The sequence below is a fragment of the Ornithorhynchus anatinus genome, chromosome 8 (assembly GCF_004115215.2).
Source record: "Ornithorhynchus anatinus isolate Pmale09 chromosome 8, mOrnAna1.pri.v4, whole genome shotgun sequence".
NCBI classification, from domain to species: domain Eukaryota; kingdom Metazoa; phylum Chordata; class Mammalia; order Monotremata; family Ornithorhynchidae; genus Ornithorhynchus; species Ornithorhynchus anatinus.
In genome coordinates, this window is record NC_041735.1 from 14,768,044 (window position 1) to 14,840,132 (window position 72,089).

General features: G+C 40.7%; 1 protein-coding gene across 1 annotated transcript; it reads left to right on the forward strand.

Annotated features, from left to right (window-relative positions):
* The first annotated feature begins 223 nt into the window (after positions 1-223).
* CDH26 (cadherin 26) lies at positions 224-29,550 on the forward strand. Its single transcript, XM_039912887.1, is given in 18 exon segments — positions 224-475; positions 3,133-3,245; positions 4,548-4,579; positions 5,108-5,138; positions 7,816-7,912; positions 8,094-8,252; positions 14,459-14,606; positions 16,385-16,468; positions 16,471-16,550; positions 16,697-16,825; positions 18,020-18,149; positions 18,152-18,204; positions 20,180-20,448; positions 24,051-24,193; positions 25,471-25,704; positions 26,681-26,902; positions 29,285-29,415; positions 29,536-29,550. Coding segments are annotated over 18 exon segments (2,322 nt in total).
* Positions 29,551-72,089: the final 42,539 nt, after the last annotated feature.

Below are 72,089 nucleotides of genomic sequence, written 5' to 3' on the forward strand. Positions count from 1 at the left end.
TCACACTAATCATTATGGAATTCATTAAATACTAGGTACTGTGATTGGTACAATATAATCAGATCCATCTTGGTCCGTATGGGGCTCACATTCTAAAGGGGAGGGCGAAATCCCCATTTTGAAGATGAGAAAACTGAAGTACAGAGAAGATAAGGACTTATCCAAGGTGACACAAGTGACTCTGTGCTCTGCCGAAAATGTGCTCTCCGTTGCTCTGCGGAAAATGTGTTTCCTCCAGGAACACCATAACACATCACAGGAAGAAGAGTGGACAACTGGGAAGATCTGGGTGAGCCTGTTTAAGAGGAGACGGTTATACGGCAGTTTAGCCACCGAGCACAGTGTAGCACTGACCATACCTGCCTTGGGGAGGCTTGCATTTCACAGATCAGTGAAACAACAGATGTATCTCCAGCTTCTTTGTGGCTCTTGGGTGGTTATAAAGTGCTTTGAGATCTGTGGGTGGAAAGCATTTGTAAGTGCAGAATTGTCTCAAGGTTTTCTTCTCCTTGGACTCTTAAAAATATTTAAAAAGTGTTGAGATATCAGTAAATCAATCAACTGATGGTATTTACTGAGCCCTTACTGTGCAGACATCACTGGCCTAAGTCTTTGGAAAAGTACAAAGCAACAGAGTTAGTAGACACATTCCCTGCCCAAAAGGAGTTTGCATTCTAGAGGGGAGAACTGATATTGAAATTAATTACAGACATGTACATAAATTCAGAGGGGCTGAGGGTGGGGTGATTATAAATAATAAAATTATTATGGTATTTGTTAAGTGCTTACTTTGTGCCAAGCACCGTAATAAGTGTTGGGGTGGATATAAGCAAATCGGGTGGATACAGTTCCTGTGGCACATGGGGCTCACAGTCTTGATCCCCATTTTACAGAAGAGGTAACTGAGGCACAGAAAAGTGAAGCAACTTGCCCAAGGTCACACAGCAGACACATGGTAGAGCTAGGATTAGAACCCATGACCTTTTTACTCCCAGATGCATGCTCTAGCCATTAAGCCACACTGCTTTTCAAGTGATTAAAGGGTACAAATCCAAGTGCATAGGCAACTCAGAAGGAAGAGCAAAGAGAGAAATGAGGACTTGGCTGGGGAAGGCCTTTTGGAGGAGATATGCTTTTTAGTAAGGTGGGGAGTGTGGTGGTCTGTCGTTTATGGGGAGTGGAGGGGGCAGTTCCAGACCACAGGAAAGAATGGAGGAGACTGAGGTACAGTGAGTAGGCTGTCATTTGAGAAAAGAAGCTGGAAGTTGTAGCAAAGGGTGGTAAAAGATCAGTGAGATAAAATTGGAGGGGGCAAGTTCACTGAGTGCTTTAAAGCTGACAATAAGAAGCTTCTGTTTAAAGTAAAAGGGGATGAGATATTACATCACTGAACTGTTCCACCCTGAGAATGCACTTACAAGAAAGAGCCCGAGTTTATGAAATTTTTTCATCGTTGTATCTTATAGAATGATGTAATAGTAATTGTGGCATTTAAGTGTTTACTATGTGCTAAGCACTGTGTTGAGAGCTAATGTAAGATATAACAGGATCAGATCCCATACCCTAATAGATCAGAATCAGATCAGAACCCTAACCCTATAAACTCCCTGTTGAAAGGGACTGTGTTTACCAATACTGGTGTATTCTCCAAAATACTTAGCAACAGTGGTCTATACACGGTAAGCATTTAATACATACCACTGATTGTTTGAAGGGGCTTCCAGTCTAAGACGGGGGTGTGGGAGGGGGAGGGAAAGGGGAGAGAAAAACTATTTAATCTCAGTTTTACAGATGAAGAAACTAAGGCACAGAGAAGTTAAATGACTTGCCCAAGATCACTCCAAAAGCAAGTAGTGCTGCCAGGACAAACAAGACATAATGGATAGAGCACGGGCCTAGGAGTCAGGTCATGAGTTCTAATCCAGATCTACACTTATCTGCTGTGTGACCTCGGTCAAGTCACTTTCCTTCTCTGGCCTCAGTTACCTCATCCGTAAAATGGGGAATGAGCCGGTGAGCCCCACATGGGGCAGAGACCGTGTCCAACCTCATTTGCTTGTATGCACCCCAGCGCTTAGTACAGTGACTTGCACGTAGTAAGCGCTTAACGAATACCATAATAATTATTACTATTGTTAGCCTGACGATTTTGATGGCTCAGCTTTCCACAATAGCAGGGTGCCCCGAAACGGTGGCTACCCGATTCGGTTTAGTTGGGTTTCCCCTCCCTCCGTTCTTAAAAAATCACTCTGAGCAGCAAGTGTTCGCCCCGGAGAAGTGAGAAGCTTTGCTTCTGGGTGGGAGGATAGTCCTTGGAGTGCAGGGGCGGAGCTGGTGCAAATGTTGTATTGTCCTCTCCCAAGCGCTTAGTCCTATGCTTTGCACATCGTAAGCGCTCAATTGAATGAATTGATTGAATGAATTGAATGAAGCGCGATTGAATGAATGAAAGAGGAAGCGGAAAACCGAAGGGCTGAGGCAAGTAGGAGAGATGCGGGACTGGATCAGCCCGCGAGGAGGAGGAAGAGTAGGAAAGAAGAAAGGAGGAGGAGGAGGAAAGAAGAAAGGAGGAGGAACCGGAAATAAGAAAGGAAGAGGAAAGAAGAGAGGAGGAGGAAAGAAGAAAGGAGGAGAAAAGAAGGAAGGAGGAGGAGGGAAGAGGAGGAAAGAAGGAGAAGAAGGAGGAGGAAGAAAGGAGGAGCAGGAGGAGGAAAGAAGAAAGGAGGAGGAGGAGGAAAGAAGGAGGAGGAAGAGGAAAAGAGGAGTAGGAAAGAAACAAGGAGGAGGAAGGGAAGAGGAGGAGGAGGAGGAAAGAAAGGAAGAGGAGGAGGAGGAAAGAAGAAAGGAAGAGGAGGCGGAGGAAAGAAGTAAGGAAGAGGAGGAGGAGGAAAGAAGGAGGAGGAGGAGGAGGAAAGAAGAAAGGAGGAGGAGGAAAGAAGAAAGGAGGAGGAGGAGGAGGAAAGAAGAAAGGAGGAGGAGGAAAGAAGAAAGGAGGAGGAGGAGGAAAGAAGAAAGGGGGAGGAGGAGGAAAGAAGAAAGGGGGAGGAGGAGGAGGAAAGAAGAAAGGGGGAGGGAGGGAGGAAGGATATAAAGTGTGTCCGCCGGGCGAATGCTGTCGGATTCGCCTTGCAGGTGGCGCCCCGCAATCCAAGGCAATTTATGCGGGGTCAAGCAGTCTCAAGGCGGCCACCGGTGCTGCGGGGGCCGCTGCTGCTGCAGATGCTGCTGCTGCTGCTGCTGCAGATGCTGCTCCTGCAACTGGCTCTCCTGCCGGTAAGCGGGGCCCTGCCGGGACGAGAACCGTCGGTTAACGACACGGTTTGCAGAGCTTTGCTTTCCCCACTAGCAGGATGCACTCGATTTAGTGGGCTTTCCCCTCGATTTAGTGGGCTTTCCCCTCCCTCCCTTCCTGAAAATCCCTCCGAGCAGCAGCGTTCGCTCCGGGGGAGGGAGAGAGAGAGAAACTTTGCTCCTGGGTGGAAAAGGCGACGGGCTCGGATAGTCCCTTGAAATGCAGCCGCCGCCGGCGAGATGCGTAGCTTCGTGGAATGAGCGCGGGCTTGGGAGTCAGAGGACGTGGGTTCGAATTCCGCCTCCGCCACTTAGCAGCCATGTGACTTTGGGCAAGTCACTTCATTGGGCCTCAGTTTCCTTACCCGAGATCTAGTGACAGGAGCATGGGCTTGGGAGTCAGGGGACGTGGGTTCGAATCTCCGCCACTTGTCTACTGTGTGGCCTTGGGCAAGCCACTCAACCCCTCTGTGCCTCTGTAAAATGGGGATTAATTCATTCAATCGTATTTATTGAGCGCTTAGTGTGTGCAGAGCACTGCATTTTTAGCCTGTGAGCCCGTTATTGGGCAGGGATGGTCTCTGTTGCCGAATTGTACATTCCAAGCGCTTAGTGCAGTGCTCCACACATAGTAAGCGCTCAATAAATACTATTGAATGAATACTAAGAGGTTGGATTTAAGACTGCGAGCCCCACGTGGGACAACCTCATTACCTGATATCTACCCCAGCGCTGAGCACAGTGCTCGGCACAGAGTAAGCCCTTAACAAATACCATCATTATTAAATGCAGCGGAGGGAGGCGATCAAAACTCAGAATGGACTCTAATAATAATGAGGGTATTTGTCAAGCGTTTACTCTGTGCCAAACACTGTGCCTTTGCTCGGAGGCCGGAGCTCGAGGAGCCAAAAGGACCAAGGTTTTTCATTTCAACCCAACTAACGGGAGGAGGGACGGGGGAAAGAGAGCGAGTTTGGGGGGGGGGGACGGGAATTTCTTCAGATGTTTCTCGGTGCTGGAATGGAAATGTAGCGAGTTTAGTTGGTTCATTCATTCGATCGTATTTTTTGAGCGCTTACTGTGTGCAGAGCACTGTACTATATGCCCTTGGAAAGTACAATTCAGCAACAGATAGAGACAATCCCTGCCCATGATGGGCTTACAGTCTAGAAGATACAGACAGGAAGGTTGGTGGTGCTGTCTACAGTGATGGGAAAGTCAGGGGGAGGACAGGGTTTGGGTGGCAGGATAAGAAGTTCAGTTTTAGACACATTGTTTGAGGTGACGGGTGGACATTCAAGTAGCTATGTCTTGAAGGCAGGAGGAAATGCGAGACTGTGGAGAGGGAGATCAGGAATGGAGACCTAAGTTTTGGGTATCTCCCCCACAGGGATGGTAGTTGAAGCCATGTCAGCAAATGAGTTCTCTGAGGGAGTGGGTGTAAATGGAGAATAGAAAGGGTCCCAGAACTGAACCTTGAGGGAGCCCCAAAGTTAGGGGTGGGAGGCAGAGGAGGAGCCCACGAAAGACACTGAGAATGAGTGGCCAGAGAGATAGGAGGAGAACCAGGAGCGAGGACAGTGTCAGCAAAACTGAGGTTAGATAATATTTCCAGGAGATGGGGGTAGGTGACAGTGTCGAAGGCAGCTGAGAGGTTGAGGAGGATTAGGATGGAGTAGAGGCTGTTGGATTTGGCAAGATGGAGATCATTGGTGACCTCTGAGAAGGCGGTTTCTGTGGATTGAAGGGGATGGAAGCCAGATTGGATGAGGTCAAGGAGAAAATGAGAGGAGAGGAGCTTGAGACAGCGGTGGAGACAACTTGCTCAAGAAGTTTGGAGAGGAATGGTAGGAGGGAGATGGGGTTTTAACCTGAGGGAGCCTGTGGGGTCAAAAAAGGTTTTTTTTAAAAAAGATGAAGTTGGAGAGCGAACAGTTGAAGTTGGCAGCTAGGAATGGAAGAAAACAGGGGGCAAGTATTTTGAAAAGGTGTGAAGGACTGGGATCAGATGTGCAGGTGGAGGGGGTGGATTTTGAGAGAAGGCAGGAGAGAAGCAGCGTGGCTAGTGGATAGAACATGGGCTTGGGAGTCAAAAGGACATGGGTTCCAATGCTAGCCCCGTCCTTGTCTGCTGTGTGACTATGGGTAAGTCACTTAACTTCCCTGAGCTTCAGTTACCTCATCTGTAAAATAGGGATTAACACTGTGAGCCTCATGTGGGGCACGGCCGCTGTCCAACCTGATTTAGCTTGTATCAACCCAGCACTTAGTACAGTGACTGGCACAGAGTAAGCCCTTAACAAATAATAAGTAATTGAATGAGGAAAGTGATCCTTGCACTCACCTGGAAAGTTCCATTCTTGCCTACATTTCCAGTATTAAATCAGGGCCAGTACACTGAAGGGCTCAAAATGGCAGTTGCTCCCAGGATCGCTAGCATCCAAGCCCCACAGCCTTGTAGGAACAGAGGAGAAAAAAAGCAGGAGTGGTCTTGGTAAATATTTAGAATTTTGTGGATTATTTTGTTGAGTGGTTCTGGAATTGGAGAAAGAGAAGGGGTGGAGGAATTACAGTAACCTCTCCAGTATATTACCTTTATCTTTCCTCCTAAAGTGTTAAGTCTGTGGACAGGGACTGTCTTCAGTTTGTTTCATAGTTGTATATTCCCAAATGCTACATAACAAAGTAATGACTCAGTAAATGTTAGTTGAAGAAATAATAATAATAATAACAACACATGACATGATTTTAGAGTAAATTGGCAATTTGCTTTGCTCGGAAATTTCCACAAATAGCTTTTCATTTGAAAATATTGGGAATTCTGGAGGAAAATGGCAAAATAAAGGTTTGTTTTCACTCATGTTTGCAGAACTTATAGAATAGTTCATTAGAAATTGCACTGATGACAGTATTCTGGTAAAGGTTTTTCAGTTTAATAGGAAATATTATGTAACAAAAGTGTTATGTAAGCCCATTGAATTGCATCCTCTTTCAGCTAACTTCCTGAATTGGGCTGTTGAAGGAGAATACAATTGAAGTTCTTAACAAATTTATTTTCAGTAAATGAAAGAAGGATTTCCCTAACAAAAGAGATGGGACTTCAAAATCTTCCTTTAAGCAATTGCTTCCTTTAGAACATAAATGATGGAGAAAGGAATAAAGAAGCAAAAATGAATTATCACTGCAGAGGCTCTGCATGATCAGGGGCCAGGACCAGTGTGTGGGGCACCGTGGTGGAGGTTGTCCTCAAGCCAGTTACTTTCACTTCTTCTCCAACCCCCTTCTTGATCCTCTATAATCAAGTCTCTCAACTTTACTGAGATCACTTTCTCTAACATCACTGAAGAAGCTAAACATCAAGGCTAAATATAATGGCCTCCATTCTGTCCTTATCCTCCTCAACTTCTTGGCTGCTTTTGACACTATAGACCACTCCTTTATCCTGGAGACACTAACCTAATCTTCGTTTTACTGACACAGTTCTCTTCTGATTTCTCTCTTACCTAATAACAATAATAATAATTTTGGTAAAAATTTGTTAAGCACTTACGATGTTCCAGGCACTGTATTAAGCGCTAGAGTAGAAATGAGATAATTGGGTTGGACACAGTCCCTGATCCACATAAGACTCACAGTCTTAATCCCCATTTTACAAATGAGGTAACTGAGGCACAGAAAAGTTAAGTAACTTGCCTAAGGTTAAAGAGCAGACAAGTGGTAGAGCTGAGGTTAGAACCCAGGTCCTCTAACTTCCAGGACTCTGCTCTTTCCACTAGGTCACACGGCCAATATTTCTGTTTTTTTATTGGCAGGTCCTCTTCTGCCTCGAGCACCATAACTGTAGGTAACCCTCTAGTAATGACATTCTAATAAGAAAGAAGTAATATCAAGGAACATGTCGTCTTTGTTAACCAAGATATTGCTTTATTGCTATAGGAGGAATAAAAGCAAAAATTCAGGGATGAGGGATATTACCTTATATACATCTAAACTTTTGAAGACCAAGTACATTTTATTTGCTTTGTTGAATATTTTTCAATCATTCATTTGGATTTTGTAAAATAAGGTAGGAGAATATTGCTTCTTTTTTATGAACATGAAGATTAATGTGCTATTCATAAACTAGAATCTAATTAACGTCAGCTTTGTTTCCAAGATTTCTGTAATCACCTGCCTCAATCACCTGCCTCTAACTGGAAAAAAAAAATTAATTTTTTAAAAGAAAGATGTACCTAAATTACAGTGCTTGATGGATATGAAAATATGGAGATAAGCCATACTCTTCTTCGATGTTGCTCTAAGAAAGAACCTCTTCAATTGAATATTTATATTTATTAAATGTTTTACATAAAACTGTAATATTTATCAGGAGTTTAAAATTATACCCAACGTTTTAAATCAGAATTAGAAAAATCTGTGAAAATTACAAAGTAAATACATGCCATTTCAAAGGGGTTATGCACTAGTTTATCAAGCATAAAAATATTTAAATGTGTACACTTACCACTCTTAATAGGCAGATAGCCTCCAACCACTTCAGCGTTCCCGAAGAAGATGGATAATAACCACCTTTGAACTTGAAGAAGAAGATCAAGGACCATTTCCTAAATTTGTTGGCAAGGTAAAACATATTCCAATGTAAATAGAGGTATCTGGTGAACACTTATGGTATTTAAAGTAAGAAAAATTTATAACCCAATGAAAGGAAAAAGGGTAATGTGTCAGCATGTTTGATTGATTTGCAATTTATAAAATGATAAAATCCAAGTGTTTCTTTTTCTTTCTTTTTTTTTGTGTGGCAGCTATTCAATAATATCTCCTTTAGCATATCTGTAAAGTATTTCATCAATGGACCTGGTGTGAATGAATACCCAGAATTTGGTTTGTTTTCGATAGATGATGATTTGGGAAACATATATGTGCAACGAACCATAGATCGAGAGAAAACACCTTATTTCATGGTAATGAAATTAAAAATAATGGGAAAATGTGTTGGATTCAGGGTGGGAAGAAAAGGAGAAAAGTGAAGGGATATTATGAGTCACTCTTGCCACAGTGACGAACATCAAATTCTCATAACTAAATATGCCAGTAGAAGATGTTGAAGTGTAATTATTACTTGAAGCAGGTCAATATATAATAACCTAATATTTGAAAAAAAATCTTCAAAGTGAGGTAGGTGATGTTTCGGGATAATTTATAAAAAACTTCAATGATTATTTTGTCTTTGACAAGTATACATTTACTTTGAGAAATGGAGTAATGAAAAACCTTTCCTTCCCACAAACTATGCACCCACTGTAACTAATTGCAAAATCCCTGTGCCTAATTCCCACACCTCCTGTCATTTCACCCTATTTAGCCACTGAGCACTTATATATTTGTTTATTTTTTAACTACTTAATTGCACAAAGTAGGCACTGGGTAAATGCTGTTGATGATGATGATGAAGACCCATTACAAACCCTCCAATGACCATCTTTGACCAACTACAGAACATAGGTTCCAACTCCACCTGGGCAGCAGAGTCATTGCTCCCAAGCCCAAGAATTGTCAGGAAATTATGGCATCATCCTCCAGGCTATTTCTCCCCGTACTCTCCCCATCCTTTTTTGTTCCTCTTCTCTTCTCCACGTGAAGTGTTGATGACACTACTGTGCTGCTTAAACTGGGACTCTGATGGCAAAATGACCTCACAGGTCTATGCTTTCACCCTCCTTTATTTGGGTAATTATGTTCCTATTTTACATCTGGTTAATTATTTTGCCTACTCTATTTGTAAATACTTTGATGTCTGTCTCCCCTGTGAGAATGTGATCTCCAGATGAGCAGGCATGTGTTTGGTGCTTCTGTGGTGTATTCCCAAGAGTTTAGTACAGTGCATTAAACACAGTGAACCCAAAGTCTGCCTTTTTCTCTCCATTCAAATGGTCCCTATACTGGTCTCAGATCCCTCCCAGACTCTAACTCATCTACTATTGCATAAGCCTACTTACAAACCCCTGTGCTTGCAGTGTCTCCTTTTCTGGTCCATGCTTCACTCTGCTGCCCGGATCATTTTTCAATAAGCATTTTTTCCCCTGTTCAGGAACTTCCAATGCTTGCCCAATCAATCAGTCAATACATTTATTGAGCACTGACTATGTGCACAGCACTAGACTAAGCATTTGGGAGAGTACAGTACAACTTTAGTACTGTAGTACAACTGTAGAACTGTACTACAACAAGTTAGTGGACACAATCCCTGCTTTCAAGAATCTTACAATCTAGCAGAGGCGACAGACATTAAAATAAATTACATGTAATAATAATAATGAAGGCATTTGTAAGCACTTACTATGTGCAAAGCACTGTTCTAAGCGCTGGGGGGATGCATGGTGATCAGGTTGTCCCATGTGGGGCTCATGGTCTTAATTCCCATTTTAACAGATGAGGTAACTGAGGTACAAAGAAGTAAAGTGACTTGCCCAAAGTCACACAGCAGACAAGTGGCGGAGCTGGGATTAGCACCCAGGACCTTTTCCTCCCAAGCCCGGCTCTTTCTACTAAGCCAATGTAGGAGGTGTATAAGGATTTGTGCATAAATCATGTGAGATTGGAAGTGAGATGATAATTAAAGTGCTTAACGGTATGGACATAAGTGCATGGGTGATGCGAGAGAGAGGGAGAATAGAGTGGAGAGATGAGATTAGTCAGGAAGGCTTCTTGGAGGAGGTATAATTTTAGTACAGCCTTGAGGATAGGGAGGGTGACTGTCTCCCCATCCTTTTCCATTTCAAGCAGAATCTCCTGACCATTGACTTAAAGGCACTCAATTATTTCTCTTCCCCCTCTCCTATTCTTTACTTTTCTCCCACATACCCTGGCATGCTTCTTTTTTGCCTCTCACAAACCAAACTTTTGTTTCTCTTTTGCTACAAACCTCTTCAATGTGGAAGTCTCTTCCCACATACACGCAGAAGACTACCATTCACCCCGTCTTCAAGGTTCTTCTGAAATCACATCTTTCCCAGAATGTCTTCCTGATTAATCTCTCATCTCCCCACCCTAAATATCTTCCAACTTCAGCATTTCTGAGTCACCTGAGAATTTCAGTATCCACACCTCCCTTTGGAACTAATTACATGTTTTTATTTTCTATTGTTTCCTCCTTCCTGTAATTGAGGGCAAAGAACATGTCAAGTAATTCATTGTACTTTCCCAGCATCTTAGTACAATCGAGTGCTTACTATGTGCAGAACACTGCACTAAGAGTTTGGGAGAGTACATAACAAAAGAATTAGCAGACATGTTCCCTGCCCATAATGAGCTGGCCCCTAAACACAATAAGTACTCAGTATACTTCATTTTGGACAGATTTGATGCCCCTACAATTTGTAGTTAACCCTGAAAATTCTAGTTCTGAGTACAGGTCTTTCAAGTTGTCCAGGGAGTCTGATGATATTTACATTTATAGTAACAAAATGTGAAATTTGGTTTCTTTTTGTAGAATCCTTAGAACTATCTATAATCTACAAGCAAGGATTTCTGAGTTTTTGTCAATATCCAGTTTACATAAATGAGTTTATCTCCTGATGAAATTTATCCTGTTTAGAACTCAGGAAATTTCTGTGTTCCCTCCAAATTATAGTTTTGTGGTGAAGTTAAGTCTTGAAGTTGAAATTCAGGTTCTGAACTATGAAAGCAAAATATATAGAACAAAACCCCTCACAGAGTAGGCATGTCATATTTCCTCTCCAGACTTGTTTTTGTAAATCAAATGTTTACTTTTTTTGGTAATTCTTTAGAGAAACACCTTTCTTACAAAGTGGCATGTTAGGTAATCTCAGCCCTGAATCCATGATGAAATCTTCTCACCACCAAGCACACATTAACTCTTTTATGTGATAGGAGTATGAATTAATGCTCTGGAGCAAAGGTGGTCAATCAGGCCTTTAAGAATCCCTGGGTTCTGGCTGTTACTGTAAAGCACATAGATATCATGACATATAATGGGGAGAGAGAGTGAAGTAAGAAGTCAGAACAGGAGAAGGCAATTACTGAATCTGAAGAATGTTTTTGTTTGACACTAGCTCTTCTCCTAGACCAGAGAGGGGTTTGGGTGAGGCGAGTAGAGGAAATATGTGAAGAGGATATGTGAGTGGGTATTTCATGTGCAACTTTGAAACAGCAGGGGTATAGTTTCTTAAAAAAGGTTGAAAGTCAATGCAGAGATGCAGTGGGCTAGTGGATAGAACACGGGCCTGCGAGTCAGAAGGACCTGGGCCCTAATCCCAGATCCACCATTTGTCTGCTGTGTGACTGTGGGCAAGTCACTTAACTTCTGTGCCTCAGTTATCTCATCTGTAAAATAGAGATTAAGACTGTGAGCCCTATATGGGATGAGGTCTGTGTCCAACCTGATCACTTTATATCTACCCCAGTGCTTAGCACAGTGCCTGGCACATAGTAGAAGCAGCGTGGCTCAGTGGAAAAGAGCCTGGGCTTCGGAGTCAGAGGTCATGAGTTCGACTCCCGGCTCTGCCACTTGTCAGCTGTGTGACTGTGGGCAAGTCACTTAACTTCTCTGTGCCTCAGTTCCCTCATCTGTAAAATGGGGATTAACTGTGAGCCTCACGTGGGACAACCTGATTCCCCTGTATCTCCTCCAGCGCTTAGAACAGTGCTCGGCACATAGTAAGCGCTTAACAAATACCAACATTATTATTATTATTATTAACAAATACCACAAAAAAATGCACCTCCTACGGATGAACAGTTTACTATTTACATTCCTTGCCCCTTTAATTTCCAAACCAACAGAGAAATATACGTTTGACCAAAGAGGCCAATCATCTCTGACACACTCGAAGCATAATCTGTTTGTGGATATAAGGAAAAGAAACTTAATTTTGCAATTGTGTGGTTAAGCCGGCTACAAAGACTCTACATAAACTACTCTTGGAATCATAATAATGATTTGAAAATGAAGAATTGCAATCTTCTTCCTCAGAAAAGTAGGGGTGGGAATAATCCATTTCTAGAACGTTTGTAAGATAAAAAGAAATGTGAATGTTGCTAGCAAACCAGTTGGCCAGGAGCCAGACCACTGAAGAACTCAGTCAGTAAATCATATTTATTGAGGGCTGATGGTGTGCACAACACTATACTAAGTGCTTGGGAGAGTATAATATAACAATAAACAGACACATTCCCTGCCCACATCGAGCTACTGGGCTTCTATTTGGATTTGACCACCAATTGGAAAGACCCAGTTCACAATGCCAAAGGACCAAAGAAAGCAACACCACATCCCATCCCTGTTCCAGTCCAAGCTGGGCATAGCCAGTGTCCCTGAACCTTCCCTCTATTTTTCTACATCTTCATCATCTTCCTTGTATCCTTACCCAGTTGCCCTTCCTCAAGGAGTTCATCCAGTTGAGTTTTACCCAGTTGGGTTTGTGTTAGGGTGAAAGTTCATCTGACTCATTGCTCAGCCTCAAGATCGCATTTCTTCTTTCTATCACTAGTGCAACCTTGTATATGCACATTCTATGCTTTAGTCTCTTAGGCTTAAACCCCACATCACTCAATATTCAGGGATTAATCTGCTGTTTGTATCTCCTGCCTTTGTATCATTAGGATTGGTCTGTTGCCTGTGAAAGAAATGGGTATTCTAAAGTAAATTTGACTAGCATATAAATAAAAGTTAGATATTCCCTGGAAGAGGTTAGAATGAATAAAACAATACATTCAGTGTTCAAAACAAAACAAGGTGTCAAGGTGAAGATAGATGACATTTCCCGTAAATCTCCAGGAAGTCAAGAAGAGATTTAACTTGCAATCACCATGAGAGGCTTGCCTTTATGAGTAGGTTGAGCTGTGCCTGCTTTCACTGTTTTTTTTTTCCCTTGGGGCTATGTTTTTGTTTTTTGTTTTCTTGTTGACAATATTGAGCTTGATTATAGTAGTGAAAAAATACATTCTTATGCTTCTGGCAGCTTTACAGTCATTCTCTTCCAAACTTTTGTAGGGAATTTTTTTGGAAAATTCAGTGGAGCTTTCATCCATGGAGACTGTCAAGTGACCTCCTGTCCTTTACTTGATACTCTAGTCACTAACTCCTCCCTTTATTACCTTTCCTTTTACTGTTCTGGGAGAGCAATCATGTCAAATTAATTCCTGTGAATGGGTTACTTATGCATTTATTTAGTTATATGGGCTGATTTTTGTAAGTTGCAAATTGCAAATAAATAACTGGCAAAATAATTGGAAATCTAATATGCTCTTGTTAAATATAGTAGAATTACTGAATTACTGAATAGAGCTTTGTCTACTAATTTCCTGTAGATATAGGGTTAGTGGGTGTGCTTTCCATGGTAATGGAGACAACAGTCCAGAATTAGGAGGTGAAAATGGCAGGAGAGAATAAGAAAATAGAGAAGGAGGAGAAAGAGAAGAAGAGACATAAAGGAGAAAGGAGAAAGAGAAAGGAAATAGGGGAGAAAGAGGAGAAAGAGAATGGAAAAGAAAGAGGAGAAAGCAAAAAGAGACTCACAGATGCACACTCTTATTCATCACTAACATAGTTACACACAAATTTACCAGATTATCAATTCCTGGTTTGATCGGGAATAAGAGGAGTGAGACGCAGGAGATCAACCCTTCAATCTCTCAACTCTACCAGCAATCCAACACCTGGTTTGGGCTTGAGGTGTTACTCTGCTTCCAGTGCTGCTGCTGCTACTGCTGGGGGCTATTCTCTCGGGTTTTCATCCAGGAGACTGCATGCAGAGGAAATAACTCCCTACCCCAAACCCTGAAGAGCTGCCCCAGTAGAGGGCTCTTCAGCAGGAAAAAAGGCCTTCTATCCCAGAACTGAAAGCAGCAATTAAGACAGGATGAAGGAAGGATTTGTCTCTGTTTAAGTATCTGTTTCTTCTGCATACCTGCTGTTGGTTCCACTGTCCTGGATGGACCACATGTTCGACATGCCTGCTGCTGCACTGAAGCTCTGCCTCTAATCACAAACCCGTACAAAAGAGATTATAAACAAGATTAATGAAATCAAGTAGTGAAGCTTCTTACAGTGATATGTCACAAGGAACTGCCATAGCAGTATTCAAGCCAGATCAACACTGAAGCATTCCTACTCAAAACGGACCTAATTCTGATCACTATGTTTCAGGTACGGCTCGATGCTCTCGAGAAAACAACAGGAAACATAGTGGATAAATCTTTAATTTTTAAAGTTGGAATCAAAGACATAAATGATAATGCACCCCAGTTTTCTGAAAAGGAATATAACATCAGTATAAAAGAAAGCCACAATTCAAGTGAGTGTCACTAAATGTTTCTTTCTCATTTCATGAAGGTTATTCACATTATTCCCTGAAGGGTGATATTAAAGGGATTCCAGGAAGCATTTCAAGTCCCCATTTCTAGAGTGTTGTCAGATTTCAGTATCAAACTACACATGAACTACTTGGATTTTTACAAGGAATTCAGTTTAGTCATTTTACACAATAAAATTTCAGTTACTAAATATTGGAGCAAATAAAGCAAATAAACTTCACAAAACATCTTTAGTTCATCAACTCCTTATTGCTGAGTTAGCGGGAATTTCCCTTGAACTATATTCAGTAGGATTTAAAGTTCACTGAAGTCAGGCAACTGAAGTAATGCTTAAGAAATAATAAAATTAGCAAAACATTACGCTAACAAAAGGAAATATTTCTTTACACAAATGGTAAACTTATGAAAGTTCTTTCCCTCTATAATATCAGCTCCACATGGGCAGGGAATGTGTATATCAAATCTGGTTTTTGTACTCTTCCAAATGTAGAATGCTTTGCACCCACTAAGTGTTCAGTAAATACCACTGAAGTTGTAGCGACAAATATCAAAAAGGTTCAAGAAAGGTCAAAATAAATTTATTAAAGATCAGGGTAACAATTTTTTGATTTGGGGCAATAGGGAAGACATGGAGCTTGAGGTGATGGAGCTTTGAGGGAGTGTGGTGTTCAAGGACTGTGACTTTCAGTGATAGGGGTAATCCCTCCTTTCTTGATTCTGCTTTGGGACCTAGCTCAAAAAACCTCTGTGTGGTCCAGGGGTCTTGGAGGGAAAGAAGAGCTTTTGATATGGCCCTGTACTCAAGCAGGGCACTAAAAGGCCCTGGCCAACATCAGAGCCTAGTAGGCATCAGAATTTGCCATCTGAGCCCTCCCAGAGCCCTCAAGAGGTAAGATGAGCCCCAGGAGACTCAAGTGGCCTGATCACCTTAGATAGGACTGGGGCAGGGCCTGAGGTGAATGGGATCAGAGAACACAGAGGTACTTGGAAGAAGGGAAAGTAAAAAAGGGAAATGAAGAGGAGAGGAAAAAGAGAGGAAATGCAGTGTGGAAGGGGATTACAGAAAGGGGAAAAGGAATGAAAAGGAGAGAAAACACTCCCTGACATTATAACCTGGGTATCTTATGCTGCGGTGACTAGCCAAATGACAGCAAACTAGAGCCCAGGTTTGATAGTTAAGACAAGACCACTATTGTTAGCAATAAGTGGGGATGGCAGCTTTGTGCTTGCAGAGTTTACACAAAATCTCCTAAGACTAGCTATCCCCCTTGCCTTTTCTTCACCCATCTGGATGGCTAGCCTGGTGGGGGGTGAGCTGGGCTACTCACTCCCAAAGCTCCTTTTCTATTCTGGGCTAGGTCTGAGCAAGATTACCCACCATCCATGTCCCAGCAAAGACGAGAAGTGCCATGCCAGGTTCTGGGACCAGACAGTAGCAGCCTGCCAGCAGGAGAATGCTATCCATACCCCAGAGGATAGATGTGAAGAAGAGGGCAAACTTGACACACTTTCTTCAAATGTCCTTGCTGCCAATGTTAGAGACAGAGTTTTGATTTGATTGACCATTAGGATAATCCAGAATGGCATTTCTATTGTTAATGAAAAACCCCAAATTTGATTGGGCTTTCCAATTCTAAATATCGTGATGTGGAAAATATTGGTAATTAGGATACAGGTTGAGCGGGATAACTTCTGGAGCTATTCAAACCATTGCTAATGGAACCCTGATTGTTGCTAATTCATTTCTTTTTCTTTCTAGGTATTTCAATTTTTCAGGTTGTGGCAGTTGATATTGATCAGAAAAACACCCTCAATTCTCAAGTAACTTACTTGCTTGTTTCACAAAGCCATCTCAGAAGGAAATCAGGTTCCGAATTGATCAGAATAATGGAAAAATCCAGTTCTCAGGATGCTTAGATTACGAGGTTAAACTTTTTATATGTTTTTATAATTCATTGGTTTAAGTTTGATGTTCTTGAAGAAGCACCATCTAGCTAATAAACCAAAGCTCTTGATAAGTTCTTCCTATCATAAATTTGGGGAGATAACTTTATTTTTTTTCCCTATGCAGACAGTTAATTTGTTCAAACTCCTGATTCAAGCGAGTGATAATGGAAATCCCCAACAAACATCCACCACAGTAGTGAATGTAAAAGTTGAAGATGGAAACAACCATGCCCCAGTATTTACCAAGGAAAATGTAAGCAATAGGTGAAGGAATATTTCTAGCATTGGACATCTACAAGACTAAAGTGACTGTTGAAAGTCGAAAGAAATGATTCCAAACCTGTTATCCAAATGAGACAGTCTACACCCCTAGAATTACAAACCCTTCAAAACAGGGAAGAACTGGAACACAATTGAGAACCAGTGTGGCATAGTGGAAAGAGCATGGCCCTGGGAGTCAGAAGAACCTGGGTTCTAATCCCGGCTCTGCCACTTGCCTGATGTGTGACCTTGGGCAAGTCACTTAACTTCTCTGTGCCTCAGTTACCTCACCTGTAAAATGGGGATTAAGATTGTGAGACCCACGGGACTGTGTCCAACCTGATTATCTTGTATCCTAACACTTAGTACAGTGCTTGGCATATACAAAGTACACAGAAATACCATAAAAAACAAACAATATTGTATTGTAAATTTTTAATTTGCTCTATTTAGACTAGTTTTATAATAGTGAAATTTACAGCTTCTATAAAATACTTGAAGCATATCAAGATTTCAAGATTTTTAAAAGGACTAGTAATAATAGTAGTGGGGAAGCAGCGTGGCTCAGAGGAAAGAGCCTGGGCTTCGGAGTCAGAGGTCATGAGTTCGACTCCCGGCTCTGCCGCTTGTCAGCTGTGTGACTGTGGGCAAGTCACTTAACTTCTCTGTGCCTCAGTTACCTCATCTGCAAAATGGGGATTAACTGTGAGCCTCACGTGGGACAACCCGATTACCCTGTATCTACCCCAGCGCTTAGAACAGTGCTCTGCACATAGTAAGCGCTTAACAAATACCAACATTAGTAGTTATAGTGTTTATTGTGTGTCTAGTAAATGAAATTGATCATACTAAGTTACTGGGAAATGTATCAGAAGCACAAGATGTTTTCTGTACACCCAACAGGGTTATATTCTATAGTGGAATCAGAATAAGTAGAAATTTTTGGAAATAAAGTGCTATGAGTTGGATTTAGAGCATTTTAATATCACTGTATTCTGCCTTTATAATCCAAAATTAATCCAAATGACAGATGTGTCATTAAAGCATACTTTTAAGTATCTTTGGGGCCTAACACCATTAACAATACAGCATTATAGAATTCTATAATGGGAAATATGGATTTTTTTGAAAAAACATGATTTTTATGTAATCCTAATTGAATTAAAGTAAAGATTACTTCTTTCAGCATGAAATTCAAATTTACAAAGGCCAAACTAGCCAAGATGTTTTACGACTTCTGGTGCAGGATGGTGATTCTCCCCATACCCTCTCCTGGGCAGCAAAATACAAAATAGTAACAGGCAATGAAAAGAAACATTCAGCATCGTGACGGATCCTGAAACCCATCAAGGGATTTTAAATATCATTAAGGTAAAACTATTTCCCCAACTGCACTACCCCTATTCCAGTAGATTCAGGCTGTGATTCCATGGCTAAGTATCTCCATGATTCAGGCAGTATTAGCTGTGATATCTTCCTGCCCCACCTTCACTAGTTAGGGTGATCTGGAAGATTGGAAGGCTGTGGCACAGTTGTATTCACCGTCACTATCTACTCAACTATTTATCCTACCTATTCTGCTAAGTGCATCTCTCAATCCTGATCTTATTCTGTCTGAGAAACTCAGGACTTGAAGATTCTGCAAAGAAACCAAAGTGACCTGGAGTCCCTTCTCATAGCAACCCCTGACCCCAGTGGATAATTTTCCAATAGGCCATATAGGTACCCTGCTAAAGTGATAAATTTCAGGGGAGGTTAGCAGTTTTTCAGGAAAATCAAAAACTTAAAAACTTCCATGTTAATGGTACATGTTGCTGTAAATACTGTTTTCAATTACAGTTTGAGTCCTTTGAATGGTCAGAGAACAAACGCAACATAAAATTTGAAGGGGTCAAAGATAATTTATACTTGTTGAAGATGAAGAGCCACCTTTTTGTGTAAAAGGGGGAAAATTAGTAACCTCATGGAGGCTAATATAAACAGAGTGACTTGGAAGTAAACTTGAGCCAGGAAAAGCACATACATGAGACAACTTTTTTTTAACACTAAGGGAAGGTGTTAAGCTTATTAAACTCATCACTTATGGGCAGCACAATGACAAATTCTCCCATTGTCTAATCCAGGAAATAGTGTTCATATGTACAACTATTTTAGGGAGACTGGGGAAACAATGCTAAACCACCTCCAATTCCAACCTAATCACAGGCTGCTCCACTTCCTGGTCACTTGGACAATGCTGGAACACTAGGAAAGCATGGAGGGAATGTCAAAGCAACTCATCAAAATCTGGAGTTGTAGATATTGAGTTTATAGTTCTCTAGATTTTTGGCAGTGTATTGGTAGAGGTTCAGCTAGTTGTAATATCCAGACTATAGAGTCTGATTCAATTAAAGTTATTTCACCATTAAATCTAAGGATCAATGCTATTACAAGAGAAACAAAATATGCAGATGTCTTAATAGACCCTTAAAAAATGCATGACTTGGAAATTTAAAGATGTACAATAGATGTGGGAAATAGATAATAAAACTTTTTCATCCATTAAAAAACTATATAACACCTAATTAGGCCAGGAATACTCATCATCCTCATTGTCATCTTCCACTGGTGTTTGATGAGTACCTATTGTGTGCACTCTACTGTACTGGACACTTAGGAAGACTGAATTCTGATCTGATCTCAGACTATTTTCAAAAACCATCAGTGACTCAGGCTCACACTGAAAAGTTTGTGGAAACAAAAAGTGTGAAATTTCCAAATTTCACCAATGGATTTCATCTATATTAAAAAATAAATTTTTAGAACTCATTGGGGCTGAGATTAAATTAGATAATTTATCTTTTGGAAATATTAAAATAGTAATGTGAAAAATGCTTCATGTGTTTGTAAAAGTGATGATTTCTTTTAAATCTCTTTACTCATCCTAAAATTATTACGGCAAGACAGCCACCTTTAATTTTGTGACACTGCAAAACTATCAGAAAGAGTTTTTCTTTTCTCTGATTTTATAATAACATGTGTCTTCTTTTGATGGTGTTTTATTTGTCTTTTGATTTAGGATGGCTCTGTTAAGCCAAGAAAGAAAAATAAACCTATAACTGAACTAAAATGAACTGAAGACTATCTTGTGATCATTAAATAATGTAAATAATATATGAAGTGACATCAATCAATCAATGGTATTTGCTGAGCACTTACTATGTGCAGAGCACTGTACTAAGTGCTTAGGAGAGTATAATACAACAGAATTAGTGGACATATTCCCTGTCCATAATGAACTGAGATAATCCTACTCAAATCAAAGTAATAACATTTGCTAATACATTCTTCTGTTTGGGTTTTACAGCCTTTGGATTATGAAATTTTCCCAAAGAAAAAACTTGTCATTTCTGTTGAAAATGAAGATCCACTCTTTTTGTGTGAAAGAGGCATACTTAGAAACCTCACAGAGGCTCCTAGGCATACAACTGTGAATGTGGAGTTGGTTAATAGAAATGACCCTCCTCAGTTTCATCCTGCCATTTTGATTGTCAGAGAAGTTGAAGGAACAAATCCTGGAAAAAGCCTGGGGATATATAAAGCCACAGATCCAGATGGATATGAAGATAATATAAGGTGAGAGAACAAGAATAGGCAACTACTTCATTTAAACACTTCATAGTATTTATTCAGCTCATACACAGTGCAGAGAACTGTACTGAGCACTTAGGAGAGTATAGTAGAGTGAGAAACCATGATCCCTGTCTCTACCGCTCCTCAGTCTCTTGCTAATTGTGGGAAGTTCAGTTCTGTATCCCCTTCTATTCTCTAATCTTCACCCATTATCTTGAAGAATGCATTCTCTCTCAAGGCTTCAGTGATCATTTGGGAATCATCTACCTCTCCACCCCTAACTTCCCTCCTGCTCTGCAGTCTCACTTTTCCTTCTGCCTTCAGGATATCTCAACTGGGATGCCCAGCTGACATCTCAAACTTAACATGTCCAAAACAGGCCTTATCTCCCATGGAACGCTTTCCTCCTTCAGTCTTTTCTATTATTGTAGATATCACTATCTTCCCTGTCCCACAAGGCATAACTTTGGCACTATCCTGGACTCATTTTTATCATTAAGCATCACCAAATCCTGTTAGTTATACATTCAAAACATTGATAAAATCAACCCTTCCCTCTCCATCCAAACTGCTACCATGCTGATCTGAGCATTTACCATATCCTGTGTCTTCACTGTCATTTCTCTCTTGGCTGACCACCGTGCCTCCTGCCTGTCCACGCCAGTCTTTACTTCACTTAGCCGCCTAGATCATTTTTCTAAAAGACAGGTGAGTCCATGTTTTCCCATTTTGCAAGAATCTTCAGTGTTTGCCTATCCACCTCTCCGTTAAACAGAAACTCCTTTCCATCAACTTTAAAGCACTCAATCAGCTCTCCCCCTCCTACTTACCTTCCTAATTTCCTAGTACAACCCAGCCCCTAAATTAGACTCTTCTAATGCCACTGTACTTCTATCTCATCTATACCACCATTGACTGTGAACTCTTTATGGGCAGAAAACTTGTCCGCTAATTCTGTTGTATTGTACTCACCCCATCACTTAGATCGTATTCTGCACATATTAAATGCTCAATAAATACAATTGACTTATTGATTGACACTTGCTCATGTCTTACCTCTGGCCTGGAGCTACTCTCTCCCATCAGATATGACAGTCCATCACTCTCCCCTCTTATGCCTTACTAAAATCACATTTCTCCAAGAGGCTTTTGCCAACTAAACCCTAATTTCCCCACTTGTTCTCCCTTCTGAATCACCCATCCACTTGGATCTTTAATCTTTAAATACTTGATATTCATCCCATGCTCAGCCCCATAGTACTTAGGTACAAATCCATAATTCATTTTAATGCCTGTCTCCTGCCCTACTGTAAGTTCCCTGGGGGCAGGGAAAGTATCTACCAACTCTGTTGTACTCTCCCAAGCACTTAGTACACTGCTCTGTACAAAATAAGGACTCAATAGATACTACTGATTCATCCCTGACCTGAAGAAATTTACAGTCTTACAGATTTTCCTGTTAGTACTTTTAAACTAGTGAAACTATGTCATTACATTTTATTACTCCTTTCCTTTCATTCCTCCCTTGGTAAACTAATTTTACATAAATAGAAATTGACTACAGTATTTGGAATTACAGAATAAAGTTGAAGGCTAGGTATATACTAAATAAAAATATGATTAATTAAGGTTGTAACAATACATTTTGGTTTCAATTATGAGGTTTGTTTTTTGTAAAAACCAAACATTGCTTTGGGCTGAAATGTCTAGATAATTGAGATTGAATTTAAACAGATAATTTCCTTTGGGAGAAACAAACTAAATTTGCAAGCCAAGTGGTTCAAGATTTTGAGTACGTGATCATCAAAAGAAACCATAAGGGAATAAACAATTGAGATTGGGGGCTTCTCAGTAAGTATATTTATGTTAAAGTACAACTGTTGTAGAGGTGTAGTGTCCTAAAAGACCCTGTGGAAATGCAGTTTTGAGTCATCTTCTTCCCTCTTCTGCAGAGTCAAGACTAGCCTCTCCCCCATGATCTCAATTGGGTCTGGAAGAGGGTAGGGGGCTTTCCAAGATACTTGGAATATTTTCATGCTCCTAGTCAAGTTGTGCATGTTGTCCCATTCTTGCCATCCTAATTCTGCCACTAGTTCACTATTACCTAAATTTATGTAACATGCACACACAAATTATATATTCATGTTATATAATCAATCGATCAATGGTATTTATGGAACAATCACAATGTGTAGAGAACCGAACTAAGTGCTTGGAGAGCAGAATACAACAGAATTAGCTGAAACAAACTATAAGCTCAGGATAAACAGAGATCATGTCTGTCAACTCCATTGCATTATACTTTCACAAGCACGTTTCAAAGTGAGTTGCCCACAGAAAGTGCTCAATCAATACCATTGATTAGTTGTTTAAGATATACTGAATATGTCTAAATGTTGGAAAGTACAGTATTATTTGCCCATTTGTCTTTTTCCTTGTCCATTTTGATTTTCTTTATGTTATGCAGTACATCATAAGGTCAAACACATAATTTAGTTGGTATTGTTGTTTTAGTATTCAAACTGGTGTATGGATGCACACCATCCACCCATGTCCTGCTCAACACTTAAAAGTATCAACATCATCATTTTCAGTAGGCTTCTGTTGGCTAGGCTACAGAAGTTGGCTATTGTCTAGAGAAGCAACGAGACCTAGTGGATTGATCATGGGCCTGGGAGGCAGAAGGACCTGGGCTCTGATCTTGGCTCTGCCCTTGTCTGCTGTGTGCCCTTGGGCAAGTCACTTAACTTCTCTGTTCCTCAGTTACCTCATCTGTAAAATGGAGATTAAGACTTCGAGCCCCATGGGGGACAGGGACTGTGTCCAACCCAATTTGCTTGTATCTACCTCGGTGTTTAGTACGGTGCCTGGCACATAGTAAGTGCTTAACAAATACCACAGTTACTATTATCATCATAAGGATGATAAAAGTAAGAAACAGTTGCTGGTCCCTCCAAAACCTTACCTGAAGAGTTTCAAAGAGGAAAAGGAAAAGAAGAAATAGAAGGGGGAAGAAAGGAAACATTTTCTTTTTAATACCTCTGTCGGATCTTGCATTCACTGCAGTTTAAACCCTTCAGGCTAAGGCTTTTATCTGAACCTGTAAGCAGCCTGCCCAAAGTCCTTTTCCTCAGTAACATAGAACCCAATCATAGTTGACAGCTGGTAGGCATCTAGCCAGGCCTTCCACTCCCAAATGGCAGCAAGACTGCATGCACAATAAACATACTATAAAAACACAAGGCTGTTTACACTGTATGCCAGTAAACATGAAACTTCCCCTTGATGCAGTCAACAGCCTGGTTCAAATGGTGTATTTTGCTGAATCACCATGCCAGGAGTGTCCTGTTTCACCACTTAGAAAACAACTCCCACATCTAATAGTCCTTCTTGAAATAGAGTGCTCCTTACACTGCTGGTTTTCCACTTCATTTATTTGATATTGAGTTTTCAAAACTGACAAAACTGTACCTCTCATGGAGTTTATGAACACTGCAGATTCCAATATTACTTTTGGTAGTAATTGTGGGCTTCTAATGTGATTTTATGGCTCTCATACTGTTATCTGTGGTTCATTTTTTATGTGCTGTGCTTCCTCTTTCAAGATACAAATTAGCTCACGATCCAGCAGGTTGGGTGAGAGTAAATGAAAGTTCTGGTGAAGTGGTTACTGAGAAACAAGTTGACCGGGAATCACCTTATGTGAATAATAGTATTTATACCATCATTGTTCATGCTGTTGATAATGGTAAGTACTGACATAAAAGTTCAAAGATGCTTTTTAACTGTGATTCCAAAACAGAAGAATTCAAAACCATGAATCTTATATTTCTCGAGTACTGTGAGGATTTCTGACCAGATCCAGTGGAAAGTAGGAGCAAAAAGAATACATTGGCTACCAAGTGTATCGTTTTCCTCTCATGATGAATTCCCTGTATTTCTGTAGGAACAAAATGACAAATCTATTTTATAAGAACAGCATTAGGCAATTATAGACTCCACAAGATGGGTTTTTTTCAATGTGTTTTTAGGAATCTTTCAGAGTGAATTATTCATAATAAATGTTGAGTCAAGAAAGTTATTTTGTACAGAAACAATACGTTAAAATACATGGATGAAAGCAATAATTCCAGGGCTAAAGCTAGGTGTGTGGTACTTAAACTTGTTTTCAAAAAAGTAGTAGTACCAGGGGTTTATATTGGCTTTGTAGTTATGATTATTGGATGAAAGAGAGGAAAACAATTGTTTGTACTGAGTGCTTGTGATGTGCAAAGCACTGATCTAAGCTCTTGGGAGAGTACATTTTTTAAAATGGTATTTTTTTTTAGTCCTTACTATGTGCTAGGCAACGTACTAAGCACAGGGATGGATATGAGTTAATCTTGTTATATACAGTCCCTGTCCCACATGGGGCTCACTGCCTTAATCCCCATTTTACAGATAATGTTACTGAGGCACAGGGAAGTCATAAATGATTTATTCATTCAATTGTATTTATTGAGCACTGTGTGCAAAGCATTGTACTAAGCAATTGGAATTGCTATATTGCAACAAACAGACACATTCCTGCCCACAATGAGCTCACAGTCTAGATTTACCCAAAGATAAGTGGTGGAGTTGGGATTAGAACCCAGGTCCTATGACTTCCAGGCTTGTGCTCTTTCGACTAGTCTTTGCAGAGATGGTAGGCACTTTCCCTCTCCACCACAAGTATACAATTTATAAGGAGAAGGAAAGATGCTGGGAATTTGTACTCTTGGGTTTTATAATGATTTATAGCACTGATCAGAAATGCTAAAGTTTATTTAACTAAAGAGTCATTTTTGAAGCTCACTGTGGGCAGAGAATGTGTCTGTTATATTGTTTTATTGTACTCTCCCAAGCACTTAATACATTTCTAAGTACACAGTAAGAACTCAATAAATACAATTGACTGACTGATTGAACTGCCCTTAATTTTGCTCTCCTGTTTTTGTTGATCTTCTGACTTTCTAACTGTCCGTGGTGATTTGTTTTCATTCTGAGGCGTTCCTCCGGAAACGGCAACAGGAACTTTGATGCTTTTCCTGTTTGACAAAAATGATAACTCACCTACTCTAATTTCTTCTTCTGTGGATATTTGTAAAATGGAGGAGATGGGCCCCATAATGGTTAAAGCTGAAGATAAAGACTTACATCCATTTTCTGGTCCATTTACATTTGAACTGGAAGATGTCTCTGGAAATATAAAGGACACTTGGAAGCTAGGGAAATATTATGGTAAATAATTTTCCTTCAAGTTCATTTAAACAGGTTTTATGTATTGCTTGTGAAGCTTTAAATTGGTCCTTGTGACATTCACTTGAGCTAGCCCTACTCATGAGATAAGCATTGAGCTGGGGAGGGAGAAACCCCGAAGTTGTTAAAAGTGTAAAACCTCATTCCTGGGGGTCCTACCTTTAGGGAGAGCTGATCTCCTTAAAAACTAGGTATTTAACTGGTTCAATCAGAGGAGGAAATTGCAAAAAAGATGTAGGGACCGTTAATTAGCAGATGAGGAAAAAGACCTCTGACATTTTAAGTAAGGGAGGAACAGAAGAAACCTCCAGAAGTTAGTATACGAAGGAATGAGGCTTCCTCCCCAAAATGGTGGGGGGAAAAGTGATTGTGAGGAATAGTTTAATGACATCCACAAATCCTGAGGAAAGGATTCAGAGGGCATGAACCTGGAATTCCCTGACAGGGGCATCAGAAACAGAAGCTCATGAACCAGAACTGTTTGTGGCGAGGCGGATGAAGTAAAGGTATAAGAAGGGGAATAAATGTTAATGCTAGAGGAGAACATATTAGATAAAATGGATGTTAGAGGGAGCAGGTGGATTTTGGTGGCCGGAGAGATGTATTTGCCTGGGAAACTGGCAGTTGAGAGGAGAGATGAGACTCCTCTGAGCTTCTTGCAGCCAACTTTGGAAGTTAGAACATCTGGCTGGATTGTTTGGAGCATTTAACTGAGGGGTGCTATTTTGGAGAGTCTTTGTGGAGACTCCCAATTTTCACCCATTCCTGGAAAGGAAAAACCCAAGGGATTAAGGGCTTTGCAGACTACTTCAGGTATCCAAGACCTCATACCCTGGCTATTTTGAGTGGAGAAAGGCTGAGCAGGCCTATTCCAGCACTATCTTTTTTTTTCTTTTCTGATAGTATTTACTCATCTGTGTCTGTTTCCTAATGTATAACTGGATCTTTCTCTTTATAGGTCATTCAGTTGAACTTTTGATATTGAAAAGCCTCCCAAAAGGCATTTACCCTGTGCCTTTCAATATCCAGGATAAACAGGGTCTTTCTAACAAGCAGACTTTGTATGTGAGAATATGCTTCTGCCCTGATGGACATGCTTGTGAAGAGCAAAAGGACCCTATAATGGGGGTTGGTGGAGCCATCACTGTTCTTGTTTGTGCATGTTTCCTGGTATTGGCAGGTTAGTAAACAACTGAAGTCTGCAAGCCTCTTCCTTAGTGTCACCTCTTTCCATTATTTCACAGGGGAAATTCCATCATCATTAGCAAACACAGTCAAAGATCATTCACACCCAGCTCTGCACACTTCAGTAGTGGAGTGTCTAGACCAGATTCATATCTAGCGGTAGCAGAAAATACCTGGTCAACTCTAAGTCTAACAACAGGGTCTTGTTTATGTTGAGGAGAGCCTGGGACAGCAGACATAAAGTGTTTGGCAGTGACTGGAACCTTTCAGAAATGAGCTTTTGAAGCAGTCCAATACATAGTAGTCTCGGTCATCCTTAGGCAATATTGTAAACCCCAGAGAAGCAAATTTCCAGCCACTTCAGGTTTAGGGCAATGAAGTTCTGATTTGGACTGCCTTATCCTTTCCTACAGTGACAAACTGTCCTACATTGTACTAGTATATATCTAGTGAGAAGTTGAAGAGAAGCCAGCGAATGAGAGAAAGAGCAGTCAGAGGGGTAAGAGACAACCAGCTGAGAACCATGTTGGCAGAACCAAGATATGATAGCATGCCAAGGAGAAGGTCAAGTGTGTCGAAGGTGACCTAAAAGGTTAAAAAGGATTAGCAGAGCATGAGGTTCAATTTGGCTATGAGAAGGTTTTTGGGAACCTTGGGGAGTGCAGACTCAGTGGAATTAAGGGGATGTAAACCTGACTGAGGTGGGTCAAGGAAAGAACTTGTGGAGTTTGAGGAGTTGGACAAAAATGGGGAGAGGGAGATGGGACATTAGCTGAAAGGTGCTGGGAATCCAAAGAATGCTTTTTTAGTATTGGGAAAACTACAGCATGTTTGAAAGCAGATGGGAAGGAGCCATGTGAGGGAAGAATGAGAAAAAGTGTTTTTATAAAAGATGAGAGAAAATGGGAAAAGTGGGACAAGTACAAGTAGATTTAAAGAGCAGTTGTAGAGGAAGCTGAGAGGAAGCTGGGAAGGGAAATAGAGGAGAAGGGAGTAGTGAAGGGGAGAGTTCATAATAATAATAATGTTGGTATTTCTTAAGCACTTACTATGTGCAGAGCACTGTTCTAAGTGCTGGGGTAGATACAGGGTAATCAGGTTTCCCACGTGAGGCTCACAGTTAATCCCCATTTTACAGATGAGGTAACTGAGGCCCAGAGAAGTTAAGTGACTTGCCCACAGTCACACAGCTGACAAGTGGCAGAGTCAGAAGTCGAACCCATGACCTCTGACTCCGAAGCCCAGGCTCTTTCCACTGAGCCACGCTGCTTCCCATGCCTGATGGTTTCTCTTTTACCAACAAAATGCTTGGCAAATTTATTAGGACCTAGGAAGGGAGGTAGTGTGGACACAGTGGGTTTCAGGAGGAAATTAAGGACTCTTGTCTCACAAGTCTATCTGCTTGGCATTAATCTTGACTCATCTTTCTCCTTCACCGTCCCCATATTCAGTCACCGATTCCAGTCGGTTCTATCATATCATTTCTAGAGTTTTCTCCCTTACCTCCATCCAGACTGCTACCATGTTGACCAAGATCTTACCATATCCTGTCTCAACTACTACTTCAACCTCCTCATTGACCTTCCTCCTTCTAGCCTTTCCCATCTCCAGTTCATATGACAGTCTACTTCCTGGATCATTTTTCTATAAAGAAATTTTCAACTCACATTTCCCCATTCTTCCAAAACTTCCAATGATTATCCATCCATCTCCACATCAAACTAATTCCTCATTATTGGCTATAAGGCACTCAAGCAACTCTCTCACCTATCTCTCTTCACTCCTCTCCCACAACAACTCAGCTCTCACACAACAACTCAGCTCTCACACATTCCTCCTCTAATATCTAAATACTCTACCTTGATCACATCTCTCTTACCTTTGTTCCCTTGCTCATGCCCTCTGCCTTGCCTGGAACTCTGTCCAGCCTTATATCCGACAGACCTCCACTCTTCCCATCTTCAAAGCCCTACTAAAATCATATGCCTTCAAAAGGAGATATGTGTTCTCAAAGACAGGGTTCCATAGACTAAGAGGGGGCCATCTGCAATGGAAAGAGGTGCCAAATATGTATTTACTTTGAATTTCATAATGTGATTTTTGTGTCACAGTCTCTATATTGCTCATCTATAATTTGCGATAATCTGAGTAATTTCAATAAAATACATACTATGGCCTTGGTTCAGGAATCAAACCACCTTTTATAAAATTGTCCAGTGGACAAGTTAACTGAGTTAAAATAATTCAACTTAAAATTCTGTTTCAGGAAACAACTGTGTTGTAAGTCCAAGGGCTCTCTATATCTTGAAACCAATAGTGGTTAATTAGTGAGGAGATTTTTACCTTTTCTCTTTTTTTCCTTCTTTCCTTCTCATAGTAGTTCTGCTTTCCCTGTTATGGTGCCATTTTGGGTCAAGAACCAAGGGGACTCTAGTACAGATACCCTATGATGAAGGAATACAGACATTAATCAAATATAACATAGAAAGTGAGAAAACGTTGTCACAGGTAAGAAAATGTTACACACAACCTTTGGACTCCTTCAGGGTGCTTATGTACTTTGCCCTCCATTTTCTAGGATTGAGGTTTCTTTTTCATATGACATGAATATTGCTTTAGTCCTTTCAGTCTCCACAACAGTGATAGGACTTTGATAGCTTATGAATGGGAAAGAAGTGGAGGATTCTGGGCATATAGTTATGGGCACACTTTATTGTAGTATTTCCCACAAATCTTAATTTCCCGAGCTCATCAATGACACAGTGTGCTTCATGACCTGTGACCTCAGTTAATGAAGCAACTGATTGTGTAAAAAGTGGGACAGGGACTGTGTCCACCCTGATGATCTTGTATCTATCTCAGAGAACAGTGCTTGGCACAAAGTAAGTGCTTAAGAAAGATTCTAAAAAAAACACAAAGTCCCCAAGGGTTTGTATCAATAGTGAGCTCACACTCAATTATAGATGCTGAGGAAGGCTTCAAGAGATGTTTAATTCTACAACTGCAAACTGCACCCCAACACAGCCAGCCAGATATCTCTGAATACAAGTTGTTGGCCATAAAGAACCAATTAATAGAAGGCAGACTCATAACCTCCTCATAACCACTACTGAAAAAACAACTCAAGCACAGGTCTTGCTTAAGGTGGAAAAAGCTAAACAAAAGTCCCGAGCACATAGGCATCCAGGACATCCCTGGCCCGGAAGCTGCAAAGTCAGTGATGTAATCTAGTAGGATGTGGTTGTCTTAACACCCCTATACAGGAACACACTGTTCACTATAAAAGAAGGAGTAAGAAGGGGATCCCTAAATATTACCCACTACAGTATCACAACTGGTGAGCTTTAAACCTTGTAGAAACAGACTAGAGGGCCAGGAATAAACATAAACTTACCAAACACCAAATAAGGATACAGATATGCAGGTAGCAAATGTGACAGTAAAGCAGAGAACAGTCTTTATATGAGTATAATATGGAAGAGGCTGTCAGTCACCCATTCATCTTATCCTTGTACTCACAAATTAAACTTCCCCATTAGAAAGTCATCTCTGAAGCACAGAAGACAGCTAAAATAGGCAATTATGCATGAAATTAAATAATTATATACTTTCTTCCATGTTTCATATTTCATACTGTAAGATTTCTGAGATTCTACCCTGCTTCAGTGACTTTGCAAGCAAGGGAAAATGTTTACTGGTCCTTCAAAAAAAATCAGCAGGCCCTCCCTTCAGGAAATATACAAGTAGTAAAATGAATCAAAAGTGGCATCCTGCACTGTTCTTTCATAAATTGTTAGTGTCTTATTCCAGTACTAATAGCAATGGCATGAATTCAACTTTGTACTTTGCAAATGAGAATCCACTCACCCTCACCATTCATCTCAAATGAGGAGGCTCTTTCACATCCACTTGCACACCCAAATTCATTGAGACTATTTGAAATGAAAATAAATTAATCTATGCTAATGAATCATTTGGGATTGCGGAAGCGATGAATTCAAACCCTCAGGAAGCCTGCTGATGAATTTGAATTTTTCATTCAGTGGATATTCTATCTATGGAGGAAAATATAGTGAATGTTAAATCATTAATGTTTTTATTCATTTGATCAGTAATTCCAGTAAATTCCTGTTTCTTTTCCACCTTGCACCCTTCTTTTACCATGTTTCGTTCCCTTAGGTGTGGACAGATTTCGAAGATCAGTTTTCACCACAACCTCTCTATTCAGTTACTGAAAAAGGAAAGCAAAACACTCAGGTAGCTAAAACTTATTTGCCTAAGTATTGCAACCTTAATTGTGAACTCTGTTCTGTTTATACCCTTTCAAAAATAAACTCCAAGTTTAGGATGCTAACTCAAATACGTAATTTTTAGGAAAATAATTAAGGTACAGCTTCAGAGTTGCTTTAATAAAGGTTTACATGATCCTTCCAATTTTTAAACCTCTTATTTTGTGTAATGCTTAAAACCCCATGAAATTGTCCTTGGGTGAAAAATGCTCATGCTTGATCCTGGAGATTAACTTCATTATATCTTCATAAGTAAGCAGTTTTATCCTCCAATCAGATCTGTGATTTACCCAGAGATTATTCTTGAAACCCAGATAATTAAAAAGTAATTTGCTTTCTGCAGACTACAGACCACATGATGTGCATCTGGTCAGAAATGCAATGTTCTAATGCTCAGAAGTCTACAGGGATATATAGAACAACTGAAAACTGCTCATTGAATACTGTTAAGGAATTAAATTCTTTGATGGTAAATCCATCACAAATAATGCATAGGCTATGTGCTAATTCTAAAAATTAAAGGTTTATGTTTCACAGTCACATAAAGGCATCCGGGCCTTCACTGACTTGATTTTTTTTTATAATCGGTAATTGTTCAATTAAAACACTTTATTTGGTCTTTGCTAATTATATTGGATTGCAATTCAAATTGCACTGTATACCACTTAAAAATCTACCTTTGAAAAACTAGCTTGTTCATAAGACACTGTCTTGACCTAATTTCTCACCTGCCATCACTTAAAAGGTGATTCTGATTGTTACTGTATCTGCTGTCATAGCTCCTCACAGAAACAATGTCAGGTACTCTGACATGAAGTGAACAGTGCTCTGGTTTTTGTGCTGAGAAATGGACATTTGGATTCTCTTGGTGTGTCTGGGGCTTGCTATTCATCACCACGAAGGGCCTCAGAGGGACTCCACACTCACTATATGGTTCCCCAGGCCCTATTTCTAGTCATCACACATGACTAGGTGATCTACCTTAACCATGATTGATACAGATCATGAAAAGCCATATAATACCAAATAACAGTATTGGAGTTGATTGTACAGGCCAGCCCTACAACACAACCTTGAAAATGTGGCTATATATAGGGTATAGTTTCTTTTCCCATAGACGTACAAGGGATTTCTTAGATTTCATTCCAGGTCCAGGCCCAACATGACAACTGGACTCTAAAGGTGAATAAAAATTACATTATGAAACTTTTTCTGCCTTCATTCTCCTCTTGTCCTCTTTCTTTTTCTCCTCTAGCTCCCCAGTCCCCCCATGCAATTTTTTGGTTTCAACTTTATACACAGCAACAACTGTTGCTCCTAAAAGTAGCTAGTCACCCCTTCCCTCTCTGGTCCCATCTACTGATAATACACTAGGAAGAGAAGACAAAGGGAAAGGGGTATCATAGAGGTCCTGGCTTGTGGAACCACAGCAACAGCTGTTATCTCCACCATATTCTGGCTTGTCTGTGTTCCCTTTCCCATGGTTGGGCATTGGGAGTGGAGATGTGGGCCTACCAGCATGTCCCTTGGGGAACATGATCACGGCAAGAAAGGACCAGCGATGGACATCTGGTATGGGATGGTGGAAAGCGGGCTCAGTTTGGCTACGTTTGTGGTGGTAACAACAGCAGCGATGACTTTCAGTGGTGCCAGAGGCCTGACATACAGGCTTTCATTAGCATGCTTTTTGTTGTAGATTGTAGCACAGAAGCTTGTGATATTTGCTGCGCTGGGATTGCACATGTCTGTGGGATTGATACTGCTGACATCACTATTTAAAATATATATATATTGGAGCACAGAGGGGCTGTTGAGTTCAGAGCGCAGGAAGTTGGGCAGGAAAACTGCTCTGACCAGGGGAGAATGGGGAGGGAGGGAGGTGAGGAGGTAAAGGAGGAGGAAATTGTTTTACTGAAAATGATTGGACCTAACACTGTGGGCTGAGTTTATGGATCCTGAATTGTGTCAGCAGTGAATGCCAGATATACCTCCAATGTGCATATATATTGAATGGCCAGAACCTCAGGTAGACCTATATTTTATTTTGGGTTCTTTTTTTTTTTACTAGGATGCAGATGTGTTTTCAAATTCATCTTATGCATCAAGTCAAATACATTTTAATTCTAGAGCTCAAGTAAATGAAATCAACTCCATTATGCCTGCAGGGGTGGGGTCCTTTCTTAATTCAGGATGGGAAAATTTCCATACCAGCCATTTGGTGGGTCTTCTGGTGAGCACCCAGGGTTATTCTATCCAGAAAACATAAATATGCTTTTGAGCAAGCTGCCTCCCTACAGTCCAGGAACCCTAATAACCTTAGTAATAATCAACTCTACTTATGTTCCACAACACATTTCTTTCTCACACCTTCCAACGCACAAATCTCCCAAGTAAAAACATATCAAAACCTTTTTTTAAAAGAAGACAATTTTTCCTCTATTACGTTTTAATGAAATTCTGTTCAAGGGAGGCAGTGGGATCTAGTAGAAAGAGCATGAAGTTCCAGCTCTTTGGCCTATTGTGAGACAGTCGGAAAGTTACAACCTCTCTGGAAGTTAGTTTATTCATCTATAAAGATAAAATATTCTTTCTCTCTCTCTTCCCCCCGCCCCACCCCCTTTGAGAGACAAGGGATGGTATCTGGTTTGAGTATCTTATATCTGGCACTTCAGACATAGCAAATGCTTAATAAATGTCCTAATTATATTAATTAAAAATGTAATATGTTTATTCCTAAGGGGTATGGAAACATGGAAAAAAAGTTGTGAAAACATTTGAAAGGAAATTTGAAGTCTAAATTTGCATTGTTTTATAAGCCTCTCACTGCCCTCTTTCGGCTGTTTGAACTATTGAACATTTAGTATAAAAATCAACAAAGGTGATATTTAAAATATTTTAGCAGCATACTGTTTTGTATATGAACTAGTAATTTCCTTGGACCAATCACTTTAGCAATCTTTTTCAATTTAAGGGTACTGACAGACTCTGTCATGCAAAAGGGTAGGAACAGCTTCGCTGCTGTTGTAAGCGCAAAAGAAGTACTATACTATGGAGAAAAAAAATACCGATTTGTTCACAAACAGCTGGAGCAAGTTTTAAAGTTTGGGTTTCTTTTTAATGATTTTAAAAAACATTTTAAAACACATAATAAGCAATATATTGGGTATTAAGGGCATATAAATCCCAGTTTTTAAGCTTCTGAGTTTTCAAATCTGGAATTCACATTGGATCCTGCTCCTGCATTGCCTTAAGCAAGTCCTCAGATTCTTCCTACAATTGCACGATCAACATAATTCTATGAATAAACTGCTCTTCAAATCTAGGGGTTAAAGAGAAATTCACAATTGTGAAGTACTGTTACTGCTGTAAATGTAGGCCTATGTCCCAGAGCACACAGCAAGGCTTGTAACTGCAAGCTTGGTCATTTTTATCTGTTGGTATTCAGGAAACAGTGACCCTTCTCTCATTAATTTCCCAAGTTTTTTGGATAGGTAGTAAGCTTTCACCAAGGATGTGATTTTTTTTGAGGTCAAATTCACACAGATAATACCAGCAGCTTCTTGTTCTTCTTTGGTAGTTAGCAGCAGAAGGATGCTGGTTTAGTTGCTTTTGATGCTGACTTTTCACCTATCCAGGAAATCTAACATGGCTAAAGACACAGAGATACTGTTTTATCCCCTATCCTATTTGCTTTACTATGTGATACTCCTTAATGTATACATTTATGATGATCTGTGATTGTAATTCTGACCCCTTTGTTTTGCAGAACTCCATTAAAGGTAAAAGCAGTCTGGAATCAAAGAAATTATTTGAAATGATAAATGTGGGGGACGTGGTGATGGAAGTAAGGAGCTACTTTTATTTTACATTTCAAGTTTTCAGTTCTGCATTCATATACTGTTCCCTGCTCTGCTTTTCTTACAGTTAAAATCATTTCAACTCTTTTTTTTCCCCCAAAACGAATGGAATTTAGTCAGTGAAATCATGAGTGGTCTGAGTTAATTGTGCATTAAAGGAGCTATTAGAATGTTGTGCCCTCACTAGATATGCATCCAGAAATCTGAAAATTTCTTAATGTGGACAGATGGAGCCACTGTTCTGGGGAAACATTTACAAGTACTTTGTAAACTGGGGAGATTTATAAAACTGATTTCAATTTATAGGTAAGAATGTGCTACAGTGAACAGTGATAGTGGAGCATTCATTTTCTATAAGTTTTCTGTTCTATTTACGATTTAATGGTCCTATAAAATAACTGGGTATAAAAAAGTGTTTCCCTGCCACCTCTGACCCTGGAAAACTTTTAGTGACCTCCAGATTCAAATCCTTAAAGCATATGATTGCAGCCACAGACTCATTTTACCGGGTCCCAGACCAGACTCAACATGTTCAATTCCAGCAAATTTGGTTAACAGGTTCTGCAGATGTGGGCTGAGAGGCATGCACGTTACCGTGACTAACTGGCGAAGACTTTTAGTGTTACAGGAAGATGTCATCTCACAGGCTATATGAAATTACCTGATTTACCATGACTCTAAAAGGTAGTGGTGTCTTTGTTAACGGAACTCAGTTGCTTTATATTTAAGAAGGGGGGGTCCGAGGCTAGTGAAATATTAAGTTTTAGATTAAACTTAGGGTTTACCAGTGATTGTACGTTCTAACCTCTCCTTTGAGGGTGAGCTGATTCACAGAGAAAAATGAGCCCTGGGAAATGACTGCCCCAAAAGCAAGCAAGTTAAAAGAAATTTGGGCACAAATTGGAATGGGAAAGCAGCGGGGAGGCTATTCAGAAATTTCCTCCACTAATCAGCTGTCTGAAGCTTAAACAAAAATGATAGTTAACTTACTTTGGCATTGAGCTTGCAATTGGGAGCCTATCCAAAAGCTCATGTCTCTTTCCTTTTGCTGTCTTTGAGATTGAGGGACGGCAGAAGAATGGCATGTTCTGGAACACCTATGCTTAATGACTACAAATCCGGTTACCTTATATAGGATGAGTATAGGGTCCAAAGATTGGGTGCCGGGGGGAGAAGAGTTGCAAAGAGGCAGGGCCAGAGAGGTTCAAGGCATGGCTTCAGGGTATCGGGGAGCGGAATAAGAGAGAGTGAAAGACAAGCAGTGGGAAAAGGGTAAGGGGTGGGGGAATGAAAAATAGGAGGGGCAAAGGGAAATGCTGCTCTAGTAATAGTATTCAATGACTAGTCATGGTATTCATTAATTCATGCAATCGCATTTACTGAGCGCTTACTGTGTGCAAAACACTCGACTAAGCACTTGGAAAGTACAATTCGGCAACAGATAGAGACAATCCCTGCCCAACAACGGGCTCAAAGTCTAAAAGGGGGAGACGGACAACAAAACAAAACAAGTAGTCAGGCATCAGTACCATCAAGATAAATAGAATCATATATATATGCACATAATTAATAAAATAGAGTAATAAATAGAATATTTACACAAGTGCTGTGGGGAGAGCCCCCAAACTGGTGCACTGCATTGTACTAAGTGCTTGACAAAGTATAACAGCAGCATGAAACAGGTTCCCTGTCCACATGAGCCTACACTCTAATGGGGAGCATTATGATATTTATAAATAGAATAATCAGAATGAATAATTGACTGTACTGTTGAACACACATTTATGTGCAAAGGCTGAGGATGGCTATATAATATGTGATAGGTGGATGTTAGCGATTAATCAGTGGAGAATTAATAAAGGAGGGAAGGAGATACAGAAGAAAGGGAATAAGAGAGAAAGGGAGGAAGGGGGAAAAGGGACATGGGGCAGCACTCACCCCTTGCCTCCTCATCACTTCTGCCAGATGTCCAGATGGAACATGACTCAAATGGGGCCAGTTTATCCAAGGTCAATCCCATTACTTTTAATGAGGCTGGGGTGGCCTTGGTGTTAACCTTAGGGGCTCTGGCCCATCCTGGGCCCTGTCTCCTGCAGGGTCATCGGGCTTAAGCAAAGGCAGGCTTGACGGCCCAGAACTGGCCAGTTGAGCTGAGGCTGCTGCTTTAGAGAAGCAGCGTAGACTAGTGATTAAAGCACGGGCCTGGGAGTCACAAGGATCTGGGTTCTAATTCCAGCCCCACCATTTGCTGTGTCAAGTTGGGCAAGTCACTTAACTTCCCTGCACCACAGTTGCCTCATCTGTAAAATGAGAATTAATACTCTGAGCCCCAGGTGGGACATGGACTGTGTTCGACCTAATTACCTACCCATAAGATCTAGGGTCAGGCAGTCACAACTTCTATTCTCTGTTCCTCTGCCCCAAATCCAACTTCTCATCTGAAATGCTCTTCTGACCAATGTTTTTCCCTTTAGTTCTTCATGATATAAATGTCCTGAAGAGCCTAAATCATGTGATAAGACATCCTGAAAGTTCTGGACTGTTCCACTGAAATCTCATCACCTAACTATTCAAACAGTCAATCAGTCATTCTTGTTGACGTCTTATTGCATGCAGAGTATTATACTAAGCTTGGGAGAGTACAATATAACAGAGTTGGTAGGCATGTTCCCTGATCACGAGGAGTTTACAGTCCACAGGGGGAGAAAGACATTCAACAATAAAATAAAACTGTGTACATTAATGACGTGGGACTGAGGGTGGGGTAAAGGTTAAAAATCCATGTGGGCCAATGCAGAAGGAAGTGGGAATAGGAGAAATGCAAGCTTAGTTGGGAAGACCTTAGAGGAAATGTGATTTTACTAAGGCTTTGAAGGTGGCAAGAGTGATCGACTGTCAGATGTGAAGGGGGAAGGAGTTGCAAGACAATGGGCAAGGTGTTGGCAAGAGACAGATGAGATCAAAGTATAGTGAAGTTGTTGTCAGAGGAACAAAGTGAATGTGCTGAGTTTTAGTAGGAAATCAATGATGTAAGATAGAAGGGGGCAAGGTGATTGAGTGGTTTAAAGTCAATGTTAGGGAGTTTCAGTTTGATGGAGAGGTGAATGGGCAACCCCTGGATATTCTGGGGAAAACAGGGATTGAACATTTTTTAGAAAGATGATCTGGGCAGCAGAGTGAAGTACAGACTGGAGTGGGGATGGACAGGTGGGAGGGAAGTCAGCAAGAAGGTTGATGTGGTATTTTGAGACCCAGAGTGCTATGCAATTTGAATTGAGCATTCATAGAGCAGTTCCCAACCCAGATCCTGCAAGCCCAGGACCTAAAGGGATTGAGGGCAGCTAGAGATGGATTTAAGCTGGGGAGAACAATATGACGAGGCAGCCCTAATTCCTGTTTATTTGCATTTTTTTCTAAAATTGCCTGAGAATGCCTACAAAAATACAGAAATGTCTTGGTCCAAGTAGGGCTTTTACTAAGCCTGCATCGTTCTCCACATATCAGAAGGTGAAAGTATAAGAACTGGGTATATTTCCCTTGAGTCTGGCAGAGGGAAACTAGGTGAGTTCTCAACATCACCTTGCAATGCTTCCAGATAGCAGTGAGGTTTCTAGGGAAAGATTACAGTTTGTCTCCTTATCTCTTGTCTTCCTCCAGAAACTCTATGATATCAGCACCCAAGACGATGACACTGGCACTTACCAACCTCATATTTACATGGAGGAAGGAGATTCTGACAGAGCTGAATCTCTTAGTTCTCAGGACTTTTCTGAAAACGTTCTACCCTCAGATTTTCTGGAATCTTTGGAAACAAAATTCTCTGCCCTTGAAAACATCTATTTAAAGTCAGCTCTCATCTTAAGGAATTAAAAATTTTAACGGAAGGAAGACTTCTTTAAAGGCAGCTTTTCTTTCTTTTTCCCTGCAGTAGAGTGAGGATTTCAGATAGCTAGATAAAGAGTTTTGAAGTTCTACCTGTTCATGGCTAAAGCAAAACAGATCCTTATGTTGTTTATATGAATTGGCTGTCTCGATGGGCTTAAATTTCCCAAATGATTTAAAGCCCCCATTGATTGCTTCACCTTGGCTTTTTAGAAAGCTGTGGAAAAGACATTTATCATACTGCTCTTTTTTTGTTGCTTTGACAAAATTGGTTAAAGTATTTGACTATGAGGACAAAAACTTAATTTTAAAAATGTTACTTATTTTGTGTATTACAATTTGCACCATACCTATTGTACTTATTATTTCAAATTGAGAAATGGAGCAAATGAGGTATTAAACTCTTTTTAAAAAATGGGCCATCGGTATTTTCAAATTATTTTTATAAGATGTATTTTTTGTTTCTGTATAACCCACTTCTGCTATAGTGTGAGGGTTCAGCTCTTACAAAGCCCCATGCTCAGGAAAACTCATGGAAAAAAAAAGAAGCAAAAACTTCAGATCCCTCTTAGAACACAAAAAAGACAAATATACCAAGAATACGAGACCCAGGTACCCAAACCAGTCCTGGGGCATCAATGTTCTCAGGTGTCTGGCCTCAGGGAAGTTTCTTGGGCCCAAATATGATACTTTATTGCAAAAATGAAAAATCAGCAGTGGGGTTTGAGAATTGTCTAACATGAAATTCTGGCTCAGGCTCAATTTGCTCACTAGGTGGCAGCAAGAAGTTCTTGCAATTCCAGTTTTAATATTTCATGGGACAATAAATCTGACACACACCTAGCTTCTCTTATCGTTTTCAGTAGTTACTGTTAATAGCTTTCAAACAATCAATCTATAATAAATAATAGGCTGCTTTGGGGGTTTCAGATGGAAAACATCAGCATGTCATTCTCATAATCCACATAAAATTGGGGCCTTCTGCATTACCAGGAAGAACGGTTATTCCTTTGTCACCATATACCAAATTGATCTATGTTGCATTTGGATAAAACAGTAAGGAAACTGCAAAATACCACATCAAAGCCTGCCCTGATCTGCATGGAAATGTTTTCAAGTTCAGAGGTAGGGATACGGAACAGTCTGCTGCAGGGAAAAAACAAAATGAGGTGATGGTGGATGACTTGACACAATATCACGGTCATAACCTGACACATCTCAAGACCAGGCTGACCCAGGGAACAAGTATTTCACTCTGCTATGGAGAAGGCCTTGTTATTTCAGCTATGACTGGCTTTTGTAGGAACAGACTATGGCTAAAAATATCTCCCTCGTTTTTTTTCTGTCTGTATCTTATATTTAGAAAATTACTCTTCAGAGTTCCAAGCCAGTTTTTGAACAGGTGATCGAGAGTTGGGCATTAAATGGACCATTGTACCCCATAGGTCAGTGAATTCCCTGGTGGGTTGGCAGATATTGAAGTTCTGCCAGACTTGTATTGCTAAATGAAACACAACCAACAGCTCCTGTGATAGGGGATTTTAGGAGGATGATAAATGAGTCCCCTTTTTCAGCTTTTACTATCTTAATTTGTCGCTCCACAGCCTGTTTTACCCTCAAAGAGTAAATAAGATAATGCCACAAGTTGAGGAAAATATTACTATACTCTCAGGCAGGAATTAAACTATTTAAAAATATAAATGGCCCGATGTTTATCCAGTGTATAAGGAGGGAAATGTATGGTATGAAACAGGAAGTTTGAATATCATTTGAAATAACTGAGCAGAAACATTTATATCCCTGTTTAACACACTTGTTTCATAGTTTCAGTCACGATCATATAGAGATTTTACAAAGATTATGAGGCCAAGTGATAAAGTCGGTGAGATCCTCAGTTTATCTAAATTCATTACATACAGCTTATCTCTCTTTCTCCCCTACCTTTAGAGTAGAAGCTTTTTGGAAGCAAGAGGCCATCTATATTCAATAATCAATCAATCAGTAGTACTTATTGAGGGCCTAATGGGTGTAGAGCTCTGAAATAGACACTTTAGAAAGCAAAATGGAGTTAGCAGGCCCAACCTTGTCTTTGAGGATCTTCCAGTCTAACTGAGGAGAAAGAAAGTAAAACGATTTACAAGTAGGAGGAAAATGGAAAGTGGATATGTAAGCGAGTAAGTGAAGGAAAAGGGAGAGTTTCAGGCAAGAGGAAAGTGTTGAAGTGGGGAGAAATTAGAGAGAGGTAAAGTAAGCAGGTTAGCTCAAAAGTGAGCAGGTTAGATCAATAACCTTTGCGAGTCCATCATATACTTAGAGGACACTCAATAATTGTTTAAAAATTATGACATACAGAGCTGCGTACTAGAAATGGGGAAGCATAAATAAATGTAAAGACAAAGTCCCAGTTTACAATCTAATGAGTAAGATAAGTAGATATATATACCTAGACAAATATAAAATAGGTAAGGGAATAAGAGCCCACATAAAAGTGACAAAAGCAAAGTTAAGCAGTTAATTAAATGAGTAAATAAGCAAAAGATAAACAGAATTTGCAGGAGTAATAAGGGAACTCAGAGTGATATGAACAGGACGAGAGTACCTCTTGGAAGAGGTGCCTTTATTGGAAGACTTTGAAGGTGAGGTGAGACACGGTTTGGCTGAATTGGGGAGTGAGGGAGTTTCATGCAGGGGAAAAGTGTAAACAATAGTCCAGAGACGGGAATGTCGTGGATGATGTGCAGTTCAAAGTTAACTTGGGAGGAGTGGTAAGCAGTAGGTAGGATGTAACAGGAGGAGAGCGAGGAAGTAAAAAGGACTCAGCTGGTGGACAACTTTGAAACAAATGATAGACGGTTCACTGAAGGGGCAGGTCAGGCAACTTATAACACTTTTTGGGCAGGAGGGAAATAAGCAAAAAGTCTAGCAGAAATGTTTTTCGATATACTTTCCATAAGGAAGTGCAGTCACTACATCTTCAATACATCCGTTTTCTCTCTCTCTCTCCAGTCTTTTCCCACTTCACCCTAGCTTGCACTCACTGTCCTTCTCAAGCTAACCAACTTATTATACCTTGTTCTCACCTTTCTTGACTCTAACCATTTACTCACACCCTTCCTCCTGTCCAGAACTCCTTGCTCCTTCCAAATCTGTCAGACCACGGTTCTCATATCTTCAAAGACCTTTTGAAATCCCTCCTCTGCCAGGAGGCTTTTCCTAATTGAATATTCTACTCTCAAGGTTACCATTCCTCCTAATTATCTCCCCAGTATTTTACACCACTTCCACATTTATGTATTCACAGCTCACAATGTAATAATGTTGGTATTTGTTAAGCGCTTACTATGTGCAGAGCACTGTTCTCAGCGCTGGGGTAGATACAGGGTGATCAGGTTGTCCCACGTGGGGCTCACAGTTTTAATCCCCATTTACAGATGAGGTAACTGAGGCACCGAGAAGTTAAGTGACTTGCTCCATACTTAGGGATATTGCTAGCTAAGCACTTAGCCTGATATTCATCTTCTTCCTTGCATCTGTAGTTTATGCCTGTGTTGTGTCTGTCTCCTACTACAAATGGCAAGCTCCAAATTAATTACTGATTTACATTAATGTCCATCTCCCTCTCCAGATGGCAAACTCACTAAGGGCAGGGAATGTGGCTGCCAACTCTGTTGTGATATACTCTGCCAAGCACATAGTAGAGTGCTCTGCATATAGTAAGCACTCAATAAATACTCCCGTTGATGATGATGATAGGGATCATGTCTTATAATAATGATAATAGTAATAATAATGGTATTTGCTAAGTGCTTACTATGTGCTATGCTAAGTGCTGGGGGTATATAGGGTGGTACACAGTCTCTGTCCCACTTAGGGCTCATGCTCTCAATCCCCGTTTTACAGATGAGGTAACTAATGTTAATGTTGGTATTTGTTAAGCACTTACTATGTGCAGAGCACTGTTCTAAGAGCTGGGGTAGATACAGGGTAATCAGAAGTGAAGTGACTTGCCCAAGGTCACACAGAAGACAAGTGGCAGAGCTGGGATTAGAACCCATGACCTTCTGACTCCCAGGCCCATGCCCTACCAACCACATCATGCTACTTCTCTAATTCTATTGAATTCTCTCAAGTGCTTAGTATATTTATTGCTTGATTGTAAACCAAATGGTAAGGCTTCTTGAGGGCAAGAGATCATGTCTGCTGACTCTCCCAAGTGCACAGTACAGTCTTCTTGACACGGTAAGAGCTCAGTAAAACACACTGATTGACATCATCTCATTTTCTTTATTGTGTTAAATTTCCAAGATCTATTTTTATGCATCAGTTCTATTTGTTAGGCAGGTAGCGGATATAAATTGGGATTGGAAGATTTGATTCTGCCAACTGAGTGGTAAAGAAAAGTTCCAGTGCCTATTCTCAGCACCACTGTAGGCCAGAGAGGGATGAGGGCTGGAGGGTGTTAAAGAAGATTAGGACTTTTTTTAATGATATCTGCTAAGCACTCACTATGTGCAGACACTGAACTAAGCACTGGGGAAGTAGATACAAGCTAATAAAGTTGCACACAGTCCTTGTCCCACATGAGGCTCACACTCTTAATCCCCATTTTATAGATGAGGTAACTGAGGTCCAGAAAAGTAAAGTGACTTGCCCAAGGTCACACAGCAGACAAGCGGCAGAGGCAAATTAGAACCCATAACCTTCTGACTCCCAGGGCCGTGCTATACCCGTTAAACGCTGCTTCTCACCTCTGTTCTGATACTTCCTAGTCCTATCATCTCCCCTATTTCAGTGAAGAAGAGGAACTGTAAGGGTAACTATTAGGGTAATTTTCGTTACCCTATTTATTTTGTTAATGAATTGTACATCGCCTTGATTCTATTTAGTTGCCATTGTTTTTACGAGATGTTCTTCCCCTTGACTCTGTTTATTGCCATTGTTCTCATCTGTCCGTCTCCCCCGATTAGACTGTAAGCCCATCAAACGGCAGGGACTGTCTCTATCTGTTGCCGACTTGTTCATCCCAAGCGCTTAGTACAGTGCTCTGCACATAGTAAGCGCTCAATAAATACTATTGAATGAATTGAATGAATGAACTGTAATAAAAAATTACCTGCAGAATAGTGGGAGGGAAGGCCGGAGGTATGTATGTGTGAAGATGAAGCACTAGACCACTGAGAAAGTGATAGAGAAGACGAGGCACCTGACAAAATGCATCCCTTTCACTTGGAACCAACTTAATTTGCTTTCCAAGCAAATTAATTTAGTATCCAGCAGGGCTCAAAAATACATGCAGTGAGGCAGAGGTGTGGAGGGAGGCTTTAAGAACTCATGCTGTCATTTCAGAAAAGAGTCTGCTAATAGCCAACTGAACCAAACACCTGAGTTCCCTGTTGCTGCTCTCTGGAACTAACATTTCCTACTATGATAAATCACTTTCTGGAGATTGTTTTAAGAAACTGGATTTCATGAGGGGGCTGGGAACTCACCAACCATCTTGCAGGATATCTTGTTCTATTAAACTTTATTACTGAGAGTTAGGAGATTCAGCATTTCCACACTTCGGGTGACATCTGAACAAAGGGAGCTGATACCTAGAACAAATACCCTTATTTGAGATTTCTTTCTCAGCCTAAAGAGAAATGGATGAAGTAACATATAATTCAGTTGTAGATGAAATTTTCAGTACTTCAAGTTCTGCATTCCATTGCCAAGTTTACTCACACAATAAATCATTCCTTTTCTAAGATGTCATTAACTAATAATTCAAGGTTGGTAACCTTCAATCAAGCATGATTAAAAAACTCTCACGGAATGGCAGGGTGATAACAGGTTTTTCTGAAAACCCAAATCTGCTTACACAATAAATCTTTACTTTGATAAACTGTCCTTCACTAATAATTCCATATGGAAGGCTTTAAATCAAACATGGTGGTTTAGCAAAACAGCAGAGAACTGTCAAATAACTGTTAATGACTGCTTATTATGACCAGAGTCCAATGGACAATATTTATTTAAATACTGAAATTAAAAAAAAATTAGACTAGCATAAGTACTGGCATATACTTTTATAATAAACATGATCCCATATTACATAGTATTTAAAATATATACTATGCATTTTAAGGTATTTGTTATTGTTTTCAGTATGTAATTAGCACTGTTATTAATAATAATAATAATTATTATTTTGGTATTTGTTAAGCATTTAGTATGTGCCAAGCACTGTACTAAGTTCTGGGGTGGATACAGGTAAATTGGATTGGACACAGTCCCGGTCCCACGTTTGTCTCACTGTCTCAATGACCATTTTACAGATGAGGTAACTGAGGCATAGAGAATTAAGTAAAGTGATTTGCCCAAGGTCACCCAGCAGACATGTGGTGGAGTCAGGAATTAGAACACATGACCTTTTGACTTCCGGGACCTTGCTCTGTCCACTATGTCACACTGATTCTGCTCCAAACTTTGGGGTAGATACACGTTAATCAGGTCAGACACAGTCCCTGTCCCATCTGGGGCTCATCTGGGAGTCGGAGGACTTGGGTTCTAATCCTCTAGACTGTAAACTTGTTTTGGGCAGGGAGTGTGACTACCAACTCTTTTTATATCATACTTTCCCACTTACCTTAGTTCAGTGCTCTGCGCACAGTAAGCTCTCGATATATACGATTGATTGATTGACTAAGCCCGTCTCCACCACTTACCTGCTGGGTGACTTTAGGCAATAATAATAATAATTATGATGATGGTATTTGTTAAGCACTTACTATGTGCCCAGCACTGTTCTAAGTGCTGGGGTAAATACATGGTAATCAGGTTGCCCCACATGGGGCTCACACTTTTAATCCCCATTTTACAGATGAGGTAACTGAGGCACAGAGAAACTATGTGACTTGCCCAAGGTCACACAGCAGACAAGTGGTGGAGCCGGGATTAGAACCCATGTCCTCTGACTCCCAAGCCCGTGCTCTAGTGCCTTCACTTCTCTATGCTCCAGTTACCCTATCTGTGAAATGAGGATTAGGACAGTGAGTCTTATGTCCAACCTGATTATCTTGGAGGACAGCAACAGGTCCTGGGGAAATAGAGCTAGGGAAGTCCCAAGAAGAGCCTACCCCTTCCCAACCTCTGGAGAAGCGCTCCCCTGCTCCTAGTGGAACCAGGGAGTGATCTCTGAAATTTTCAGGGTATGGAGACACTCTATATGGTGCCTTTCCCAACTGACCCCTCATTTCTTCTTCTCTCACTCCCTTCTGCATCATCCTTGCTCTTGGATTTGCACGCTATATTCACCTTACCCTCAGCCCCACAGCACTTATCTGCATATCAATAATTTATTTATATTAATGTCTGTCTCCCCCTCTGGTCTATAAGTTCCTTGTTAGCAGGGAATGTATCTACCAACCCTGTTATACTGTAATAATAACAACAATAATAATGATAAAAATAGAATAAGAATACTTGTGGTTTTTAAGTGCTTACTGTGTACCAAGCACTATTCTAAGCACTGGGGTAGATACTAGATAATTAGACCATTTACCTCATCTGTAAAATAGGGATTGAGACTGTGAGCCCCATGTGGGACAGGGACTGTGTCCAACCCGATTTGCGTGTATCTATCCCAGCACCTACAACAGTGCCTGGCACATAGTAAGCGCTTAGCAAATATCACAATTATTATTATTATTAGGTCCCACATAGGTCCCACAGTCTAAATAGGAGGAATAATGTGTATTGAATTCCCATTTTGCAGAGGAGGGAACTGAGGCAAAGAGAAGTTAAATGATTTGCCCAAGATCACCCACCAGATAAGTGTGGAGTCAGAATTAGAACCCAGTTCCTTTGACTCCCAGGCCCGGGCTCTTTCCACTAGGCCATATTGCTTTTTTGTACTCTCCCAAGTCCCCTCTCAGGATCACACCTGGAGAGTTTCCAGTACTCTACCCATCTTGGCTATGGGAGGCAGAGTCAAGGAGAGGCCTAGCCATTCCAATCCTAATTTGGGCAGTGGCTAGTGAGTGGAAGGCAAACTGCTGCAAGTCAAAATTCACCTGTGCTGGGCAGCAGTGGCATGGGAGAGAGTCGAGGGTGGAGACTCAAGTTGATTTGAGCAAAAGAAGACAATGGTAAACCATTTCTGTATTTTTACCAAGAAAACTCTAGAGATACACTACCAGAATGATGGTAGATGGAGAGTGGGGGCATTCTGAGAGAGGCGTATCCACAGAGTCACTACGGGTCAGAGACGACAGCATAAAACAAGACTCTCCCAAGAGCTTAGTACAGAAAGCACTCATTAAATATGATTCATTGGTTGATTGAGTTGCCCAGCCAGAAAATCTTAGGCTGTGAACCCCATGTGGTTCAGAGATTACATCTAACCGGGTAAACCTGTATCTATTTCAGCACTTAGTACAAATTTTGGCACATAGTAAGAGCTTAAGCAAAAAAACAAACAAATAAATGAGCAAAACATCTCAGAGAGCAGCCCCTGGTTCCAGTAGCAGTGAAAAGGTCAACCTCAACCTGAATCAAGGACCTGTGTTAGTAGTGGAAGCAAATATTTTGTGTGACTGAGTTTGGTGTCTTCACTCAGTTTAAGAACAATAAAAATAACAAAGAGACCATATGATATCTTTGGAGCAATCCAAATAACAAGGGGGGTAGGCTTCTATCTATCTGCTAATACTGCAAAGGTCCCAGTCGTCATGGCTGAATCACAGTCTAAAGCTGAAAAATGGCCAAATTCAATATTTGATCAATATACAACAGGGAATCATTCCAACGTGGGAAATGAAATTTACAGAATGATATATAAAGCCTCTTTGGGTTTGGGTTGAGCGCAGGTAAGACTAGCTGCAACTGCTTTGAATAAATAAGTGAATGAAAGAGTAGCTCTGTCTCTGTTCCACCCTTCCTTCCTTTTTCTCCTTCCCTCTTTCAGCTCCACCTCCACTCCCCAATGCAGCCTTGGCCATGGGCCCTCTGACCTTCTGATCGAGGGAAGGTAACCCGGTGGGCTGAATGACTGGTGATGTGTCAACTGCTAGTTCATAAGCAGGTGGTTTGCAGTAGAGGCCAGCCTGCAATAGAGATACTGTACATTTCAAAACTACTTGCCCAGCACCTGCAAAAAATATTTCCTTATCCAACCCGACCCACAGAGATCTGCAGACTTTGGCAGCAAAGTTGCAAGTTGAGTTGGATAAAGAGATTTATTTTGTTAGTATGGGACAGGTAGAGGTAATAAATACAGTTCTAATTATGGTAGATAAGGCTATTCCCTCCCTTTCCTTCCTAGGTTTGGCTATTATGGTTCACTAAGAAAGGGAGTGGCGTTAAAGGTAGATTCACAGCTATTGGAGCAAGATTTCTTAGCCTGAACTCGGGCAACTGCTTATTTCTAGAATGAGGCAAACATCCTGTCCATCAGTCACCCTAGGTGAAATAGTTACCATACCAGTGATAGATTCCAGATGAGTCTCAACTAGTTAAATGGCTACAGAAGTAAAATGAGACTTATGACTGTGGAGAACATGAAGCTCTTAAGAGACAAGGTCTTGGGCAATAAAACCACAATACTATCCTCGACCAATTTGCTTGTGGCAGGGAGGGAAACTATACATACTCTAATCTTTTTTTATCTAAATACACTTCTTAGTTTCTTTCATTACTATTCCTAGACAAGGGAACCAGAATTATTTTGAGCCCTCCTGAATGTGACCACCGAGTGAAATACAGCTCTTGGAGTTCTGCCTCAGGGCAAGTGAGCGGCAAACTCTAGACTCCACTGCCTGTAACTACTATCTTCTAGGGGAGGATTGCTTTACGTCATCCCATATTTAGGCCTGGATTCCTGACAAGCCTACCAGGCACACAGAGCATAAAGATCCATTTGCCTCCTGTTGTCTCTCGAGTCGACATTTTGTATCTGTCAGTGGGAAGTTTGTGGGTATTGACTGAGTTAGTATTTGTTTTTGAAAGGCAAGGAAGCAGGGATAAATTAGTTCATTAATTTTCCCTTGGTCCAAGAGCCAGGAACAACTGCTCACATTGAGAGTAGCTTTCTGAGCAGAACATGGCAGCAGGGGACCCAGAATGATGGGCTCTGTCTTTACCAGTAGATTACCACAATCAAAGGATATTATTTGGAGGCTTGGAGAAGACACAATGAGTAATTGATCGATTGATTAATAACCCATCAAAGAAGCATACATCAGCATGTGGTACACCCAAATTGCCCATTTACATTAGTCATACTTCCAAAGGTGTGCCTGCAGGAAATCAGTCAATAAAGGGTCCAGAATCATCCAAAACTAAATTGGATAGTTGAGAGGTGTGGGTTTACTGAGTAGGAAACAGCAGGTACCTCCAGACCAGCACAACCCACCAGTGTGGTCTCTTGGTGGAGCTCTGTCAGTGTATCTAACTCTCATTCCAACCCAAACCAATACTGTTAGATAGCTTTCCTGGTACCATGGCCGCAGAGTCGATCCACCTAAGCGTCCTGAAGCTTGAGTTCAGAAGGAGAACTCTCCCTAAGTTTAGGGTCATAAGACCTAGATTTGAATCCCAGCTCTGCTATTTGTCTGTTGTGTGATCTTGGGCAAGTCACTCAACTTCTTCACGTCTCAGTTTCCTCAGTGACTGAATCCTACTCCCTCCTACTTAGACTTGTGAGTCCCATATGGGAAAGGGACTGTGTCTGGCCTGATTCTTTCATTCAATCACATCTGAGTGCTTCACTGTGTGCAAAGCACTGTGCTAAGCATTTGGGAGAGTACGACATAACAATAAACATACATATTCCCTGCCCACAAGGAACTTATCTTGTATCTACCTCAGCACTTAGTACAGTGCCTCGCACATAGTAAGTGCTTAACAAATATCATTATTACTATTATTCCTGATCCACTACCATCTTCCTCTAGCCTCTATATTTACTAACAATAGGAAACATTTACTATGGCGATGAATTACAATGGAGACAATATGTCAAAGCGGAAATACCAACAATATATGCATTTTAAGTCATCTGTGCTTCCTTCCTTTTCCTACAATTGTCTTGTTTAAAATTCTTGCTCTCTTAAGAATCTGTGATTTAAAAGACTAAAAACTTTGTTATTAAACATGCTGGGGGAATACAAGTCTTGTGCTGATCTAAAATTCCAGTTAACAAGGGGTCAGGTTGTGCTAGAAAAAGCTATCCATAGAGGGCTAGGAAGAGCCACCTAATTTTGAATAAAATCCCTACAGAAGTCTGTTAGCTCAAAGAAGGATTGTGAAGAGCAGATATTGGTGGGAAGAGGATGTTGATTGATTAGTTGTACCCTGACGATGCTTAAATTCCAGAATTCAGTGAATATGAAATTCCGTGAAAAAGTGGGACTGCCAATTGAAACTGTTGAAAACTGATACTGAAACTGTTATTAACCTGTCAATCTGCCTGCCCTGTAAGCCCGGAGGAGAAGAGGAGAGAGTTTATGCAGAACATGCTTCTTGATTTTACTAGCTCCTGTTCTTGCTTGGAAAGGATCAAACATATCCTGTTCACATAAACTTCCGCTGGTGAGTGGGGGCAATTCATTCATTCATTCATTGTATTTACTGCTTACTTTGTGCACAGCACTGTACTAAGCGCCTGAATGTACAATTCAGCAACAGATAGAGACAATCCCAGCCCAACAACGGGCTCACAGTCTAAAAATAACTAGAAGGGATCAGGAGGCCAACCATACTGTTGAATTAGAAGAGATCAGAAATGCTGGTTAATACAGTGCTCTGGTGAAGAGTGCCAGAAAACACTGCTTTTACTTAAGTTATTTCTGCCTCCCAGATCACCAGAATTTTTGCTCAAAAGGAAGGTGAAATTATTTCAGATTAATAATTCCATGGGACTCTCCACAATGAAAACTGAATGGTGAGGAGGATTGGAAGACTTTGCTTCTCCAGAGAGTCTGTATGGGCATTTTAAGTCATTAATTTGATTTTTCCATTAGTCAGAGTTGTCATATTTTGTGATCTTCATAATTAAACACTTAGAGTGGGAGTGTTGGTATAGTGGGAAAAAAAGGCTGAACTACAGATTTACCAAGGTTTTTTTGGCTGGGAAACTGAGTTCACTTTGCAGCAATGTTCTAGTGGCAAAGTTTCACAGTGCTGCACAAAAGCCATTTAACACCTTTAAAGAAATGGGAACTGGGTTTTTCATGTTTGGTGGTGCTGAAAATTGAAAATAATGACAGTTATTAAAACTAAAGTTTTCTAGTTTTAGATGTTAATTGCTTCTGGACTGGGAAACTGGGAAATAAGCCCTGTTCAGAAGAAATATAAAATATTTAGTCACAATGCTTTTTAATAATTCTCTTAATTATTACTCTTGTTTACAGATTTCAGAAACAGATACCATCTAGTTCAAGTCTTGGAGTTACAGGTAGACATTTGACATATAAGCACTCAGTAAGGGCAGGGACTGTCTCTGTTACCGATTTGTACATTCCAAGCACTTAGTACGGTGCTCTGCACATAGTAAGTGCTCAATAAATACTATTGAATGAATGGATGAATTGATCTCAGGATGTATGTAACCTCAAGTAGAGGTGTACTTGGTGAATGTATAAAATCATATTTTTACATCTGATATATAAACATGTGTCTACTGTTGACCTTAATTTTCATAGGAGATAAAAGCCTATGCTATTTGCACACAGTAAGTGCTCAATAAATGCGACTGAACGAATAAATGTCCCCCTGTTTGGGCCTCCTTTGTTTGAGCAACTGTTTGGGTATCCAGGTATCACTCGTTCTCCTCCCATATCCCGCCCAGCAAGGCTGTGTTGCCTTGAGCCTTACCTTAGTTCGGATGAGCTGACTGCACTGCAGAACTTGTTCGGTAACTTTGTTCTGCCATTTGAAGTTGAATATGGATCTTGGAGGATAATCGTGAAACTGTTCAAGAAGCTTGATAGATTACTGTCTTACACAACTAGAAGGCTATTCACCATAGTTATTATTGTCATTATAATTTTAGAGCTGTCCAATTTGCTATGAAGCTTGATGTCGTATTGTTGCAAAGTTCTATCAGTTGCCCAAAAGCCAGGGTGAAGGTTTTGTTTTTGTTTTCTCCTTCCATGTCTATCTTTGCATCACTGGATACAAAGTGTATTTCCAAGAAGGAAGAATATGATGATGGCATTAAGTTCTGGTTTTTTGATGAGAACCTTTGGCTGTGCAGGCATTTTTCAGTAATGGCCTGGAACACCTCCTCAGTTTTCTTCAAAGTGGTAATGTTGAGCCGGGTACTGTGTTGGCTCTGAAACAACTCAAAACCAATTGCATATCTTCTTGTATATAGATCTCAAGAGCACAATCATTAGCATAAGCAGTTCCCAGATGGCTGTTGTACAGACTTTGGATGTTACTTGCAGTCTGTTCAATTGGAAGTTTTCTGGGGTCCCAGAAGTATGTCCTGACTCCAGCTTTCAGGCCCCTAAGTTACATCAAGTACAGAGGCATAGATTAGGTTGAACCTCTCAGTCTTTCTTTACTTTAATGGGGCTGGCAAAGAAGGGTCAGGGAGGCAGTCGTGAAAGTAATTCAAAAGTAATTTGGAAAAAAAAAGGTCCTGGTCTTTAATGGTATGAAAATAGATTTACTGTTGTGGAGGCAGGGATAGCAGGGCAGCCTTTTCGGCCCGTGGGAGACATTGGCCCAGTACAGGTAGCTGCTCGCAACCACATCCCTTCCACCTACCATCTTCAAAGAAAGAGTTGTTAGAAGTGAGATATTTTGATGTTACCACTGAAGGCTTTCTTCTCTGAAAGCCCTTGCCCTGAGACTTGACCATTTCCTAAGGACACAGTCAAGCAAGGGCTTTGTGAAGATGTGACTTGCTACTAGCTGTAGTGAATTGACCTCTTCATTGTGATATCTGCAGGAGAAAGAAGCAGATGTGGTTGGACTCTGTAATGTTTTATCAATGTTTGTTCCCTGCTGAGCAAAGGAGTTAAGACTTCTCTGAGGGAAACCTTATATCATCTGTTATTGTCAACTGATTCTTTTCTCAGAACAGATTGAACCTTACTGGCTTTTTTTTTAATGGTACTTGTTAAGTGCTTACTATGTGCCAAGCATCATATTAAGTGTTGGAGTAAGTACAAGCTCATCAGGTTGGACATAGCCCATGTTTCACAGGGGCTCACAGTCTTAATCCCCATTTCACAGATCAGGTAACTGAGGCGCAGAGACGTGAAGAGATTTGCCCGAAAGAGCAAAGCAGACGTGTGGCGGGGCCAGGATTAGAAATCAGGTCCTTCTGACTTCCAGGCCTGTGCTCTATCCACTAGGAAACACTGCTTCTTAGCCTTGGTTGCCAAGGCTCATAACTTTGGTAGAAAGTAAATGGAGATGATATAACTTGAGAGCCAAAGAATGACCTTTTCATATGGATAATGGATATTTTTTATAAAGCACATTTTCGTCACTCATTGTTCTGTGAACTAAAGCAGATAAAACTTAGTTCCGAGATCAATTTTCTTTATTAATGTAATTAAATGAATATCCAGCAGATGGCACAAGCAAGCTTTTCATAGTGCAATACGTTGAAATTCCATTCCAACAGAGGCTAATGTTTGAAAAACCCTGTATTAGTTTTATTGTTTGTGACTTCTCAAATGGGGGGAAAAAATCACCTCCCATAATAATTAAAGAAAAATGGGGAACTTTTTCCTAAGTGGGAAGCAGTGTTTCCTACTGGAAAGAGCACAGGTCTGGGAGTCACAGGACCTGGGTTTTAATCCCAGCTTCACCACTTGTCTGCTGTGTGACCTTGGACAAGTCACTTAACTTCTCTGTGCCTCAGTTACCTCATTTGAAAAATGGGGATTAATCAATTAGTCATTCAATGGTATTTAATGAGTGCTTACTATTTGTAATAATAATTATGGTATTTATTAAGTGCTTACTATGTGCCAGGCACTGTACTAAGCATTGAGGCACTATACCAGGTGCTGAAATGATGCTATTTGTTAAGTGCTTACCATGTGCCAGGCACTGTTCTAAGCGCTGGGGTACATATAGGTACATACAAGGTAATCAAGTTGTCCCTCAAGGGACTCACAGTTTTGATCCCCATTTTACAGATGAGGTAACTGAGGCACAGAGAAGTTAAGTGACTTGCCCAAAGTGCACTGTACTAAGAACTTGGGAGAGTACAACAGAATTAGGGACACATTCCCTGGATTAAATGACGTCCCTCGTGGGGGACGTGGACTGTGTCCAACATAATTATCTTGTAACTGCCCCAGCACTTAGTACAGTGCCTGGTACAAAGTAAACACTCAGGAAATACCATTTTAAAAAAGCCTAAAGAAAGATACCATGTGCTGCCCATCTACTCACTTGTTGCACCTACTGCCCACAGTGGGAACATGACTGACACATCAATAGAATTCCCTCGATCTACAGGGAGAAAAGTAGGGATGGAGGATCACCGCTTCCCTTGTCCCGAGATCCCTAGGCTGAGAAGAAGCTATATCAGCGGCCGTTTCAAGAAAGCCCTAGGTCTGGCAGTCAACAACTATAACAACCCTAGTTGTTATCAGTACTCATTAATTAATAGCCATGAAATTAGGTCTTTGCTGGGTACAAGGCAGTAAATTTGGAGAGATGGCTTGTCACCATAAAAACAGCGTGACATACTAAAATCACATGCCACACAAGAGCCTGTAAAATGTTTTATGACTCTGGACCCACAGAGGGGTTAACATGGTCTTTTTCAATGTGTGCTAAAGATCATCAATTTTATTCAAGCGACAATTGTCTCTCTACAGGTAGTTTGGAGACCCTTAGCATTTTGACTTCATTTCCCTCAAACTGTGCAAGGAAAACCCTTTCTGGCAATATTGTAAACAAGACTAATTAACAAGGTGACATTCTCATGACTCAGTGGAAAGAGCACGGGCTTGGGAGTCAGAGGTCATAAATTCGAATCCTGGCTCTGCCACTTGTCAGCTGTGTGGCTGTGGGCAAGTCATTTAACTTCTCTGTGCCTCAGCGACCTCATCTGTAGAATGGGGATTAACTGTGAGCCTCACGTGGGACAAGCTGATTACTGTGTATCCACCCCAGTGCTTAGAACAGTGCTTGAGACATAGTAAGCGCTTAACAAATACCAACGTAATAATAATTCTGTATTCCTGGCACTAACACTGTACAGCAATTATTGGTGAGTTATCTAGGAATTGGAATGATAAATTACATTGAAAAACTCTCCTCTCATTCCTCTAGTTCTCATTTTCCCAATCATGATATTCTAGTTTCACACTCCAGTTTCAAAAGCCCAGTATTTCAGTTTTCTGTCCCTATCATGATCCTTCCTTTCAGAATCACTACCTAGTTTTGAACCTAGTCATCTACATCTCCCACAAGGGTTTCTGTGGAAGGTTCAGTCCTAAGGACTCCAAGTGCTGGCAGGGCCCCACTCTGTTCTCTAAGAGCCACGAGACTCAGAAAGAGTAGGCATAGGTGGTTTTCATTTTCTACCAGTGGTCCTTCGAAAGCCAATGAGTGCTCCTCACTAGAGGAGAACCAGTTGATCTTTTAATTCTTGAAGATATGGATTCTAATCCCTATTAGTCTAGTATGTGGAAAAGGACCTAGTTTCATCCTACTACGGACTTCCCAAACTACAAACGGCAGTTGCATATTGAGTTTTGGTTCCTCTTGTCAGAGAGGGCAGGTGCTCAGCTAGATTTGTTTATAATAATAATAATGTTGGTATTTGTTAAGCGCTTACTATGTGCAGAGCACTGTTCTAAGCGCTGGGGTAGATACAGGGTCATCAGGTTGTCCCATGTGAGGCTCACAGTCTTCATCCCCATTTTACAGATGAGGTAACTGAGGCCCAGAAAAGTGAAGTGACTTGCCCACAGTCACACAGCTGACAAGTGGCAGAGCTGGGATTCGAACCCATGACCTCTGACTCCCAAGCCTGTGCTCTTTCCACTGAGCCATGCTGCTCCCCCAAGCCCTTTGAGTACACTGAGCTCCAGCATTCACAACAAGGCAGTTCTGTTTGAGGAAGAGAGGAATAAGCTCAGTGGGAATGATGTGACAATGGATGAATTAGCTTTAGAAAAACTAATAAAAACTAAGATCTTGGCTCAGGGAATTACATTTTTTTGTGAGTTTTTGTTTTGTTTTTTTTTGCTAAGGCCCCTGCTTCTTCTCCCTACCTTTTCAGGAATGTCAACTTTAATGACCAGTTGCCTGCTCCCCAGATTCACCACCCAAGGACTTAAATGACAACAACATCAGTCGGGGAGATTTATATGGAACTGCAGCAAACTCTAAGGGTGAAGTTCTGCTAGGTGGATCAGAGGGCAGGCTATTCCTCCTGGTTTCTTTCTGATGACAAAGCCATTTGATGATTAGCAGCAGATCAAATAGATTTGAGCTTTACTGGGAGAGCACTGTTGGACTGAAAAGTTTCCTGCCTCCTTTTTGAAATTATGAAAAAACAACAGGGTAGGGGATCAACCTGCCAGATAAATGATTGAAGGTAAAATCCCCTTCTTTCTGCTCGGTGGCGGCAGCCACGGTTTCACACCACACCGCTGGAGAGTATATCTTGTGAAAACATGGCAGAATGAAATGCAGTCACGACCAAGTGATTTAGTTGAACCCAGAATGCTGAGCTCTCTCTGTCAATAGTGGGGTTATGCAGGCTTGTAATTAATTAAAGCACAGTTGATTGATTTAGAATTTCTTTAGGCTGCCGAGAAATCTGAGCACCTGGGAAAGTACAGGGCACATCAGGTGGCTTTGTCAGACAGCTGTGTGCCTTCCTGAGAAGGTGGCATCAGACATTTCTGGTGCAGCCATCTGGGGACTCTTTGCTGTACTAAAACCATCTGGGAACTGGAAATTTTAAGGGGCTTGTATGTACATCAGGTGGATCACGTGGCTATTTTGCTTTCTTTTCTGAGAAGGCTGATACAAAGGAATGAAGGGACCCAGCAGTTTAAAGACCCCGATTTCCATGGAGCATGCTTGTGGCCTCTGAGTTAATTTTATAGTTTCTTTACCCCGAGATATGATTTCGGTTTTGGCAGGATTAATGCAAACAAAATCTGTTTCACAGATTCGGCTTTCAGTATCTTTAATCCTGTATCACCTGCCCTCTGCCTGGGAAGGTAGCTTAGTGTGTCTTTAATTAAGCCACATTACCTAAAGGCAGGAAACATAAAAACTCAGAACTCTCTTACTGTAATAGATATTCAGTTCTGGAGGCTTTTTCATTATGGCATTCTCCACAGTACAAGCTGTCAACTTGACAAGACTACATCTTAGACCAATACAAACACCACCACCCAATTAAATTAGAAGAGGCTGAGCAGCAGCGTAAATGCTCAGTCCACCCTACCCTTCCTTCATTTTCTCCCTAGCAAAGGCCAATGAGCATCTATTCCTGTCTTCAAAAATTCTGTCCTGGGAAAACAAGAAACCATGGAAGTGGCTTTTATTGGAGAAATCAGAAAGTGCTGAGATTAGGGCCTGAAACTTGCTGACACAGGCCGCTGCAAAAGCAGCATGGCCTGTCATCACTACATAACATTAAATATAGTGCAAAGGACATTTTCATTTGGAAATTCATTTTAAAGTGGTAGTGGTGACTAGTGGGTTTCTATTTCTAGTACCCATTAGTCACAGAGAATTCCCTGCTTTTGTATTTTCTTGCAGAAGCTCCAGCTTTGTATGTTAAAAGGTTGTCAGAGCTGCCAACATCCCATGGACCTAAGCAAATGATTTCCTTGGAGTAAAGCTTGGAATCATTTTAAAAAACCTACGGAGGAAGAAACATTTTAAACTGGAGCACAGAATCATAAGATCTGCAAATTATTAGGCATGATTAAATTGTTGAATAGAAGGCAAAATGCTCCCCTTTTTTTTTTTAACAGGCAAAGTAACTCATTTGGGCCTCCAAAGTCCAGCTTATAGTGAACCATCCCAACTACACTCTGCTCTCACCAGTGGAATCATGTTCAGTGCTACAAAAGAAAAAAAAAATATTCCCTCATCTCCTGCTCCCAACATGTCAGCAGAAACTAGGATCTGGGAGGTAATAAAAGTCAAGAAGTCTGATCTGTTGATTTTGATTGCAATGGGATAACAACACATCCTATCCTGTTATTCCTTAATGCAGAGGTAATAAAGCTGTGGAGATAGGCTAGACTTCTGGCTTAAAAAATGATACTGTGATTTTTGGAGCTAAATCATTTCCTAAACAAAGCAGAAATACTTTTCACAATAAATATTTATCAAGTATTATCTTAAGTGTCCAGAGGCCAGGTTGTAGGAAAAAAAAGAGTCTGCATCTGGAGGTAGTATATTTGAGTCTCATAATTAGCTCAGGTTCCAAAGATTTTAGAGCAATTAGAAGCACAAACAAACCCAAATTAGTTGGCATATTTTAGGAGTTAACCTAAAGACTTCCTTTTAAAGTCTGATCATTTTAAAATTTATGGAATAAGAGTTTGATAGAATAATGAAGTTTTACATTACGAATTCATCTGGTGGTTACTAACCTATTGCTTGATTTTTGGATGGAGAAAATAAAGAACTAAAATAGTATGAAAGCTGAAACTGCTAAAAGCACTGAGGCCCAATAGAAAAAGAAGCTCTCTGAAAGGTCAGAGAATGGACAAAGCTGGTGGTACCTGTCTACAGTGGCTGACTTGGATGTTTCCATTGGTGAGATTAATTTGAGAAAAAAGATACACTGAATAAACAGAAGAACCTGTAAAGTATGGGTCAGCCTGTGTAGGAACACCCCAATGGATGGATTTCAGTGACCCTGACTCTCACTCAAAGCTGCCTGTGATACCTGTGGAGAAAGGTGCAGATGATGGTGTCCTCCATTAAGAATGATGGTCTTTACTTTCACAGCAGGAACGGAATGAGTTAAGATGTGTGAAGTATCAACTAATCTATCATTTATAGACCACTTACTGTGTGCTAAGCACTGTACTGAATGCTTGGGAGAGTACAATATAAGAGACACATTCATTACCCACATTGAGTTTAGAGAAGCAGCGTGACTCAGTGGAAAGAGCATGGGCTTTGGAGTCAGGGCTCATGAGTTCGAATCCCAGCTCTGCCACTTGTCGGCTGTGTGACTGTGGGCAAGTCATTTAACTTCTCTGTGCCTCAGTTCCCTCATCTGTAAAATGGGGATTAAGACTGTGAGCCCTATGTGGGACAACCTGATTCCCCTATGTCTACCCCAGCGCTTAGAACAGTGCTTGGCACATAGTAAGCGCTTAACAAATACCAACATTAATCTGGAGGGAGAGACATAAATAAATTAAAGATATGTACATAAGTGCTGTGGGCAGGGAGCAGGGTGACAGAAGGGAGTGGAAGAAAAGGAAAAGAGGACTTAGGGAAGGCCACTTGGAGGAGATGCGCCTTTAGTACAGCATGCGGTAGGAGAGAGTAATTGTGAGATATGAAGAGTAAGGGCACACATCACTCCTCTAATGCCAACCTACTCACTGTACCTCCATCTCCTGGGTGAAAGGTCAGTGGAAGGATAGATGAGATCGAGGTTCAGTGATTAGTTTTGGATTAGAGGAGTGAAGTGTGCGGGCTAGGTTGTAATAGGAGTGTGGTGAAGTAGTAGGGAGCGAGGTGATTGAGTGCTTTAAAGCTGAGGGTTAGGGGTTTCTGTTTGATGTGGAGGTGGAAGGACAACCACTGGAGGTTCTTGAGGACTGGGGAAAAATGGAATGAACATTTTTGTAGAAAAATGCTCCGGGCAGGAGAGCCAAGTATTGACTGGAGTGGGAGAGACAGGCAATTCAGAAGGACTTGGTTTTCAATCCTAGCTCTGCTGCTTGCCCGCTGTGTGACCTCGGGCATGCCACTTCACTTCTCTTGCCTTAATTACTTCATCTGTAAAAGGAGGGTTAAGACTGTGAGCCTCATAATAATTATAATGTTGATATTTGTTAAGCGCTTACTATGTGCAGAGCACTGTTCTAAGCGCTGGGGGAGATACAGGGTAATCAGGTTGTTCCATGTGAGGCTCACAGTCTTAATCCCCATTTTACAGATCAGGTAACTGAGGCATAGAGAAGTTAAGTGACTTGCCCAACATCACACAGCTGACAAGTGGCAGAGCAAGGATTAGAACCCACGACCTCTGACTCCCAAGCCTGTGCTCTTTCCACTGACCCACACTGCTTCTTATAGTAAGCATTTAACAGATATCACAATTAAGTGTAGTTTTGCTTTTCAGGAGGGGTTAGTGCAAACCTGAAGTCCTCCTTTATGGATGCTGAAATTTACCAGGATGTTCCTTACTCCTGGATATGTGCTCTTTCACTATGTGCCTCTGTAGATTAAATATAGGGTGTAAAATTGCACAGTGATTTAGCTAATGCATATCATATTACTATCTCCAAGTGCTGAACAACTGAACAGCTCATGTTTAATTATGAATCAGTGAAATGTAGTGATATTAATTATAGGGCTGAGGTTGTGTTACCTAGAGAAATTCAGTGCATATGTAATTTAGCTTTCTTTTAGAAGGAAAATTAGGTTTTTCTTGATGTCAGGTCCTAGTGAAACATGCAGGATAACACAGTGCTGTTTCTAGTTGACAAGCTTCAGTAAAATGCTTTCATAACCAATTTGGGGGTTTGTTAGGGGTCTCAAACCATCTGGAGAGGGCTAAAAGAATCTTTTTTACTCCACACATTTGAGGTTTTTCAATCTTGTCTCCAAGATACAACATTCATGTTGACTTCAGAAGAAAAAACTGTGGTCTCGTTTAGGGAATAGTTCATCCAGCATAGTTTAAAGAGAGGCCACAGCACAACTAAAGAGCAAAGAAGTGCAAAATCTATTTGTGTCATAGGGTTCAAACACTGCTACTGCATGGGTGTGACTGCTTATTTTGGATGTGCATTTTTCTAAATCATTGGAGGACAGTGCTTGATTCCTACTCTGATCCTGAAATCTTACTCTTCTTAGAAATAATTTAAACTCAAATTAACCAATTAATTAATCAAGATTTTAGACCAATCAATAGGTTTGCCTAATTTTTCTTGCCTAGCTCATTTGGTTCTGTGAAAGTTCAAAGTGGTGGTAAATCACAGTATTTTTCTTCCTGGACTCTATACCTATGGAAGTAATGAAGTGATCCTATTTTTATTTCTTTTTATATATTGCCTTGGTTAAGTGATAGATTTTAAACAAAGTACAAGGAGATTACTTCATATATGGATCTGGCTCCCAATCTGAAAAAGGGGAAAATTGATGACACACACCCAAGGAAAGGAAAATCAAATGCAGCAAAAAAAAAAAATCCACAATAACAAAAAGAGCAGTGCATGTCTACTACTGGAACTGTTTTCAGTTTTTGCTCACTCTGAGTAGTGTTGTCCCAAGTCCAATAATCAAAACTGTCAGTGTTCTAGAGGAGTGGGATTTCAACTCAGTGATGGCTGCTGCGTGGAAGGCATTTGTTTGAACTTCTTGGGCTCCCTCTGCAGAGCTCCAGGAGGCTCTAGGGATGCCTTTGTTTTAAGTATATCATTCTGTAGTAGGTCTATCTAGAAATACCAGTCATGTGATCAGAGATTCCCCCCAACCCCTTGGGTTACCCAATCATACATTTTAGGATTCTTCCCTGGGAAGACCCTTCCTGCGGTCAAGATGGTGAACGGGGATCCTGACAGTGCAGGGGAAAGGGGTGGGGATATAGCAGGAAGGAGAAGGTGGCATGAAGATGAGATTGCCCACCTTCTCCTCCTCTACTTATTCTTTAGGAAATAATTTACAGCTCCCACTGTTGCCTCTATCAGTGTCACCGCGGCTGAGCTGGTGTCTTTTGAGCGATTATGTGGAGCATGGAGTTTCTGATGTTTCTGGCTGTACAAGAAACTTTACTAAAAGCCTGAAAAGCTATCCCACTAACCTTTGCCTGCTTCCCACTGCCTCTACTTCTTCTGCAAGTGTTTCTGCCATATGTTGGCCCAGGTGGTAGCAATGGCAATGAAAGCTGAGGCTGTGCTGACTGACAGGTGGTTAAGGTGGCATAGGATGGGCAAAGAACAGTCGAGGGCAGCTAGGTTGGAAGCTCAGAAGCTCACTACCATTTCTCTCCCTGCTTCTTTCTTTCTTTCTCTCTCTCTCCTTTGCTTTTTGCCCTTTTTTCTCTTCTCTTCCTTTTCTCCCCTGCCTTTTCATTTTTTTCTTAAATATTTCCCTCTTCCTCAGCTTTTTGGCCATTTTTCCACTTCATTCTGGGCCCCAGCAAACGCGGTCATTAGCACTCTGGAGAAGGGGACTACTTTGCCGTCATATTAGCAGCCTGTCTTGGAGCTGCATTTCTGCTCTTTCATTAGTAAAAGATACCAATTACAACCTGTGCTCAGCCCATCTACCTACACTGCTGGAGTATAGAATGAGGTTCATTACCCTTCCACTCATAAAGCCTAATACACCTTCATTATTCCTGCTCTACATGACCACCCACAAAACTTCAGCAATAGAGAACACTCAGTAAAATCTGCTAAGGTATAATATAAAGCTCTATATTTGAAGACTAATATGAGATTTCCTCATATTAACACTAAAGTTGCAGAACTTGAAGAGAAACACGTAAAACAATGTCAGCTTAAAAGGCCAGAAATTTGATATGATAGTGCGACCTTCAATATTATATAGTCACTGTGTAGGCTTTCCTCTTATTTCCTATGATGAAGCAAATTATTTAGTTAAATCTGAATTTTTCAAATGCAGGACTGCAGAATCTAAGACAACACAGATCACTGTTTATGAACAGATGCATAAACATGGACATTGGCTGTTACACTAATTTGTAATAATTCCAAGGTAAGCCTATGTTCCTGTTCTGACAGGCTAAAAAGAACATAAAATTAACAAAGACTAATCCCAGTTCTCCCACTTGTCTGTTGTGTCCTTGGGCAAGTCGTTTACCCTCTCAACCTTAGTTTCCTCATACATAAAGTGGGATAAAATACCTGTTCTCCCTCCCTCTCAGAATGTAAGCTCCCGGTGATACAGAGAATGAGTTTGGTCTGACTGTTTTACATCTACCCCAGTGCACATCGTACAATAAGTACTTAATACCATCATCATTTTTACTATTACTGCTTACTTTTCTCTAGTCAATTTCATCAGATAATTTATCTCTCAAAGGGTTTTAAAAAAGTGTTTTTTATGTTGTACTTTTAGATAACATGGCTTAGGAAGAAAAACCTATCATTTTATATATGCATTTAGTATGGAGCATATCTAAGAAAGCCCTCTGGAATTGTAAGGCCTAGGAGCAGTTATCTTAGATTGCAGGGAATGTAATAAATGGGTTCAATTGTTTGATACAGCCAGTATGATTCACAAGAATTATTAGGAGAGAAGGCCAGGAAGTGGGAAAAAGTGACTGTTTCATTATAGAGAAAACTAGAAATCTAAAACTCTTCTCTGAGTTTAAAATCTGAATGTGAAGAGATAATGGGAGCTGAACAAAATGCAAAGAGAATCAGTCAGAAACCTGAGGCAGCAGCAAGACGGCGTCTTTTTGTTAACGTTACTCGATGAGAGTTTGAGGAATTATCTGACAGTGAATGTGATACAGAGTTTAGAGCACTTTCTGAGGATGACCTCTTATATTTCCATATCCAGTCAGTCAGAACATTTAACAAACATCACCAGTATTTGAGTATCTACTAGGTACAAAGCCCTGGGACAGCAGTATGTTAATTACAAGACTTTTCCACTGCAGGTAATATGGATGGATCCCAAACACGGAGAATTATAAATAGGGATATTCAAACAACTCCCTACACAACCAAAATACATGATGCCGAAATCATATAAAGAAGAATCCTTGGAAAAAATTATGCCCATGGCTTTGGCTTTAAGATTATTCACTAAGATGATTATGGCGTCTTCACATTTTCAAGAAAATCATCATTCCCTTTAACAAGTGTATGATTCCAGACACTGCAGGGTCATTAAATACAGAGTTTGTGACTGTTATGGAATCAGCTGGGTAATGATTCAAAGGATTATGATTCCATCATGATCTGATGGCAAGTTAAGATCTGAGAGTCCCTTTCTGCATTTAGTGGTTTTATGTTGGAGGCATGTTGAGGTTAGCGGTCGTTGGCTGGCACATTGAAATCTCCCCGGCGCTGTCAGCTGTTGCTCAGAGAAACTCAAACTTTACTTCCCCCTTCCTTTTTCTGCCCTTTCCTTTTTAAACTTGTGTCCCCTCCCCTTGCCTTCCACGCCTAACCTCCCCTGCCCCATCATGCTGATCTCTGGCTCTAAATACCCAAACCCATCCCTACCTTCCTTCACCACACCAGACCCTACTCCCACACCCCAGACCTGCCCACCCTCTGCTGCTCCAAATCATCCCTCCTTACTGGACCCTTGCAGTGATTGATTGGGGTTAGAAGAAGAATTGAGGTGGCAATGCTGGAAGAGGATTGGTAGGGACAGGGGTATTGGCTCCTTTGTCCTGTTCCTGTTGCTTGTGGCTTTGGAAATCCAATGGGCCCTCATCCATTTGGTAAACCATGACTTAGGTTGATATTCAGGCTCGTTTAGTAAGGATTGTGGCTCTTTTCTACTTCTTTGAAAAATCCTAGGAGAAAGCATAAAAGCAAGAAAAAGAAAACAAAACAAGAAACAACAACAGCAAAATAATACATACTTGTCCTCCCACAGCTAGATGGACCACAACAGGAAAACAGCAAGAACAATAGAATAGGTCACATGCAGGCAAAGGTGCTTATTTTAAGGGGCACAGAGTGCACCAGGTTTCTACCAAGAGGCTGTTTCAGAAGGCCTGCCTGGTCCCAGAAATTTGTATAATGTACAGAGCATTTGGGAAATATTTGAACTTATAATGGAAGTAAAAAACATGGTTCCTGATCTCAAAGAGTTTACAATCTAATGGGGAAAATAGATACCAATCATTTATAAAGAATGGAAGCAGGAAAAAGTACAATGCTGCAACTATTTAAAGTATGTCAGGTAAATAGTAGAAATTAAAACATCAAAAGATACCTAAGGGTTAAGGAAAGGTATAGAAACATAGGTTCTGGAAGGTAACTGTTGGATTGATATGACCTGGAAAGCAGGATATTGGCAGCAATAGTACTTAAGGTCTTCTTGTAGACAAAACCCAGTACTAAGTATTGGGAAAAAGTAGTTTGAGGATAAGACAAGATCTCTGGTCTCCAAGAGACTCACAATCTAAAAATAAGTGGGGAAGAGGTTAAAGATACATAAATGATAAAACACTAAAAATCAAAAAACAACATAAAACAAAAAAAAGTAAAAGAGCAGTGGGGTTCTGTGACTAGAAGAGAAGCTTAAGGCCGCTTATGATTTGGAATTCAAGTCATATCAGTCGTAACTTTCCCAAATTTCTAGAGATTGAGAAGGTCTGGTGCCAATTAATTGAAGAACACTTTCTGGAGGAGTTGGGTTTTCAAGAAGGCTTTCATTCAGTCAATCTATCAGTATTGTTCGTTGAGCATCTATTGAGTGTAGAGCATTGTATGTTGGAGAATACTATGAAAGCAAAACATACATTCTCTATCCTTAAGGAGAGGATGGGTTATCTGTTATCAATTATCAGTTATCTGTTAAATGGGAACTAAGACTGTGAGCCCTGTGTGGGACATGGACTCGGTCCAACTTGACTAGCTGAATTCTACCCCTGCATTTAGTACAGTGCCGGACACACAGTAAGTGCTTGAATACCATAACAAAAAAGTCTTCCATATGGATTGAAGGTAAGAACTGGTGTTGGAAATTAAGTTTTTTAGATGAAGGGATTCACTATCTGGGAGACAGAAGTGCAAACAGCCTAACATAAGCACAGATTTTAAGCCTCTGAATACTGCCTAATCATCCAGAATAAAAGTTATATCATCTAAATTACAACAGGCCGTGAGACATATTCTTTGCTTTTCTCTCTGTGTTGTCTAAGGAGCCCAGATGTTACTATAATAACCACTAGGTAAACAAATACTTTATGTCACAGTAGAGCCAACTGTGAGCTATGGATCCTGATTGCTCCCATTTTTCTCCAGACTTTTTCAAAGTTCGGCTTCACAATAACCCTCAGTTTCAAAGGAAATCTTTATTAGTAGCCAGTTGGCTGTGAGCACTGCCACAGACAGGCAGGTTGGACCTGAAGAACATACCAAAGTTAAGGTTGATTTAACACTGGACGCCGTTTCTGAGTGTCATTGTGGAATCTTAATCTTCGGGGATTTCTGAGAATAGAATGGGAGTTGCTAAGGCGGTAAGTAACACGTTAAATTTACACCGCATTCTTAGTTATTTCACCTTCACAAAGTCCTTGAGAGAAAGGAAAAGGGAAGTAATATCATTTTACTTCAGAGATAAAATGTGAGCACAGAGAGATTAAGTTCTCTTCTAGTGGTCACAGAGCAGGCAAGAGGTAGAGCTGGGGCTAAAATCCAGGTTGCCAAATAATAATAGTGGAATTTACTGAATGCCCGTGTAGTGAAAGAGCAGTATCACTAACCATAATGGGGCAGCTACTTCATGGAATCAATCACAATTATTGACCACTTACTGTGTGCAGAAACTGTTCTAAGCGCTTGGGAGAGTACAATATACCAGAGTAGGGAGACATGATCCCTGGCCACAGTCAGTTTACAGACTAGAGGAGGAGACAAATTCTAATATAAATAAATGGAATGGGTGCATAGCATTGTTCTAGGCATCTGTGAAGTACAGAACAAAGAAATGACACTTTCCCTGTCCAGAAGGGCTTACAAAAATAAAGGTATTTATAATTAGAATGGTCAACTTAAATCACTTAATAATATACATATCTGGCTTCTAGAAACATGCACTTTCCACTAGATGCATGCTGCTCCTTTTCTCGAGGTGAGGGTGGACCAAATGGACTTGTTATTCCTGCAAGGGCTAGAGTTTTATGGCACCATAGACACAACTTGAAGGAGCTAAACCACATCTCTTTTAATTTATAATGATGAATGTTCACCTAAGAAATCAAAAGGCTCAGATCTCTGATTCTATTTTCAATTATTTATTATTCTTATGGCACAGTTACAAAGTGAATAACCCGGATCTAAGGATATTTCCCGCAGCCCTGCACTGATTGCATTCATTACTTTGACAACTGCAGCTGTTCTTCAAACTGGTTTGCTATGTGGCTCACACCAACCCCATCACCTGCCCCTCCCCACCAAAGACATTTATTCTGCCCCGTGTTTGGTATTGTCTCATGCTTACCCTCTTGGCTTATTCTGTTAGAACAAGACAAATCCCATCTCTCTGCTACTTCCTGTTGTGATTTCTTTTAATCAAACAACCAACTATTTCTAAAAGTTCTCTCTGTCCTTGGTTATATATTCATTCTCCCCCACCCCTGCTATACAAGTTGTATTCATCCCATTTCATTACATTTCAGATGAACAACACAAAAATAGATAATGCAATCATTTCAGAGCTATGTCTTTCAGAGAACATCTTGTCAGTGAACAACCTCTATTTTTGCTCAATTCAACTGTGTCCTTACAGAAAATGCATAAGGCAGGCTGTCATGCCTGCCCCTCTAATTTATACAATCTTAAATGCCACATTTCACGAAGGCAGGGACCTTTTCTTCTAATTTTCTCTGCTCACCAGTCAATCCACTTAACAGCTGGCTTTATTCTCACGGACTGTTCACGCTGCAGTCCTCTCTGTTTCTACATTTCCTCTTTTTCTTTTCTGATTTTTTGCTTATTGCCTCTTATAAGAGGATCGTAATTCCCTAACCCCCTTCCTATGTGTGCAGCTCTCTACTTGTTCCTTTCATCTACTGGACTCTCATCTTATTTCATTAGTTTGCTGCGAAGATTGAGGCCTTTTACATGACGAACCAAAGGTCTTCATCAAAAGAAAAATCATAGACTTCTGCTAGAAAAATCTCTGACTTCGTTCAGTCTACCAGAGGAATCAATATTATTTGCTCTTTTCTTTGATTTTTGATGTTAAAATAGGGAATTTTAAAAAGAAAGTATTACAGATTTTAAATTCCCTGTGCTGTAGGTGGCACACATTAAAGTATTAGACTATATATGTCAGTGTCTTTTAATTAGGGAGAAACCTGACATCTTTTGTCAATTTAAATGCTTAGAATAGATAAATCATTATATTTGGATAAGTTTAATGAACAATGGTGGGCATCCATTCATTGTTTGGATCTATAATGTGTATGTTTAAAGCACCTATCCAATCTAGATTTATAATATAAGGCTACGAAAGGGTGACTCTTACTGGTTGTTTAAAACCTAGGGTATGCAGGTAACCAATATAATTGCCCAGACCAAGCTTGCCTGCTTAGAATCTGCCCATTATACTATACTTTGCTTAGTCCTTTAGCTTTATCTCTAGTATGTCAGCCTTGATCTTTATAACTATGAGATTTATAAACTGATAAGCACACACTTAGCCTCTCTGACTTTAGATTCTTTAGTATCCGTGTAAATCGGTGAAAAGCCCTACTTGGATAAGGTGTTATGCCATATTGATATAGCAACTAAGTAAATCTAACTAGGGTAATTTTAGTAGGAAAATCCTTAATAGTATTAGCTAGAATTTCTCCCCTAAATCCAAGACCGTGATCATATCTGAGGCAAACCGATAAGAAAGGTTGAAGAGTGTCAGGAAATCTGTTTATTCCTGAACAGACTTTATTGTCTCTGATTTGTTAGCCACCTAACAATAGAAGACTCTGATTCTAGTTCAATTTGGTAGAGTAGGAACAATAAACACTGTGTCTGTATTCCTTATAATAGATCAGGAGTTCAACAAATTGGCAGCTGCTGCCCTGGGATGCTGACAGCCTGAGCCTCCACCCTATGCCCTACCTATACTTAATAATAATTGTAGCTTGGTTAAGTGCTTACTACATACCTAGTACCGCATGAAGTCTTGGGATAGATACAGGTTACACAGATCAGATGCTGTCCCTGACCCACACCAGGTTCACAGTCTAAGTAGGAGGGAGAATAGGTATTGAATCCCTATTTTATATATGGGGACACCCAAATGAATTAAGTGACTTGCCCAAGCATTTCAATTGGTAGAGCTGAGATTAGAACCCAGGTCCCCTGCCTTCCAGGCCCAAGCTCTTTCCACCAAGCCATCCTGATTCTCAGCTAGGTACCATCAGCCACCATGGTCTGCCAACTCTACCTTCATCAGCCACTGTTACCACAGTGTTATCGTCACCATTTCACGGCAGAAAAAAATCAGTAGGAGCAGTGGAAGCTATTCCAGCTAAACAGGTCTTGTCCCCCATCTGTTTCTTGGGATTTCCAGGGAATGTGGAAAGATATCATTCTGCCTTGCTAGATATGTCCAGTAATGACTCCGGAAGAACCAGTTCACAAAGGTGGCAATAGCCACGATGATAACAGTCCTGTTGTTGCTACTGAAGCAGCGTGTCTGAGTGCAAAGAACCCGGGTTTGGGAGTCGGAGGTCATGGGTTCTAATCACAGCTCTGCCGCTTGTCAGCTGTGTGACCTTGGACAAGTCACTTCACTTCTCTGTGCCTCAGTTACCTCATCTGTAAAATGGCGATTAAGAAGGTGAGCGCCACGTGGGACAACCTGATCACCTTGTATTTCCCCCACCGCAGCACTTAGAACAGTGCTTGGCACATAATAAGCGCTTAAGAAATACCGACATTATTATTATTATTACTGAAGAAGAGGAGAAAGAAGAGGCTAAGGAGCTTTTTTTCACTATGTTGCCTCATCATCTCAACTGCTCCCATTCATCCATTCATTCATATTTATTGAGCGCTCACTGTTTGCAGAGTACTGTACTAAACGCTCGGGAGAGTACAACAGAACAATAAACAGACACATTTCCTGCCCACAATGAGCTTAGAGTCTGGGGAGGGGGAATTAAACAATTCTGTAGGACTTCCTATGCTTATCCAATTATCCAGTTGATAATTGGATACCCTTCAGCCAGGGGTACAGGAATTAGGGCCCTAATAAGTTCTGCAAGGACCAATTGGTTGGCTCAACAAGCCCCTATAGACTAGGACTGTCCTCCCAAATCAGGATGTCTGGTCACATTATGCTTGTCCAGAGGAGACATCACCACTATTTTTTCTTCTTTTGATACTGCCTGGAGAGACTTCTCTGAAGAAATGCTTTGTAGAAATTATTTTACATTATGCAAATTTGACTGTACTGTCTGACATTGTTGATGTTGGCAGCCACTATAAAATAAAGCATTGCAGATTAAGTGTATAGGGGCATTACTTGTAATTTTTAATAATCATCCTCTCCTCTTATGAAAAAATAAGCAATATTGTCGTGGATAGTTTAATGGAATCTGTCTGTCAACATAATGGAAGGGAGAAAGCTTTTAGCAGATATTTACATCCTTGATATTTTAGCTTCATGTATCTCTTCATTCCTGGCAAAATCCTAGCCCAAGCCCTCCAGGATTGACTGCTGAAGAAAATCAATAATTGAGCACTGACAGATTCATAATGTGTAGCTTCACACTATAGCATAGCAGGGACGCTTTCTGCCACTTGACGGATACAGAGAAGGGGTAAGGAACAACATAATAATAATGTTGGTATTTGTTAAGCGCTTACTATGTGCAGAGCACTGTTCTAAGCGCTTGGGTAGTTACAGGGTAATCAGATTGTCCCACGTGAGGCTCACAGTTAATCCTCATTTTACAGATGAGGTAACTGAGGCACAGAAAAGTTAAGTGACTTGCCCACTGTCACACAGCTGACAAGTGGCAGAGTTGGGAGTCGAACCCATGACCTCTGACTCCGAAGCCCAGGCTCTTTCCACTGTGCCACGCTGCTTCCCCATAAAGGCCTCCATACAGTGCTGGTATACCTAATAAAAGCAGGACAACTATAGACAAAGCTTGGTTGCCATAAAAAGTTATCACATTCGTAAAATTACCCCACAATGATATGGATGACTTCAATAAGATTTAAGATCAACATTCTAACCGGTTCAGCCTTGTTCAACCAATTCTACATAGTCATCCTCAAAGGTGTCTCAAGAAACTTGGAAAATGGTGCCAGAATAGGATTCTGTGAAATTCCATGAACTCAGCAGACTGGAAGGTTCATGAAAATCCTTTGCACAATCAGACAGAAGTTCCTATTTGCTTATGATTGGGCTCTGCAAGCAAAAATTCAAGAAAATACCTCAGAATCAAAGGGTTATGGATAACCCAGACCGGGATTGTTGACTAGCCACAGGTGACAGCTGAGTTTAGTGTCAAGCTACACCTGATAAACCCTATATTGGACCAAGGACCTCCAATGATGATCTAGGCAAAAGGCTTTCTCTAAATTCTTCTAAGCAATGTACTCTTCAATGGTAGAAAACTAGACAAAGATTGAAAAATGAATCACAAAGGCTTGAATGTTTTCTGAGAGACTGGCAGAGGGTTACAGGCACTATCATGCCATTCAGACACAGAAAAACCTGAAGTTCAAAAGAAGGCTGTAGGGTCTGTGAGGTCTGAATCTATTGCTGCTGCCAAATCTGACCTTTAAAGCAGTTTCAACTACCTCATCATCCGTAGCATTTATTGAGCAACTATTTACAACGAATGAGAACAGAGAATTGCAGCTGAAGACATGGTCCCTGCCCTTGAAAACCTTACAGTTGAATGGGACTGTAGTTAGTCCACCGGCACTGAAGCATTGCTTAGCTCATCCCATCTCATCTTCTCTACGCAGAACACAGGAGAAGAATGAGCAATACCAGGATATTCTATTTTGAGCTATGTGGTAACTACGGACTGTATGGAAAGAAAATGGTCTCAACGAAGCTGGGAGATGGAGAAGCAGTGTGACTCAGTGGAAAGAGCCCGGGCTTGGGAGTCAGATGTCATGGGTTTGAATCCCAGCTTGTCAGCTGTGTGACCATGGGCAAGTCACTTAACTTCTCTGTGCCTCAGTTACCTCATCTGTAAAATGGGGATTAACTGTGAGTCTCACGTGGGACAACCTGATTACCCTGTATCTAACTCAGCGCTGAGCTCCTCTTCTCCCTC